Raw genomic sequence first — 71,056 nt, 5'->3', positions numbered from 1 at the left:
GAGATTATGAAGACCCTGTAGCAACAATATAGAAAACACTTAAGATATCTTATTAAAAGGCAAGGTTTCTCAACCTCAACACTATTGACATTCAGGGGCAGATCATTGTCCTTGGGAGTGGGGGGCTCTTCTGTGCACTGTAGGATGTTCATCAGCACCACTGATCTCTACCCCTAGATGCTTATAGCACCACCACCCCAGCTGTGGCAACTAAAAATGTCTCCAGATATTGCCAAAATTCCCAGTCTGTGAGCAGAGTGTGGAAAAATACCCAGGTTGAGGACTATTGTTAAAGGGGAAAATCAAACTACAAAATTGCTTCTATACTATAATTAAATCTAATGAAATTAGGTATGCTTCTAGATCAGAACAAAGATTAAACAAAAAAAAAATAAGAACATTGATTTATTAAGGTGGTGGGATTCTGAATATAAATTCTTAATATAAATTTATAAATTCTTAATAAACAAAAATCTGTAGAAAAAATATCAGAATTGGAGTAACATATTATAATTGTAATTTCTTAATAAACAATTTATAAATTTATTGTTTAAAAACAACTTATAAATTCTTTTTTTTTTTTTTTTTTTTCAACGTTTATTTATTTTTGGGACAGAGAGAAACAGAGCATGAACGGGGGAGGGGCAGAGAGAGAGGGAGACACAGAATCGGAAACAGGCTCCAGGCTCTGAGCCATCAGCCCAGAGCCTGACGCGGGGCTCGAACTCACGGACCGTGAGATCGTGACCTGGCTGAAGTCGGACGCTTAACCGACTGCGCCACCCAGGCGCCCCCTTATAAATTCTTAATAAACAAAAATCTGTAGGGAAAATATCAGAATTGGAGTAACACAATATTACAATTGTATTATTTTTGCAATATAAATGGAATGGTGTAGTTAAAATTATAAATGAATGAATGGTTTTTTTACCTGTAGTCTTAGTGAAGCCTACCCATTGGACGTCAGTCACCTAGAGCAAATTTCATGATTTATCTTCTAGAAGTTTCCTACTCACCAAATTATGATAACTGAAACATAGTTATTTTTGTACCTCTTGTTTTCTTCAATGACGGAACGTTAGTGTATTAGTTTGCTAGGACTGCCATTACACATACCACAGGCTGACTGGTTGCTGTAACACATACCACAGACTGGGTGGCTTCTGTAACACTCACCACAGAACAGGTGGCTGAAACAATAGAAATGTTTTATCTCCTAGGTCTGAAGACTAGAAGTTCAAATTTAAGATATTGGCAGAGTTGGTTCCTTCTGAGGGCTGAAAGGGAAGAATCTGTTCCAGACATTTCTTGGCTTATAGACGGCCATCTTCATGTACACCTGTTTTGTTTCCCTTGTATCTTCATTGTCTTCCCTCTGTCTTCTGATTTTCCATTTTCATAATGATACCAGTCATACTGGATTAAGGTTCACCCTATAGACTCCATTTTAACCTAATTATTTCTATAATGACCCTATCTCCAAATAAAGTCACATTCTGAGATACTAGCAGGTTAGGACTTCAACACATGAGTTTTGGGGGGGCACAATTCAACTCATAACAGTCAGATTCTCAAAATGAGCAGAAGGAGCTATTTTTAACTGTAAACAAAGCCCTGAAAATTCTGATTGGTTTGGTTTTAGGTTGGCTCCTCACACATTTCTTTCTAATGGACAGGTGTCCCTCTTTCTTCCCCTCCTTAACCCATTTCCTAAAGGAGTATCTTGCCTTGGGAAGTCACTGTTACTGATGAGAATGTGTGATATCTTCCAGGTGGTACTGGGGCAAAGTATTAACCATTGGTTGTCAGTAATGTTTTAATAACCTAGATAATAAACATTTATATACTATTAAAGTGAGCTTTTTTCCATATGCATCAACTCAATGTAGACCAAGAGCTGAAAATAATATGCCTTCTATGGCTTAAGAACAAAGTAGATTCATATATTGAAAAAAATAATAATAATAACCTAATACTATAAAATATAATCTAATAAATTAGATGGAATGATAAAAAAATTGTCAATAAATTTTATATATTGAAAAAAATAATAACCTAATACTATAAAATATAATCTAATAAATTAGATGGAATGATAAAAAAAGAACAAAGTAGAAAATTTATATGCAATAGCCATGGATGGATTTATTTCCATAAAATGGCGTTCTCTGCAGTTTCAATTTCGTGCAAAGAGTTCTAAGAATTCCAAGATGCTACTCCATAGACCTCTGCTTATTTGATGTGCAGTGGAGGAACCTATCTTGGATTCTGTCTTAGTTTCTAATCTAAAAGGATTTAAAGAAAGTAGTATTTTCAGTTCTAAGTCTCAAAAGTTTACCATATTCTAGAATTAGGTCAAACAGAAGACATAAATTATGCTTTCTATGGATTATATGAACCCACACTCAAAGTTGATGTTAAACTGAGACCATTTCATAGAGATTCCAGTGTACATTTTAAATGACTTGGCCAAGAGTAATTATTAAGTAGCATTGGGACATTTCACAAATAAGTCAGATGTCAGAAGGGGTCTAGATGTCTGTGTTTATCTATGCTTTTCCTATATGAGCCAAGTGGAAACCCATATTTGGAATTCAAACTCTTCTCAGATTTCCACAAATCATTTCCAATGACTTCAAGGATATATTGGGACTCGGTACACATATGGAAGATCCAGGGATTACTGGGAACCTAGAGAAGGGCATTCTGATAGTTCCTAAGCCCCTTTCTTCTTACTGTCTTTTCTTGTTTTCTCCTTTCTGTGTTCTCTCCACCCTATACCCCTCCTCAAACGTCACCATCCCTGCAGCAGCAATGACAATTCCTTCTCTCGGTTCATGCAAAACATGGAATGCAGCATGTCAAATTATTTCCTTCAATAAATGTGGTGCTTTCCCTTAACACAATCAGCAGAATAAACTTTTCTCTATTCCATTACACATTGACCATGTAAAACTTTCTTAACCTATTTAAAGGAATACAGTGAAAGTCACTCTATAGGGTCAAAATGGATATACGATGATTGGCAAGGACTTCCAGACTCTGATCAGCCCCATCTCAATCAAAGAAAGCTAAAGTTTATTTGGGTGGGATAAAAAGAAGGTGAATACAGAAATGAAAAGAGGAAATAATCTCAACTTGAGGAAAGCAGGAGGAGGAAAATGGGTTCCTGAATCCTGAATATTTTCCTGGTCCAAACTGGCCATGTAATTGAGAAACTTTAAGACTTCAAACTTCAGCAGGTCAAAGGCAAATATGGATGGTATACTTGGGCCCTGGAACTTCTGGCATTTATCACACACTAAAATTACTCAGTATCTTACATAACTGACGTTTTAGACCTCACTTATGTTATGATGGGGTTTTATATGAATATGGAATTATTTTTAAAGCCCTTTAATATGGCCTAGCACTCTCAAAATAACTACCCCTTTAACACTAAACAACAACGACAACAACAACAAAAACCCAAAACAAAACAAAACAAAAATCAGACCAGACACTTCTGAAGAAAGTAAAGTTCTTAACAAGTTAATGACAAGAGTTGGAACTCCTACCGCCCTTCTGATGGCAACGACACGGGTTTTTCCTGGACAGCATGTTTCCTTCCCCAGGAGACCTCATCAAGACTAGATAACAGAAACTTATTTTTCCTCCAAAACAGTTATTTGGACTGATATTCAGTTAATTATCTCATGTTTCTCCTGGCTTGTATCCGTATGTTTTAAAAGCTATGTGGGCCCATGCCTTCCTACTGGTGGCCTCTAACTGCAAGCCAGGTCTGAAACCACCTGGCAATTTGGTGAATTCACACAGGCAAGCAATCATTTCAGTTAAATAAATAAGATGGGTAGTTTTATGTCCTACCCCACCTCCCCCCAGTGAAACTTTCACTCTGTACTGGTGTAAAGAATTTTGCAATGACATAGAGGTTGAAAGTAGGGGAAAACTGATTCTGTAGTGCTTCTCTGGCTAAGATGTGTAAGAAGAAGAAGAAGAACAATAGCATCAACTTCTATTTATTGAGTGCTTACTGTATTGCAGGTACCGTGCTAAGCACGTCATATAATTTAATCTTAATTAGAAACAATTTTGTAATCTATCTTTGTCTTTTTCACTATAAACAAAGAATTTTGTGTTCATGACAAAATATCTAACTTACAAAAACAAAAACTCTAGGCGTTGGTGCCTACTCCCTGAATTAATTGAGCAGATGTGAACAATTATAACTGAAACTCCAAGCATTGCTGTCACATGGAAGAACAAGACTCACAAGAAATGACTGTGATATTTGATTTTGTATTTGCCTCTTCTTTTTTTTTTTTTTTTTTTATTTTTCTTTTAATGTTTATTTATGAGAGAGAGAGAGAGAACCAACGGGGGAGAGGCAGAGAGAGGGAGATGCAGAATCCAAAGCAGGCTCCAGGCTCTGAGCTGTCAGCACAGAGCCTGACGCGGGGCTCAAACCCATGAGCTGTGAGATCATGACCTGAGGTGAATGAAGTCTAACGCTTAACTGACTGAGCCACCCAGACACCCTGATTTTGTATTTGCCTCTTTTTTTTTTTTTTAACATTTATTTATTTTTGAGAGACAGAGCATGAGCAGGGGAGGGGCAGAGAGAGAGGGAGAAACAGAATCCAAAGCAGGCTCCAAGCTGTCAGCACAGAACCTGATGGCGTGGCTTGAACTCAGAAACCGCGAGTTCATGACCTGAGCCAAAGTCGGATGCTTAACCGGCTGAGCCACCCAGGCGCCTTTATATTTGCCTCTTAAACATACACTGCAACGTTTGTTTTCTCTATTCATCTACCTTGTGGGCATATGCTAATGTTTGTTACCCGGTGCTCTGTAATGGCCACTTCTCATGAGATAGAAAATACTCATATGCCTTACATGAAACAGCCTGATAATACAGTACAATTTGCCTATGTGTGTCAGCACTGCTTGCCCTCTGCTTTCACAAGCAACTTTGATATGTCTTCTAGACAAGTAAGGATATTGGAGCGATTTCGGTTTTAAAGTTCCTGTAGCATCGTTTTTTCATGAAGACTTTTATATTTAATCCCAAAGCCATGCAGTCCGTTGGCCATGCAGTCTGAAGCGGGATTTGGAGACCAGAGCCAAAAGAGTGGCCCACGAGTTATAGGTTGCATGTTGGCATTTTGATCATAGGCAGTCTGGGTTTAGATCTCCCTTCTACCATGTGTTAACTGTGTGACCTTAGTTGTTTTACTTGTCTTCTTTAAGCTTTAATTTTCTCATCTTTAAAATGAAGATAAGAATAGTGACTGTCTCACGGGGTTAGTGGGAGGGCTTAGGGAGGTAAGGCACACGTGTTCACGTACTGCCTGGCATAACAAAAGCTTAATAAATACCAGTTATTATGAAAGCGACTCATCCCTCTGCCACTCTTCGGATATGCAACTTTGGCCAAGTCATGCAATGGCTCTAACCTCTGTTTCTATAGGGAAATAAACCACACTAGATATTGTCTAAAATCTTTTTCAGCTCTGACTCTCTGAGAATCAAAATCATTCTGTACGTGCATAGCAGATAGTATTCACCAAACACTCTACACATTCCTCTGTATTTCTCAGTGCCGTAATTAGTTTGGGATGTCATAACTAGTTTTGGCCAGTGGAAATGTGAGTGTGAATGATGTTTACTTAAAGATCAGCATGTGGCCTAAGAGGCTTGCACGAAACAAGGAAGAGGCCAAGGCACCTAATATGGCATTGTTTTATGTGCAGTTCTAGGATTCTTTTGGCATTTACATATGCCACCCTCTTTCTCATTAGCTGGGTTCCAGGTTTATTTTGCTGTATATCTAAGATGGCTCCGACTCTTACGTAAAAAATTCTTCAATCTGTTTTTGTGCAATCTTACCATTTCTTCTGGTATCTCACTGGTCTTTATAAAATTCTTGAAGCACAATTAATTTTCTTATAAATACACTAATTATAAGAAACAAGGCTTTTCACATTGAAGGTAAATTGGAAAGGCACACAGTATCTGGTAGTCCTACCTCACAAAGATTGTTGTGAAAACCAAAGTAGATACCAGAAACTGAAGAGCGAAGTATTGTGTAGTAAGGTGAGGTGGGTGACATGATTGATGGAATGAGAGGTATATTGGAAAGGCACCAGAACCCATAAAACAGTTTGAATATCTGATATAGGAGATCAATATTTGTGAAGAGAAGAAACACATGAAAGTCAAAATACGAAGTATGGCCAGAGACCTACACAGGAACTTTCAGAAGAGGAACCAGTTGCCTTTGTTACGGTATATCTCATTTCCCTATTTTCTTTCCTTAAGAAGAAAAGAGTACCAAACTTAATATATATATATAAAACAAATAATAGCTCCTTCTTCAGAATAACTGAAATTCTAAGAGCAGTAAGAATGGTGTTTTTAAGTAGCCACATACTTCCACATCTCTGGATAATTTAGGGAAACTGGAATTCTTTGAGTTTGCGTCCATATTTTCTTAACTAGGAAATAATGTTGGTGGACATACATCAATGCCATTTTATTAATAATTATTGATTGAAATGTGAATTGGAGAAGTAAATAAATATTAGTGATTCAGCTCTCTCCATCATTTATCAAGATGGGTTTATCCACGCCATTTGTGATTTGGATGGAATGTTGGAACACAGACCAATGCTCCATAACAAACAAGATAGATGAAAATCTCAGAAGATGACTGTTGACTTAATCCAAACAAAATATCTCCTGGTTCCATTTGCTGTTGCCAAGTCTCAGTAGAGTGCTAAGAATAAATATAGCACAAGTGCGGAAAGGGGTCTGTTTGGCTTTCTGTTTGTGATCGTTCAGGCAGATGAGTGATAGAACTGTGAGCTGTTCTCCACCAACTGCCTGGCAGCCACCAAGTCATTTACGTCAATGCTCAAAATGAGGCATGCTGTGGAAGCAGTAGTCCTTTACCAGGTAGAAGAAAAAAGTAAACAGGTGACCTGAAAAAGAGAATGAGGCATGAGGCAATGAATTGGGTCATTGAGGCAAGAATTATGAATCACTTCTCTATACCAACAGTTACCATCCAGTGAAGCCACACTTTGGACCCTGGTAGAGGGAGGTTTCCTAAAAGGGAGTTACATGGGAACTTGGTGGGTGATGTGAAGAGGCACTTAACAGTATTATATTAATATCAGAAGAGCAATGATCCATGTATTCTTTGAGCCTTTGAGCTAGGTACATTGTGTAATTTATAGGAGACCTGTTTCTCCAAGATAGAGCCAATAGTTGGCCATTTCCTCTCATATTCAAGCTATGTATTGAATACACTATGATTTTAAAGAGGCAAAAATCTATGTTTAATAATTGTCAGGGATTCTATATTAGATATAACTAACCATCAAATGGTGCCATGACACTGACATACTGAATAGCTGTTTTGTTCCACACCCAGTGTTTACAAATCAGTGAGAGGCTTACTACCAATAGGGATAGAGAACAGGAGTGAGAAGTGTAGACCTGGAGAATGGAGGGAGGAGGTAAAGTACCATGGGAATAAACAGTACTGAGAACATGGTGCCTGCATTTCAATAATTTGGTCTTCTTCTGGCCACAAATTCCCTAACTGAAGGAGGAAAGACTTGCCAGCCAGCTGGTCTCCCCTCAACCTCAGTCCCTACCTCTCTGTCACACACACACACACACACACACACACACACACACACACACAATCCTGAAGATTTTATTTCACTTTCTTTAAAAAAATTTTTTTTAATGTTTTTATTTATTTTTGAGAAAGAGAGAGAGAGAGAATGGGAGCAAGCAGGGGAGGGGCAGAGAAGGAGGGAGACACAGAATCTAGAGTAGGCTCCAGGCCCTGAGTTGTCAGTTCCCCATGTCACAGGGCTCGAACCCACAAACTGTGAGATCATGACCTGAGCCAAAGTCAGACGCTCAACTGACTGAGACACCCAGGTGCCCCTATTTCACTTTCTTGGTCAAATGCACTGGCAAGAATCTCCAGTACAGTGTTGACTAGAGATGATGAGGTAAGACATCTTTGCCTTATTTCTGTTTTTAGGGGGGAAACCTTCAGTCTTGAACAATATCAGCTGTGACTTTTTTCTTGGTGTCCCTTATCAGGTTGGGAAAGTGCCCTTCTATTCCTAATTTTTTAAGTGTCTTTGTCATGAAAAGGTATTGGATTTTGTCAAATTTCTGCTGCATCTATTCAGATGATTATGTAGGATTTTTTCCTTTATTTTATTAATATGACGTGTTATATTATTGATTTTCAGATGCAAAAACTAACCTTGCATTAATCCTACTTGGTCAAGGTGTTTAATTCTTTTCATATGTTGTTGAATTTGGTTTGCTAGTATTTTGTTGAGGACTGCAACTACATTTATAAGAGATATTGGCCCATGTTTTCCTTTCTTCTAATGTCTTTGGGTTTGGTATCAGCATACAAATGGTCTCATAGAACGAATTAAGAATTGTTCCCCACTCTTCTATTTTTTAGAAAGTGTGTGAAGAATTGGTATTAATTCTTTAAATGTTTGGTGGCATTCAAAAGTAAAACTGTCTAGGCCTGAATTTTTCTCTGTGCATAGTTTTTTTTTGATGTCTAATTAGATTTCTTTTCTTGTTATAGGTCTATTTAGACTTTGCATTTCTTATTGAATGAGTTTTTGTAGCTTGCGCCTTTGTAAGTTATCTAACTTATTGGCATACAGTTACTCCTATTATTTCTTTTTAATTCTTTTTTTTATTTCTGTAAGGATGATAGTCATGTCCCCACTTTCTTTTCTGATTTTAATAAGTTGAGTCCTCCTTTTTCCCTTGCTCGGTCTAGTCTAAGTTTTACCAATTTTGTTAATTTTTCAAAGAAGCAGTTTTGATTTCATTGATTTTTCTCTTTTTCCCCTATTCTCTATTTCATTAATTTCTGCTGTAATCTTCATTACAGCACTGAAATGAGAAGGGAAGCATAAGCTATATTGTTCAAAATCCAGTCTTATGAGTGAAAATAAGCAAAGCCTCAAACTCATACTAAAGGAAGCTAATTATTGCCTTAAACTGTCCTTAGACTCTCAAGTTCAATCACCCACTACGGAAGTTGGTTTATGTGTACTGATCTTCCTTGACTTTCTCTGGGGTTATATCCCAATAAACCAATCACAAATTAAAATATCTTCAGTTGAAACTACATTTAATATACCTAAACTACCAAACATCACAACTTATCCTAGCCTACCTCAAATGTGCTCAGAACACTTAAGTTAGTATACAGTTGGGCAAAATCATCTAACGCAAAGCCTATTAAAGTGTCAAATATCATGTAATTTATTGACTATTGTATTGAAAGTGAAAACCAGAATAGCTACATGGATACAGAATGGATGTAAGTGTATCAGGTGTTTCCCTCCTGATCGCATGGCTGCCTGGGAGCTGTGGGTTACTGCTGCTGCCCAGCATTCCTGAGAATATCCCACCACATATCATCAGCCCGGGAAAAGATCCAAATTCAAAATTTGAAGTATGGGTCCTATTGAATGCATAGCATCATAAAATTGAAAAATTGTAAGTCTAACCATTGTCAGTCAGGGACCATCTGTATAGCAATCTTGAATCCAAAGCCTTGGAGTTAGATCAAAAAATATCACCCCCTGACAGCACTCCTCATCAAAATCACCACATAATGAAATCAAGTAGTCTTCTATGGAGGTATAGCTTCTACCTTTTCTCTCTCCCTAAAGTGAGTTTATAAATGGTTTGCTAGTCAGACAAAGGTGAATCCCATATCACCAAAGGACTAGAGCAATTGTTCACAAACTTTTCACCACCAATGCAACTTTTCAAAATTTGTTTCAACTGTGCCCCCCATGTCAGTGGAATCTTTAAAAGATTTTGTCTACTAAAAAGCTGCATGTTTTAAGCAACACACAATTTGTTCTGCCTGCATTATTACTATTTTTTTTTTTGGTCAGTATTAATGTAGTTTGCAAATGATTTATTAATAGCAAAGTTTATGGTGGTATAATGAACTCACATAAATTGCCATAAGAGCTGAAAGGTTATTAATAAATAAGATAACTAGTAATCCAGTCTTTTAGAACACAGAACTCTTGGTTGCTTAATATTGGTCATCATCGTGGCAGATTCAACCCGTTTAAGTCAAACACTAAAACCAGATGACTTGGGTGCCTGGGTTGTTCAGTTGGTTAAGTGCCTGACTTTTTAGATCAGGTCATGATCTTGCAGCTCTTGGGTTCAAGCCCCACATTGGGCTCTGTGCTGACAGTTCAGAGCCTGGACCCTGCTTCAGATTCTGTGTCTCCCTCTCTTTCTCTGCCCTTCCCCCACTCATGCTCTGTCTCTCTGTCTCTCTCTCAAACAGTAAAAAAAAAAAAAAAAATTTAATACATAAAACCATATGACTTCTGAGAGTTGCATTTGTCTTAGTACTCTTCTCTTAACTATTTCTTTGATGTCATTGATGGCCAAATTAAGCAGGAATTGTAATAACTTGGTCTTAGTAATATGATCAACACACAATTTAGAAGCTTTGGTCAGCTCCATGGTTCCCAAACTGTATGCCAAGGGACCCCAGAATATTACAACAAATTCACAAGAGCACACAGAAAGACATTTTAAATTTTTCAGGAAAACATAGCAATTTCTCTTGGATACCACATAAACTATCAATTTGTGTGGATATAAATATTTAATAAACATAACTATTAGAAGTTTCTTTCGAGGGGCGCCTGGGTGGCTTGGTCGGTTAAGCGTCCGACTTTGGCTCAGGTCATGATCTCACGGTCTGTGAGTTCGAGCCCCGTGTCGGGCTCTGTGCTGACAGCTCAGAGCCTGGAGCCTGTTTCCGATTCTGTGTCTCCCTCTCTCTCTGCTCCTCCCTTGTTCATGCTCTGTCTCTCTCTGTCTCAAAAATAAATGAACGTTAAAAAAAAATTAAAAAAAAAAGAAATTTCTTTCGACCTAGGAATGCTATGAAAAAATTACCAAATCACTGTGATCCAGAAAAGTTTTACAACCTCTGGATTATCTGTTTTAGTTTTCCCCCACAGCCTTATTAAGGATAGCTACAAGGTTTCATCAGTCTTTATGAAATATTTAAAAGAGCTACAAGAAACTTTTTGGCTTCCAGAGCCCTTACTTAGTTAGTAAGATAGACTAAGCTGTCTCTAAAATCACATAAACAGAACAATACTTCCTTTTCTTGATCACCTGTCCCCCCTCCAAAATTTTCTAGAGGAAGAGAATGAGCAAAGAGGACACATTTAGGGAGACACTCCATTCATTTAACAAAAAATGACCAAGCATATATTTAGGTGACACTTAAGTCAAAATTTGAATGAAGAGGGAGAGAGTCACATAAGTGATCAGAGAAAGGGTTATAGGCAGAGGGTTGCAGTAGGTGCAAAAGTGAGAGCATGTTTGCCATTCCACAGAAGAGTGTGGCATGGCCAAGTTTGAGCCTCTTGCATTTGACTCTCAGATACTGGTTAGCTTATAATACTCACTTTGTGAACCTACAAAGCCAAGAGTCAAGTAAGTTTAGGCATGTCTCAGTGACTTGACCAAGATGCAGACAACCCCATTAAGCTTAGCAAAAAGAGCCTGCCCTTCCTTCCTTCCTTCCTTCCTTCCTTCCTTCCTTCCTTCTTTTCTCCACTAAATTCTTGCTGAAAGTCTACTATGCACCATCCACTATTTTGGCACTTATTATACAGTAGTAAATAAAACAGACATGGCCCCAGCCTGCTTGAAACTTGCGGACTAGCAAACTAGGAGCTCTTGTAAACAAAAAAATCTTGAGCATGATAAGTATTTAATGCTTGTTCAGTGAACCTGGCCCAAATTAAAAGATAAATGTTTGATCAATGAATCAATGTTTGAATGAATGAGCAAATGAAGAGATGGATTGGCTGACCTTTAAGATTTTATAACTCTGAGATTCTTACCATAGCAGGATAATTAGAATTTTTTTTCTCATTCCCACTTTCTATTCCTATATTGGTGTGAGTGAAAAATGTTGAGAAAGAATTAAGCTAAATCTGCCAGTCATAAAACTTCATAAGAAAATCAATTAAGTAGCTCAAAATCATTTCTGTACTTTCAGAAAAAAAAGAAGCAGCTGCCTGATGATATTTTTAATTGAATTCAGAAGCTATTACCTACAAGAACCTTTAATTTATTCTTACCCAGTCAATCGAAAACAATTTACGCAAAGCAGAATCTGTTTTCTTCTAAGTTGCAACTGAGCTGAGAGCTGTCATGCCAAGTTTCACCCAGTGTGAATTTCAGCAGCTGAATGATAAACACCAGTAAAAGAAACCCTTTTCTAGAAAGCCAGTAGGACTGTGTTAGCCAAGTTTATGCTACTAGGCAACAACCTAAGAAAACCAATATTCTGTTGCTAATTACCCATCTAAAAGGCGAGAGAGGAAATTACAGAAAGAAGCAATCTTCTTAATAATTCCCCCATTACCCAAACCTGAATCATCTCTTACCCATGAAAGGATAAGCATAGAAGTTTCAGAGAATCCCAGTTCTCATTAAAGTAAAGAAAGAGATTGTCTCTCTAAAGGAATGGGCTTAAGGGTTCTAGGCAAAGGTTTACCCCCATATAGTAATTTATAATTGTAGTGGTTGAAAGTGACAGGCAGGGTAAGCTTCTGGGGGCTGAAAGGGTGGTAGCCACAAACCCCAAATTGATGTCAATTCTGTCAGCCACATTGCAACCTGGCCTTTCTTGGTTCAACCATTCACTCATCACATGTGAACGAGACGAAAAAGCTTACCGTGTAATATGGGGGTCAGATGAGATACAGGTAAACAAATAAACATCACAAAGATAATTGTGCCTGGAAGAAAATTTCCAAGGTGATATGACAGGGAGGAACTTGAGAAGCATCATTTAGTAGGGTGATTAAGAAAGGCCTTTCAGAGTATTCTTCTGGCCTAAGGTTTATTCATGTTGCAAATGCTCTCTTTGTTCTTTTTAAATTGGGTCTAACCAGACTCCTGTCACATTAGCTAATGGAGCTTTCTCTCTTTTCCAGCCAACTCATGATAATTCTGTGACAAGGAAGGGAAAGGAAAGGAGTGGAGGAAATTCTTAGCACGATGGCTGAAATAAGCCAACATAAGAATACCAGGAGTGGGGAGCCTGGGTGCTCAGTCAGTTAAGTGATCTCACGGTTCATGAGTTCAAACCCCGCATCAGACTCTCTGCTGTCAGCACAGAGCCCACTTCGGATCCTCTGTGCCCCCTTCTCTTTATCCCTCCCCAGCTTGTTCTTTATCTCTCTCAAAATAAAGAAATAAACTTAAAAAAAAAAAAAAAAAGAATACCAGGAGAAAACTCACTTCTTCATTTATGACCATGGCATAAGCAAATTCCTTAGGAAGGCTAAAAAAGCAAGAATATTAAAGAAATAGTTGAAAACTTGGATTTCATCAAAAATTCAAAGCTTTTGCGCTTAGAAAGACATCACTTAAAATAGGAAAAGGGAGACCACAGACTGAGAGAAGATATCTAATATATATACAAAATACATATGTATATTTGTGTGTATACCCAATATTATGTGTATACATGTATGTATACATATATGTGTATACATATATGTGTATTTATATGTATATGTGTGCATATATACATATAGGACATATGTGTGTATCATATTTCATATATATCTGAAAAAGGAATGGAACATATAAAGAACTCTTAGATATCAGTAAGAAGAAGAGAAACAACTCAAGTTTTAAATGAACAAAAGGTTTGAATAGGAACTTCACAAAGGAGGATACACAAAAGGCCAATTGTACACAAAAACATGGTCAACACCATGAGTCATCAGACAAGTACAAATTAAAAGCACAATGAGATATCCCTTCACAACCCACTAGAATGGCTGAGATGAAAGAGTAACCACACCAAGTGTTGGTGAGCATGGGAAAAACTGGAAGTCTCTTACAATGCTGGTACACACACAAACTTGTATACAATGTTCATAAAACCTTTATTCATAATGGCTACAAACAGAAACCTACTGCTCATCATAGGCAAATAGATAAACAAGTTGTACTATATCCATAAACTGGAATACTATTCAGCAATAAAATGAGCTACTAATGCATTCAACAACATGGATGGATCTCAGATTCAAAATACACCAGGCACAAAAGTATATGCTGTGTGATACCATATATATGAGATTCTAAAAAAAAGGAAATATAATCTACAGTGATAAAAAGCAGCTCAGGGTTGCTGGAGTTGGGGTTCAGAATGGACTGACTGTAAAAGGGTATAAGGAAAATTTTGGAGGTGATGGAAATGTTTTGTAATATGGTGGTTACAGAGGTGTTTGTATACATCTGTCAAAACTCTAAAATGTACACTACACTTCAAAGAATCACATTTTAGTGTATGTAAATAATAATAATGTTGATTTTAACACAATAAGGTTGATTTTTTAAAAACTTGCTTCTTTCAAAAAGTAGTCTTGGGGCTCCTGGATGGCTCAGTCAGTTGAGCGGCCGACTTCGGCTCAGGTCACGATCTCACAGTCCGTGAGTTCGAGCCCCGCATCGGGCTCTGTGCTGACAGCTCGGAGGCTAGAAGCTGCTTCGGATTCTGTGTCTCCCTCTCTCTCTGATCCTCCCTCGTTCATGCTCTGTCTCTCTCTGTCTCAAAAATAAATAAACATTAAAAAAAATTTTTTTTTTTAAAAAGTAGTCTTAATGTTTGCTTATAGTGCTGGTATAGGTGTGTCATTCATTGAATCAATTCACAAAGTTTTAGATTGGAAAATTAGGCAGACATGGAGCCAATATAATAGCCATAGCCTCCAATATTGACTGAACTGGTTTTACTAAATTTGCTTTGAAAGAAGTTCTGTGAAGAAAAAGTCTCTCTGATACAGTAGATTGTAGAAAAAGACTGGATCCTCTACCTGTATAGTCACATTATATTTACCATAAATTTGGTTCTGAAAATCCTATGAGGAATACCCAGTGGAACACAGTTTGGGAAATTCTATATTAGTTGATCAATGTAAATCTGGAGGGAAGTGTCTTAGAGTTTTTAATCATCCATATACGTTTTTTATCTTAAAAAGGGTGGTTTAGTATGTAGCATTTTCCACATGTATTTGAGCACAGTACTCATTTTCAGCTGCCTATTATAAAATTGGTGTTCCATTCCATTTTCTTACAAAAATAATTTTTTTAGGGTTCTTACAAAGAGCGTGGTCCTTGACTCTATCCTTAAAAACAACTTGGCCAAATGGCAAAAGCTAGATTGTCAAATTTTTAGACGACACAAACTATTTTTTTTAATGATAATCTATGAATATTACAGAGTTTGAATTTACTAAGATCTTGGATAGGCAATATGGATTAGATTTAAAAAAACTATTAGGTTTGGAAAATCAATTAGTTAAAATATATATGTTTTGTGGGGGAGAGAGGAGAGCAGGCTTTGGAGTTTTAGTTGACAATAAACTCAACGAAAAGTATAATATTGCACCATTAAAAAACAATTCATCCCTAGTCCACACTATTAACAGAATGATGTCAAGAACAATAAGAGAACCATTATAAATAAGTACCACTGTAGATCTACAAGACAGAGAAAGATCTGAGAATAATGCCAAAGGAATAGTGTCCAAAATCTGGGGAAAAGAATATGCCATCATTATAGTATTTGCCTCCAAATACGTGGGGAAATTTCATGGAATGTAATTCAAGCATCTCGATTGCCAGATTCTAGACCTATTTTTAAATGCTCCAATTGAACCTAACTAGGCCTATTTTAATTAGAAATTTGTTCACAAAATCCACAGAACATGGGAAGACCAGGTTCAGAAAGGATGGTGGGAACTCAGAGACAGTGTGACCAGAAGCCCAGTGGGGGTCACACACAGGACAAACCTTGTCCCTACAGCCCTGCCTCTATCATTAATGGTGAATGACCAGCACCCATCCCATGTTCTTGCATTTGCAGCACTCACTCACAATTCAACACCGCACTTGATGGCAAAAAATTTGGACCAAAATCATGGGCCTGGCCCTGGTTGGATTTATTCTGAGTTCTTCCAAAAACCAGAAATAGCAGTAATGAGATGGTTATTGGCCTAGGACCCTGTAAGGATATCCCTGCTTGAAGAGGGGGTTTATACTAAATGAACTTTTATCAAAGATGCTCTCTCAATTTGGGAAGGGGGATAATTACTCAGTCTCATTCAGTGAGAGCTTTAAAATCAATAATGGAATAAAATTTTTAAAAAATAAAATAAAATAAAATAAAATAAAATACAAACAAGATTTTAGTAATGGAATGCACCTTAGAGGTAATCTACAACAATTAATCTTTATCAACATGGAAAGTGGGACCTAGAGTAATCACATGAATTTTTTTCACAGATTCTCAGTGAATGAGAAGTATAGGGGCCAAGGGCAGGCTTCCCCAAGATGGGCCATTTTGGCATGAAGACAATTTTAAGTTAAAAGCAATCAAACCCCAAATGACTAAGAAAAAGCTGTTCACCATTCCACAGCTGCCCAAAAGAATTTCAATAGAGGACCTGCTCTAGGACTGCTCTGGAACTATCACCATAGATAATGACATTATAATACAAACTAGGTATGGTAGACAGGGAAGAACCTAGCAAGTCCTGTTTGATCAAAGTCTTCTGTGTGTGTCCCACTCTTTCTGTGTGGCCCTATGAACTTTTGTTTACCAAACATTTACTTTTTCATCTTCCTGTGAATTGCATTCCTTCCCTTTGAAGTCTCAGACCCCTACCCTCTCTTCTTCCTAGTTCAGAGTGACATATATACCTCATTGTGCCTGACTGTCTTTGGAATTTTCATGTCTATGTGGATTCTTTATTTATACAAAATTAAATTTGATTTTCTGCTGTTAATCTGTCTCATGCTGATTTGATTCTTAGTCTGGCTAGAAGGACCTTAAAGGGCAGAGGAAATTCTTCCTCCCTGGCAGTATCAGAAGAAACATAGAACCCAGGATCTCCGTGCCTTTAACCTATCCTTTTCTATTATAAAATACAGCTTCCTGGAGCACCTTGGTGGCTCAGTTGGTTGAGCGTCTGGCTCTTGGTTTCAGCTCAGGTCATGCTCTCACCGTTCGTGAGTTCAAGCCCAGCATTGGGCTCTGCGCTAACAGTGCAGAGCCTGCTTGGAGTTCTCTGTCTCTCTCTCTCTCTCTGCCTCTCCCCTTCTCTCTCTCTCTGTCAAAATAAATAAAAATTAAATACTGCTTCCTTTTTCAACTGGAAATCTCACTAATATAAATATACTGAGATCCCCATGTCGACGTATTGTTGTTAACAGAATGAATGTGAACACAGAAAAGTATGATCATGTGGGGGCAGGGAGGAAGTTAAGGGGGGAGGTAAAGACAAGATAAAAAAAATCCATTCAAACCTAAATGAATTTCTTTTTCTGATATGACCTCTAATTTGCCAGCATGTCCTTGGTTTTGATGCTAACCTTTTCTGGTAATTAAAGTTTGAGCGTTTAAGGAAAAACAATGCCTTTAACTATTAGCAAGACCTTAGGAAAATGTCACTGTGAAGGCAAATTATTTTTCATCTGCTTAGTAAACTTTTTGACTGATGAAAAATCAATCTTTCACCAATTCTTCTTTCGGGTGTTGTGTGTCTGATATGTCTCCTATGTCATCTGGAAACAACAGTTTAAATACTACTTTAATGAGAAAAATCACCCATGGCCAGTCTGCTACTGCCTTAAATGGATTTGTGGCTGATAAGTGACTGATAAGATGTTTGCTTGAAACATTTTTGGAAGGACAAATCCATTATTTGTTGCCACTTTTTTCAAGGTCCGTGGAGAAATTAGCTTTAATTAGTTCTTTGGTTGCCAGAACACAGCAAATCCTCCTTTTTCTTGAGAAAGAAGGGCAAACATACTAGGCACTGATTTTGTTCAATTCTTTAATAAATCAAAATATTGAAACTAGTGGTTTAAACCATGAGACAGCATTCTCTGAATGACAGAGACAGTATATTACATTAATTCTTTCTCCTTATCGTAGAGGCAGAAAAAAATAAGGATTTCCTTAAATGTTGTGTCAAATATCAAGATAAAACATGGAAACTTCGGTCATTCAGATACTTCACGTATATGTCAAATCTAGCCTCCCACTTGCTTTCAAATTGATATAGGGTATAGATTCTCTAACTGCTCCCATCCTGAAACATAGAATCTTTTAGCAACCAAGGATATAGCATAACCCAGAAACATTCATTTAAAAGAAAATCAAAAGAGGGGTGCCTGGGTGGCTCAGTTGGTTAAGCGGCCAACTCCTGGTTTTGGCTCAGGTCATGATCTCACACTTTGTGGGTTCAAGCCCTGAGTCAGTCTCTGCACTGACAGTGCAGATTCTCTCTCTCCCTCTCTCTCTCTGCCCCTCCCTGTTCAGGCTCTCTCTCTTTCTCTCTCTGCAGATAAATAAACGTTAAAAAAAACTTAAAAAACAAAGAAAATCAAAAGAAAAATAAGAAAGAAGAATAAAGGACATTGATGGACAGGGAAAAAGAGGCTATGCAAAAATTGAAGCCCCTCATCACTATTATAGTTCTCTCTGCATGATTTCTGGGTTCATTTTCTTTAAAAAAATTTTTTTTATTTAATGTTTATTTCTTTTTGAGACAGAGAGAGACAGAGAGTGAGAAGGGCAGAGAGAGGGGGAGACACAGAATCTGAAGCAGGGTCCAGGCTTGGAGCTGTCAGCACAGAGCCTGATGCGGGGCTTGAACTGCCAAACCCAGGAGATTGTGACCTGAACAGGAGTCAGACACTTAACCAACTGAGCCACCCAGGCACCCTTGGGTTCATTTTCTAATAGCAACTCGACAATCCTCTCTTCTGTTGATCAGCATCTCTATTAGAGGCACCTCTTCTTCTCAGACTCTGAATCTTACCATTTGGCTGATTCTAGACATGATTTTCAGCGACATCCTGTTTCCCACCCCATAATACCACAGGTCAGAAGGGCTATCATTGCTGTTTCTTAGCTAGCTCAGTCTTCTTAGAGCAGAGCTCACATTGTGCAAGTCTCCATCCAGACTTCTAAGCAACCAACTTCTTTCTCATTTGAATTTCACCATTAATTCACCCTGGAGTGTTGGTCATGACATCTCTCTTTACATCCCTGATATTTCAAGAAGAGATGCTCATACTGAACTAACTCTGGGAACCATCTGGAAGGAAGTGTTTGCATAACCCTTTTCAAAATAACATCATGGCAGGGTTCCCAATTCACAGCCACAACATCCTGTGGAATCAGCTAAACTGTTTAAAAGGCCAACAACCAATTTGAGTTAGAACAATTCCATGGGCGCTCAAGGCAGGAACCTATTTATTCCTAGAATCTAGGATAGACTATTGGTATTCTTACATCATGATCCAGACAGATCTGAAACAAGTTTGACCCCCTCTCCTCAAAACCTCACTTAACACAAGTATGGCTTTTTCTCCATTCTATTGCATTTTAATGCTAGTCGTGACCAATTAAACTGTTTCCATGATCCACTAATTGGTCATGACCTGTTATCTAAAAAGCACTGCTCTAGAGCATGGAGAATTTCTCTCCTAATCTGAGGTCATTTCCAACTCCCGTGTTTTAGAGATTCTAAAGCACTGCTCTACACGAGGGCCACCTGAGACACTATAAAAGTTAAGGTGGCTCAGTCCCCTGACTGGACAACCAGATTCAACTGGTACCAAGCAGCAGTCATTTGTAAAAGTCTGTAAGTATTTCTAATGTGTGGCCAGGATTAGGAACCATTGCTTCAGTGTAGAGCAACTAATAAGAAAACCTACAAGATCCTTTATTGCAGTACACTTGTCCAAAGAATCTCTCCTTGGAAAGTCATTTTACGTACTACAAATTTGTCACTCCATAGGTTGTTTATCAGTTTGCCACATTCAGTACAGGATGATCTTTAAAGCACTTTACAATCTCTTGTTTTTCCACTTGAGCAGCAGAATTCTTAAAGGCCAGGAGCCCTGAGCGCTTGGCCTCTTGCCTTGGACACCACGTGGAGGCAGGCACGGTTATTACAGAGCCGCCTCTGGTCTGTGTGACCTTTCCCCTAGTAAGCTTAATTTCCATGAACAGAAACTAGATGCCTGAGAGCTGACGCATGGAAAGTGACTGCTGGGCCATAGCAGTGACCCTTCACCTACTAAACTTCCCCTTGTTGACTCCATCCCCAGCCGGAACAGCCCAGGCTGTGGATGTGGGACCGACCTTTCACCCACTTAACGGGAGAGAGGCCCTGCATCTGCGAGCTTCTGCAGGATGGGCTGTATTTCTTCCTTCCAACACAATGTTGATGAAAAGTGTGCGGCAGAGAGTTACTTAATTTTTATTTTCAAACAAGAAGTGTAACTATGAATTAGGGCTCTGGCAGAAAAAAACAATCCTTTTGTTCCAATAGGCAGTGCATTTTGAGGTGCCTATTTGCTGCAAGAAGCCGTGGGAGAACCCTATTGCAAAAGGGCTGAAAGAAAGAACACAGACAAGTGAAACACGGCCAGGCCCCTTTCTTCCACCAAGAGCATAAACATGTCACCCGAACTCAGCATTGCCCGATGTTCCCAGATGTTCCTGTTTATTTTCCAAAAGATTGAAAGCAGAAAGGAATGTGTGTCTTTAAAGTGTGATTACCGTTAAAGCTCAAGAGAGTATAGTTTTCTCTCCAGTGAAGTCTACCTGATGGTGTACATATGAAGGACACCAGAAAAAAAAAAAAAAAAATCAGCATCCTAGAAGAAACAAGCTGTTGAGTTTCCAACATCTTTTTGGTTTGTTTTTGAGCTCAGTTTTACACAGTTTCCTGGTGTGGGCCAGGAGGACAAACAGGCATTGTTAGTTCTAAAGAGTCAGAAAGGCTAATGTAAAAAATCTTAGACTTCCCAAACCCCAGAAGAGTGTGGCAAAGATTCCCATTTAAACTGAGATTTAGAACACTCATGTTTCCTACTAGCTATGTGTCCTGGGTGACTTAATGACTCCCCTGCCTCAGTTTTTCCTCTGCATGTGAAAATGCTGGATGAAATGAAGGACTGTCATGTTTGCAGTTAACAGCTTGTCACTCAGGGGCAGCTTTTCCCAAAGGGAAAAAGGAGGGTGGAGGCAGGGGTTGCAGGCCAAAAAGTGGAGGCTGCTTGGACCTCTAGCCCTGGAATAACCAGGGGTTGCATCTTACAGACCCCACTCACTGATTCACCGGTCTTTAGAGTGCTATACTAAGAAGAATTCTAGGCCAAACCAGACCAAACAGGAAAGGATGTTATGATCTATTGGTGGTGGTGTTGGCCACCGCTGGAGAGGGAAGAACTTATACAACGTGTGCTTGCTTAAACTAGTTATTTTCAAACAAACACAGTTTTAGTATGACATCTGGCTGGCTATCCTTTTAACTGCTAAGCATCGTGAAAAAGAAAAGCCACAGGCCCAAAACAGCCTCACGAAGACAGTTCCCAAACCCGGGCTTAGTATCTAACCTAATTGCAATTTCAGTCTCCCCAGAAATGCAGTCTTAACCCCGGACAGTCAGGAGTTTCCCTTCAGTGAAAACGAGTCTTCCACTTGGGCTCTCTTCATCCCCACCAGGCTCCCCCAAGGAAGATGAGGTGATTTGCATGATAAGACCCCTGGCTTTTCCCTCCACTGGAATCTGTCCCCAGCCTCTTTCTATAAAAACCTTCCATTTTGTGCAACTCCTCAGAGCTTCCCTCTACTTGCTAGATGGGATGCTGCCCAGTTCATGAATCATGTAATAAAACCAAATAGATCTTCACAATTTACTCAGTTGGAATTGTGTTTTTCTAGCAGCATATAGATGAACAATGCTTTGCACATACTAATAGGCCAGTACCCAAGAACTGATTGAATTAACCAGGCAATAAGGAATGTGTGTATCACTGACTAATTTTTCTCATGTTTAAGTGGATATTCAGTGAGATGTTGACATGGTTTTGACCACCCCCTTGCAGTGGGTTAAGCAAAGAAATCACAAACGGAAGTGACCTCTAAAATTTGTCTTCCAGGGGCGCCTGGGTGGCGAAGTCGGTTAAGCGTCCGACTTCAGCCAGGTCACGATCTCGCGGTCCGTGAGTTCGAGCCCCACGTCAGGCTCTGGGCTGATGGCTCAGAGCCTGGAGCCTGTTTCCGGTTCTGTGTCTCCCTCTCTCTCTGCCCCTCCCCCGTTCATGCTCTGTCTCTCTCTGTCCCAAAAATAAATAAACGTTGAAAAAAAAAATTAAAAAAAATAATAATAATAAAATTTGTCTTCCAGATGACCTGGTGCCTGATTTGTGTTCCTTTTATTGTCTGGAACCCAATCAGCTCTACACAAACCAAGGCTGAACTTTAGTTTTCACTTTTAGTGCTTTGATTTTCCAAACGAGAGATTCCTGTTTGGATACTGTGTGTGGTGAGGGGCCAGGAGCGAATGAGGGTTAGAAGGAGAAGAAATGTCCTACTTGGTGATAATCTCAGGAAATTTAGGCAATGATCAGTAATCAGAGAAAAGGAAGAAGCCACAGGCATGGAAGTAAAGTTTCAGCTGACTGTAGTTCAATGTCAGTCCACAGAAGGCAATGGGCAGGGATGATAAGGGAGAGAAAGAGCTAATTTTGGGCTCTTCAGGCCTGGAATTTCCACACCTCTCAGTATACCCAGTGGGGTTAGAACAGAAGGCAGGAGAGCACAGATCCAATTCCCTGTCCTGATTCTGCCTTCCAATTTGGTCAAAAGCCTATTCTGAATGGATATTTGCCAAATACTTTCACCTATTCTTTTGCTACATTTCAACTTTTGAAATAACATATTTTTCTTTTTTTCCTTTTATTTTTTTTGATCTTTACCTATTTTTGAGAGACAGAGAGACAGAGTGCCAGCAGGAGAGGAAGACAGAGAGAGGGAGACACAGAATCCGAAACAGGCCCTAGGCTCTGAGCTGGGGCTGATGCGGGGCTCAAACTCACGAACCATAAGTTCATGACCTGAGCCTAAGTCAGACGCTCAACTGACTAAGCCACCCAGGCACCCCACATTTGTTTTTCTTATAATTAATAAGTACACATGTTTCATCGTTTAACATTTAGAAAGGCACAAGAAAAATAAATGTAAACACTAATATATTTACCCCCCCACCTGCCACCCGCAATAACCACTATGGACATTTGGGGGGTATTTTCTTTATACATATGTTGTTCATATGTCTGTGCATATAAATACTAAAAATATTAACCATGTATGTTAACATTTCTTATTATCTCATGACCCCTTCCCTCTTTGGGCAGCTGGACCATGATTCACAAACGAAGCCAAAAATACCTATACATGTTTGGGACATCTGTTTTACTGAAGTATTATGACACATGTTTTCTTTTTCTCAGATCCATAAAAACCTATGTATGGTTTCTATAATCTACCCACTAATCCCCTTTTAAGTTTCATTTGAGCTCTTGTCAAGTTTTCTTCAAATTTTTTTCTCTTTTGCAACCCCCAAACCAGAGATTCTCTTTTAGTTCAATAAGTAATAGGTAATCACCTTGATGTGATTTATTGTGTATTTATTATGCTCCAAATCTCTTCAAGGCCTTTGAAACTCATTTTCTTTACCAAAACACAGCAAGGGTAGAAATGGCTGCAGGTGGAATGAGGCACAGGCCTAAATCGGCCTTCTAGAGTTTTCTGCAGCCCAATGTGCACAGTCATAACAAGGGGGCACTGAAGAGGATGGGATATGAGACGATGGTCCAGTATGTTTCAAGAACAACAGAATGAAATGGTCCCCATGCACCCCAGAGTAGATAGGGGCTACACAGAGAGAGAGAACTAGACTCAAATAGGTCTTTTGGATGGGAATGAAGGATAATGGAGCTGCAATTTGCATTAACCAACTATCTAGGACCAGATTCAATGAGAAACATCTCAGTGGATGCTACCAAGCACTTGATGTCCACTTGGCTCGATACTTTGGGCCTATATGAGCTACTGGGAACACAGATGCAGCCTTGGGGGAAAGCATGGTAAAATCCTACATTAACTAAAGGGCCTCAGAATAGACATTAAACTGACGTATAGGAAAGCAAAAGGAAAAATGTCAACAACTGCATATTTGGACTGAAATTTGTACATACTCTATATATTTAGAATGATTTAACTAGGATTGATTCACCCAGTAGGTGAAACAGAGAGAGAGTTAGGAGTTTTCCTAAGACTATAATCATGGTGTTGGACCATGGAGTCCACACTGGGTAAGAAGAGAAGAGATGGCATATAAAGTATGAAAAAAGGCAAAACAGGAGTTTCAGTGAGTTTGATAGGCGAGTCAAACACTGTAGGAGAATGGGAGGTGGCATACAGGAAATGACATGTTTGTTTTTGATATTTTGGATGTGGTGGTATTATTCGTGAAGAAAAGTTCTAAGGTGTGGTTATGGAAATGGATAACTAAGATGCACTGTAGATAGATATTGATAAGTTGAAGAGATGGATGAATCGAGGTGTGAAAGTATAGGTGGATCATTCACAGTGATGTTGAAATCAACAAGAATGATGACAGGAATCATGCTGTCAAGGAAGTAACCAACTACTCGATAAAGGGCAGTGATAAAAAGGTAGCTAGTGGTGTTACTTGATGCCTTGTCTTCAAAGGTCCTGTGATTTTAAAGGAGAATGGCTGAGTAATGTTTTGAATGCAGAGACAAAGCAAACCAGGTGTGGGAAGAGGATGATACCCATCTTGCCTTCAGGCCACGAAATACTTGGAGTTGAGAAGAAAAGCCATCTACACTTAACAGGTTGTATAAGACAGTGGTGCTGGGTGGCTCAGTCGTTAAGCATCTGACTCTTTTTTTAATTTTTTTAACGTTTATTTATTTTTGAGAGACAGAGACAGAGACAGACCATGAGTAGGGGAGGGGCAGAGAGAGAGAGAGAGAGGGAGACAGAATTTGAAGCAGGCTCCAGGCTCTGAGCTGTCAGCACAGAGCCCAACATGGGGCTCAAACTCACGAACTGTGAGATTATGACCTGAGCTGAAGTCGGATGCTTAACTGACTGAGCAACCCAGGCGCACCAATTAAGCATCTGACCCTTGGTTTCAGCTCAGGTCATGATCTCATGGTTCCTGAGCTCAAGCCTCAGGTCAGCCTCTGCACTGACAGTGGGAAGCCTACTTGGGACTCTCTCTCTCTCTCTTTCTCAAAATAAATAAATAAACTCAAAAAAAAAAAAGTTTTGTGAGCCATGATGTTCACAAGTTGTGAGGAGAATATAAAGGGAATAGTCAAAGAAGAAACTGGGGATGTAGGAAGTTTGAAGACTAATGCTGAGTTCCAGAAGGCAAAACAGATATCCTTTGAAGATGAGCAAAGAGAGTGAGAAGCTAAGTCACAAATCAATCAGGAGAAGAAACTAGTCAAAGTTGGATGAACTGAGGGGAGGAAATGTCAAGTCTTACCTGAGTTAAATCAGGACTTGAGGCATGAGAGGACTGGTCCTGGAAGACTCTGAGGTCCTACAGTACAACATAGAGCCTAGAGAGCCACTTAGCTGAACTATGTAAAACCAGATGACCAGTATTCACTGTTGTACCTAGATATGTTATGACAGCCTGGAGGAGAAGGGTCCTGAAAATGATCCCATCAGGAACACAGGCTTAGGAAGACCTGAGTCGATATTCTCTCCAGGGGAAAACAATCTCACAGCGGAAGAAATGATGCCTCTTCCTTGGTTAAGAGATAGTAAGACAGAAACAGCAGTGGCACAAGAAAAGGATGAGAATAAGACGGTAAGAATGAAAGAACTAATGAAGTAGGGGAACTAGGGATAAAAGGGGTAAAGAAAAAATGGAAAGTAGCAGGTGAATGACCTATCATTAGCAAAAGGTGTGGTTACAGCCGGAAGATCTTCGTGAAAGCCACAAAAAAACTAGAAAGAGTGAGGAAATGAGCCAAATTGAAAAAAAAAAAAAAAGACAATGAGTGAGGATCAAGGAAAAGGAAATCACTCTGGCTTTCACGTTTTCGGGGATGAGGCTGTCCCCACTGGTGATCAGGCACGTGAAAGGGACATTGGTAACAGAAATGCAATGGGTGTCAAATCACTGAGATTAAAGAGTTCAAGGAACTAGGACAGAGAGCTAAACAATTCATCCACCTGGCCTTTGAATTTGCCTAGGATCTACTTTCCAGATCCCCAATTCTGCCTTTCAATTTAGTGACAGTAGTCCAAGATACCCATTGCTGGACCATCATCACTCATTGCATGGCATTTATTTCTCAAAATGCTCTCTCCACTGTACCCTCCTGAACCTCTGCACTCAGGGATAATATAGTCATGCTGGAACTGGCAGTCATGCAGTTAGCAATAATGATGGTCTAGGTCCTAGGTGCTTCAATCCACTGTGTCTTCATCCATAATCCCCTGGGAGAAGAAAAAAGTAAGGTCAAATAAGTGAAGGGGGACAACCTTTCCCACAACAGTGTATTTTATATATTGTTCATTGGTCAAGCACTATTCTTGGCTTTAGTGTATAAAGCACTAGGTCATACAGCATGGACAATGTAATACAGAGGTATAAAGTAAGAAGTGAGAGTTATTGCACAATTATACACGCCTTCAATATCATGATTGAGTGTTGGGTGTGGTTCCTTCCCGGTCTCTTTACATGCATACATCAACCTATATTCACATATATAGTTTTTCTTTTTTTTTCTTAAATAAAAATTTGACCTTACTATATACATGTTGGTCAGTGTTATGCTTTACAATTAACAAAATATAGAGGACAATTTTCTAACATAGATGATGTCAGTCTAGGTCCTCTGGTAAGCAGATGCTGAGAGAGTAGTACAAGAGGGTCTGAGTTTTTTGATTTTGGGTTTTGGGGGATTTTGGAGGTTTGGAGAGAAACAAAAGCATACATTCACCAAATCAGTGGCCGTATAATATGTACCTGGAGCCATATTAATCTGCTTTAGCACAAATACCATGTGTAGCACAGCAGGGTTCCGACTCCATTGGTTTATAATAGTCTAGGGTAATTTTCAAGGAATCACCCAGTTTCCACAGATGAATTCAGTACACATATGATGGAACCAACCCTCTTGAAATACTTATAAGGATGGAACTAATCTCCATCATTCCTCACAGGATACTCTATTGGCTTCTGTTTGCTACCTTCTTTGGGGCCAATTTCAGAAGTTTATATTTGGCCCTCCCCACTATAACAGCTCTCTAACCTGACAGTCCACGGACCTGATGTGGGATTTTTCCAAATGCCAATTGCCATGTTTGTAAATCCCAGTTATATATACATTGCAGGAGCAGGGGAACGACCTCTGTCTCTGCCCAGCGCAGGACTCCTCTAATGGAATGCCTGCTCTGGAGCTCCCAGCCGGGTTGGCTGAGGGATGGCCTGTGAAAGGCTAAGAGGGAGGAAGCAGTATTGGATAGAGAAAGCTGGCAGACGGTGGGGCATAGGTGACATCTGTGGAAGGAAAGGGGGAGCAGGAAGCAGAATTGAGCTGGGACAGACTCACACCACAATGCAAATGTGACAAAGCCATGGCCAACCAGAAGAGGTCCTCGGAGCAAAGAATTCCCATTAGCAGAGTCCCCATTGAGAAGAAATGGCCAGCCGAGGTGCTTATCTATCACTGGAGGCCACGTGGGAAGAATATGGCCTTGGCTCAAATACTGCATGGATCCCACAGGTGCTGCAGCAGGATGCTGTCAGCCAACTGCCTCCTTGCAATTAACAGTTGGTATTTTAGTGCACCGGCCTGTCGTTTACTTTTATCCGTTCCCTCTTGAGAAAACACGTCATTTTCAAATTTTTGTTCTTACAGGCAATACTGCAATGAACAATCTTGTACACCTATCTTTATGCTCTCTATTGGTAAAACTCTAGGATATGTTTCTACAAGTGAAATGACTGAAACATGTGGTGACTATCCTTACAATTTTTATAGATTCAGATAGTAGCCTTCCAAAAAAAAATCGCCAATTATGCACTCCCACAAATAGTATAGGAGAATGCTTATTTCCCCAAGACTTGCCAACATGAAAAGCTGTTATTAGCCTTTTTCATCATTTGCCAATCTGCTGGAAGAACTATAATGTATCATTATCTTATTACTTTTTGTTTTCCTACTCACTCATTAGTTTGAGCATATTTCTATATGTTCATTACACATTTGCTTTCTCCTTTAGTTAATTTTTTAATGTTTTGTTTTTTTTTTTTTTTGAGGTGGGGAGGGGCACAGAGAGAGAAGGACAGAGGATCTGAAGAAGGCTCTGTGCTGACAGCAGAGAGCCGGATGCGGGGCTCGAACTCATGAACCATGAGATCGTGACCTAAGCCAGTCGGAAGATTAGCTGACTGAACCACCCGGATGCCCCTCTTTAGTTAATTTTTAAATTCCTTTCTTCCTTTATTGGTTTCTCAACACAAATATCAGACACAATTAAGAAATTTCTTGGGTGGTGGAGAGAAAGAATACTTAGCCCATATTTGGAGCTGAAGCAAATATTCTTTCTTCCCCCAAAAGGCATGATGTGTTAGCTTCAGGATTCACTCGCTTTTTTTCTGATAACATTGAAGCTATAGGTGCCAAAAAGGAAAAATGAACTGTTTTACTTTGGTGTTACTTTAGTGGGGGGAAGGATTTTAACCTTTATAAGTGTAGAGGTGAAGAATGAAACCAAGGGCTTCTCCAGAAGGAAGTATTGTACATAGAAAAAAGAATGAGCTAGAGCTGTAGGCTGGTAGAACAGGGGAGCCTTGTGTAAAGGAACTGGTGAGAGGCTCCCCCATTTATCTTCACTTCTCAGTAATGGCCTAACAGCTTTTGAGTCTCATCTTCTCTTCCCCAGTTACCACTGCCATGACTGTTTCCCCAGTGGTTTCTCATTAGCTCAAAGTGTTCCCAAACAAACTCTCATTTTGTGTTCCCCCTCCTCAGTCAACTTACCGTTTCCTCCTGACCCTTTGACTTCCCTGCTTCTGTTAATGAAATCACCCCCTGCCAGTAGTATAGGGTTAGAACATCATAGAACTCTTTAATTCTTCCTTCTCAGATTTGCAAAAGCTGGAGATCCTACCAGTAAAATAGCTCTTTTCATTCTCTCTTCCCAGGGCCCCAACACTCCTTTTTGTGTGCCTATGAGCTTCATTCAATCTTCATCTCAGACAACATGTCTACTCCTCCAAGGAAGTCTTTCCTGACCTCCCCCAGACCCAACACATATCTTATAGATACCTCATTATTTTTTCTTTAGATTATTTACATGTCTTTCTCCCATTCTTGAAAACAGGGACTATGCTTTTTTTCATCTTTATTTCTCCAGCACCTATCATAGTGTCTGGTACAAAATGGGTGTTAAATGAAGTTCCGTTGCATTGAATTAACTGCTAACAAATTTGAGCCCCAACAGTTCCAATGTTGCCTACCTCAGGAATCTCAAAGTCTTCATACCAGCATTTAAGGCTTTTATGATATAACCCTAAGCTCCCATTTCCTCCTTCCTTTGGGTACTCAAGATGGCAGCTAGACCAAACTAGTCATTATTTCTCCACTATATCCCTAGCTCCCACATCTGTGGTTTTGCTTAGGTTTAGACATCCTTCCTCACTGTCTACCAATAATTTGCGCAAATCTTGCTCATGTTTCTCAAGCCACCTCCAAAGCCAGTTTTTAGAAGAGGCGTTTTCTGATCCCCAACATAATCTTACTTCCGTACACACCTGAGCACCATTATTATCACCATTAACATGACACATTGATCAAATCTATTTTATAAACTATTTTTAAATGCAGTTAATTGTAATTTTTTTTTGCTCCGAGGATTAAATGAAAGTCCCATGAATAAAAAAAAAATGTTTCTTAATTGGCCATTGCTTTCCATCACCCATTATGAGCCTGAGAAACTTGAAAGAAGATGTTTTTCCACCAACCAAAGCATCTAGTCCAGCTCCTGGCACTAGGAGCCTCTAAAAATACCAATTACAAGAAACATCACAGACCAAATGGTGATTTAAGCCTTGCTTTCCCCAATCTCTTCATCAATATGCTTTCACCAATATTCCCTTCTCATTCCCCAAAAGAAGACTGTTCAATCTCCTGTAATTATCACTTTGTCAAAGAGACTTTTCTTGCCTACCAAATCTAAGATAGCTCCACCCATTATATTTTTCATGTGCATTTTCTTCATAGCCCTCATTCTAATTTTATGCATATGCTTCTAGCCCATTTGATTTTTAATGCCTATTTTTACCACAGATCTGTAATCTCCATGAAAGAATAGAACATGACTATTTTATTCTTTGCTGAAACAGCCATTTGTTAATTAATCATTTGTCTCTTACATATTTTGTAAATAATTTCTCCAGATATGCTGTTAGTTTTTTAACTTTAAATATTCTATATATATTCTCCCTCTATATGTATATATATTCTATTATATATGTATGCATACACACAAGTTCTTTTTAAATATATATATATCTTTAAAATATATTAAATACATATTACACATTAATATAATTATATATCATATATATACATATATACAAATATATGTATATGCATATATATATTTAAATGCTCCAGTGCAATATGTCCCTAGAAGTGAAAAAATTGAAAAGGCATCTCTTTAAGAGTCTTGAAGCATTTTGTCAAATTCCATATGTCTAGCCCTCTGACAAAAGTGTGGCTTGCATTCTTAAATCTCTACCAGTTGCCTCATGTTATTAGATTTTGCTGGGCAAGCTGAATAGAATTAACTTGACGCTATATAAGCACACTTCTGAAAATTTCAGGAATCAGGTGCATCAAGCAGGGATGCTGTGTTCAGCACTGTGTACAAGGGGGAAGCTTTGGCACTCTCCCCCTGCTCATTAGCACCAAATCATTTGACAGTCCTCTCACGGTTTACCTTTACTTGAATAAATGCACAAATCTGTCCATCCCCATTGCCCTCAAATAATAATTCCCTTTACTTCCATAGCCACTGGATAACCTCCAGGATCTGTGGTCAGCCAGAGAATACAAGTGCCAGTGTCTTTTCAGGACACTCTGTAATCATGGTAATACATAGCATCTTAGCCAACTGTGTAAACAACTTTACCAGGCTATTCCAACCCAGTTATCATAAATGTTGCCAATTATAACAGTTTCTATCATAGAGAAATGACATAGAAGAATGTAATGCACTGTGTGAGTAACCTGGTAAATATTATTGGATGGGATGACATGGAGACAAAAGTTTGGTGACCTCAGTACACACTTAGCCCTGAGCCATCATATGACTTCCCCTGATCTTTAATCATCCCACAACGCACAGGAGAGTAGCGCTGGGTAAGCCAGGAGAGCACTCAGTGGGGATTTCCTAAATTAGACCTGCCTGTCATATATCATTCTCATTGCCTTTCCTCTGCAAATAAAGAGTATAATTCTTTATAATATACATTTTTGCCTATTCCAAATCCCACATACATGGGAAGAAAAGCAAATGCATTCTTTCACTTCTGTTCTTAGGATGTAATCCAGGGGGGATTTTTACCTTAAATTTACTTGCTTCATCACAGAGAGTTTTACTTCATTGTCTGGCTTCTTGAACATGGTTTTTGTTTTGTTTTTCTTTTTTCTTTTTTTTTTTTCTCTCTTTCTCTTTTGGCTTCTCCAGCTATGCAAATATGGAATAAAGGATTCAGAGTACAAAAACCTATCTCCAGGAGCAGATGGGTGACTCAGTCGGTTAAGTGTCGGACTTTTGATCTCAGCTCGGGTCTCGGTCTTGGGATGGTGAATTTGGGTTCTGCTTTGGGCTCCCTGCTAGGTATGAAGCCTACTTTAAAAAACAAACAAACAAACAAACAAACAAAAACAAAACAAAGCAAAAACCTATCTCCAAGTGTAGATGCAACTTGGAGCTTCCCCTGTGTTTCCAAAACTGTTTAAGCTTGAGTAGGCATAAGCAGGGTAGGAATCACAAAGAGAGCATCAGACTTGGTCTGAACCCTGATCTTCTACAGGGAAGGGGGTTCAGAGAGGACAATATAATAGCATAAGTAGTTACAATATAATGACAGAAGTAACAATGTCCATAGTGGGAGAAGGATGGAGGAGAGGCAATCAGGAAAGATCTCTCACAGCACATAGTTTGTGCTGGACATTTCAGAAAGATGGTTTTTTGTTTTGTTTTTTTTTTTCAACGTTTATTTATTTTTGGGACAGAGAGACAGAGCATGAATGGGGGAGGGGCAGAGAGAGAGGGAGACACAGAATCGGAAACAGGCTCCAGGCTCTGAGCCATCAGCCCAGAGCGTGACGCGGGGCTCGAACTCCCGGACCGCGAGATCGTGACCTGGCTGAAGTCGGACGCTTAACCGACTGCGCCACCCAGGCGCCCCTGTGCTGGACATTGCAGAGTAGAAAAGAATGTCTTAGGCGAAGATTTGGATTAAGGACATTCTGTACAGGAGGTCAGAGTGAGCAAATTCTCTGGTGGTAGAAGAAGGCAAGTTAAACTGACATATTGATCCCTTTTTAACTTTGTTTTTCATTAAACCTAATGAAGAGAGTTAAACCTAATGAAGACAATGTATCACTGGAGAAAAACAAATTGATGGCCTTTTATGGTCATAAGAAAAAAAAAATGTATTTGGGACAGTTACTCAAGTCCGAGTCCCAGCAAAAGGAACTTTCAGTTCCTGACTTGTACCCTTTGCTCCTGGAGAAAAAGCTGGAAGAACTCTTTAGGCTATTTATTTCTTCTAGGCAGAGAAGCTCATACTTTTGAGTGCAGCTGATTGGCTACTGTAAAAGCCCGCTCTGAGCAGGAACCAATCACATCCCGGAGCCCAGATTCTTGGAAATAGTTTCTGGCCAAGAATGCGTGACATTGAGACAGCCTCCCACTTGTAAACAAGGACGAGTCTGGGCGGGTCCCCAGCCTACGCGATCGGCGACCCTGTCCCAAGGGGCTGATGATCTTGACCCCAAGTACCTCCAAATGTCCGCTTCACCTTTCCTCCTCCCCCCACTTACTCCTCACAGCCTCGGGTACTGGTGCCAGGTCTCTCCACCGACAGGACCCCGCGGCCGCGGGCGGGGCCCAAAGTTCTTTATCTGAGCTGATTGGCACGGCCCCAGTTCTGGACGCGTCTCCAAGTCCCAGTGACTCCTCCCCTTTGGAATTGGGGGGAGCGTGTGGGGACACATATAAAACCACGGGAGGCGGCGGGTGGTGGCCAAACGCGAACTTGAGTCTCCAGCTGCTCTCTGTTCCTCCGACTCACAGCCGGCCACCTCCACTCGGAAGCACCCCCCGAAACTCAGCCCAGGCCAGGTGCATAAGCCAGTCCTCTCTCCCTAGAGGCGCACCGCCCCCTCCTCGGTCCCTGATTTTGCTTTCCTCAGTCTACGTCCCTTAAGCCAGCCCCAGCGCTCGCCAGGCAAGGAGGGCATCAAGATGAAAGCGGCCCGCTTCGTGATGCGCAGCGCCGGCTCGCTGAGCGGCGCCAGCCTGGTGCCCCGCGAGGTCGAGCATTTTTCGCGCTACAGTCCGTCCCCACTGTCCATGAAGCAGCTCCTGGACTTTGGTGAGCTGGGAAGTAGGGCTGGGTGGGGGCGCTGGGGTTGGGGAGCTGCCTTAACTTTCAGCCCTTGTGCAGGGAGGGCTGGGCTCACTGCTTAAAATAACTGGGGTCCCCAATCCTGCTGAACCCTGGAGCCTCTACGCCTGTGCACCCTGCCCTTTCCTAGATCTGCCTTATTTCTGACAGTTTGTGCCTACAGGTGAAGGCCACTTGCTGACCCGCTGATACTGGATGGTTTGAGCTCATCTTTCCGTCCAAACCTTCCAGTCAAAATACTTTTTGCTTTCAGTCACCATTTCACAATGGATTAAAAACTTTATCCCCTCCTCCACAACATAATACTTTTTGGAGAAGATTCCTAATGTTATAAAGTAGCCTCAAATTAATTGAAATTTTAGCCCTTAACCATCTTCCACCCGTTCACAGGGTATATGCATATCTCTGCATTGCTGACAAATTTGTCTCTTCCATATATTTGCATTACTGCCAAAAATGTTTGCAAACTTTCTGCAGTAATCTTATGAAGAAAATTTCAAGGATTTAAATGTGATATTATTTAATACTAATCTGGAAACATCATGACTCTTATCCACCGTCTTATCCCTCTGCTCCAATTTCATATCTAGAACTCTCTGAACCAAGTTGTCTGGTTAACATAGTGGTGTTGACTGAGCTACAGTATATTCTGACTTCATGGAAATTAATCCTCTTTCAAAAAAAGAAAACAATAATTCTCATATTGGTCATCTAAAAAAAAAAGTAAAGAAAAAGACAATGAAGAAAGAGATACTTACTTCTGAATTACCTATAAATAATAACCCAACTGAGGGTGAACTATAATTGTATGATGTGTGTGTGTTCAATATTGGATAGTTAATGTTATTCAAATGTATCATTTGGACCTACTTTTCTCCAAAAACTAAATAAATGTTATTTATTACAGGTTCTGAAAATGCATGTGAAAGAACTTCCTTTGCATTTTTGCGACAAGAATTGCCTGTGAGGCTAGCCAATATCCTGAAGGAAATTGACATCCTCCCTGATCGATTAGTCAATACCTCTTCAGTGCAATTAGTTAAAAGCTGGTAAGTGGTCAATCATTCCAAAACAGTCTCTGTTTTGAAGACAAGTATCTGAGTATGAATTCTTATAATTTATTAACATCATAATTGGAAAATGGGTGGTCTGAACAGTAACTATTTTTGAAAGATGTAAAGATTTTTTAGTAATTCAGAGTAAGTTATCATAAGGACAGTTATATAGCTATAAACAGACATTTTATCCTGAAAAAGTACATAATTTCACAATATAATTGTATTTTAAATAATAAAAGACAGGGTTTGATATTGCAAAAGAAATCCTACTTGAGAAACAGACAGGAATGACTACTACTTAGAGGGTCTAATCTTTGTTAATTACAAACTGATTAACAGCAGGCTATGGGTTCAAATCCTGCCTCTGCAGGATTCTCTATGCCTTAATTCCTCCATCTGTGATAGAGGAAAACAAAGTATATGCTTCAAAGGAATATGTGAATGAAATTAAATGAGCTAATTCGTTAAAGTACTTAAAACAGTACTTGGCACACAGGCAGCACTTAGTAAGTGTGTTATTATCATCTCATTTTAAAGATAAGGATACTGAGGCTTGGAGAGGGTAAATCACCCAAAGGAAAAGATTTTCAGAGAACAGGACCAAGGTATGCAGACAGTCACCTTATATCACTCTAATCCACTGACTGCACAGCTTTTTGTTCATTGATTCAAGAAATGCATATTATATTATATTATATTATATTATATTATATTATATTATATTATTAAGCAATTATAATCTGAAACACATATTAAAAATTACCGTTTGAAACTCATATTAAATCTGTAGTATTTACTGACTTTCATGACTTCTACTCACCTATGAATGAATATAGTGGGAAAAAATAGGACGGAAGTCTTCCTTAAAAAGTTATTTCTAAATGCAATAGAAAAAGAAAACATTTGTCAGATAAAACAAAAAACTGACTACTGATTTGGAATGATTAAAGAAATATAAATTTTACGTTAGAAAGTTGAACGTTAAAGTTGTAGCTTCATATTTTTTTTTAGTTATATTGTTTTCCAGATGTCTTGAAAGAAAGTTTTAATTTTATTTATTTTTTTAATTTTTTTTAATGTTTTATTTATTTTTGAGACAGAGAGAGACAGAGCATGAATGGGGGGAGGGGCAGAGAGACAGAGGGAGACACAGAATCTGAAACAGGCTCCAGGCTCTGAGCTGTCAGCACAGAGCCCGACGCGGGGCTCGAACTCACGGACCCGCGAGATCATGACCTGAGCCGAAGTCGGAGGCTTAACCGACCAAGCCACCCAGGCGCCCCGAAAGTTTTAATTTTAAACATAGTTCTTTCTCTTTTTGAAAGTCATTTTGAAATGAGTTAGCCACTTGTATCTGACTGCTCAATTTTGAAACTTAAAGCACACCTGTCACTTTATAGGTATATCCAGAGCTTGATGGATTTGGTAGAATTCCATGAGAAAAGCCCAGAGGACCAGAAAGCATTATCAGAGTAAGTTCTATGCATTGGAATAAAAGTCTAAAACTTTGGCTATTTCCAGACATACTCCTAAGATTTTTTTTTAGACATAAATTAAAGGAACTACAACTCTGAATGACAAATAATCTCCCCTTTACAAATGACAAGTTTGGGCTTGTTGGTTTTTTAAAATTGATAAAGAATGATAGCATTGAAAATGATGCTGAGTACGAACAAGTGCGGAGAACTTTTTATTTTTAAGGAATTCTATTTTTACTATATATTTAGTCTGATGATGGCATTTGCAGGTGGATTTAGTATTGCATAATATTAATAAATGTCATTGTCATGGGAGATTGGACACTTCCTTTCAGAGTCACTGACAGTTTCTGACTATAAGAATAAGAAAGAAGAATCTTTTTATAAATCTGACAAGAAAATTCAAAAGTTTTTTTCCACAATGGCACTCTAGAATCCTCCTTCATAGTAATTATTTTTTAATTATTATTTTTTAAAGAGAATGCATAAGGAACTCTTAGAATGAATTCACCAGCTAGAAAGCTGGTACGTTTACATGTAAGTTAGAAGCCAAATAAATCTGTTTTTGATACTATTTCCTCTACATAGTCAAAGAATCTGTAGCGAGAGCCTTAATAAAACTTCATCCAAACATTTTATCGTTTGAGTTTGTTAGATGGGTACTTACAAAACGCTTTAGCTTTCTTTGAAATAATCTAAGGACTATAAGTGAAAGAAACTTATTTGAACTTTCACTAACTGTTCATGTGTTTTGGCTTAGTTTTGTAGATACTCTCATCACAGTTCGAAATAGGCACCACAATGTGGTTCCTACAATGGCACAAGGAATCATAGAATATAAAGATGCCTGTACAGTTGACCCAGTCACCAATCAAAATCTTCAGTATTTCTTGGATCGATTTTATATGAACCGTATTTCTACCCGGATGCTGATGAACCAGCACAGTAAGTTAGTTCATCATGTTCATGGCATACGGAGATGGGTGTAGAATATAAGCTAGACCCCAACCAGATGTTCTGTTATTCGGGGGCTCACATTCGTTTACAACGGTAGCTTTAATCATTACTATCCTGATGTTTAAAACAACTGTTCTTATTTGTCAACAGTTCTTATATTTAGTGACTCACAGACAGGAAACCCAAGTCACATTGGAAGCATTGATCCAAACTGTGACGTGGCAGCTGTGGTCCAAGGTAATTTCTAGATTTCTGTATTCCTCTGATTAAAAATACATGCTATATGATTGACATGTCTATAGTTAAGGTGACTTTGTGAATAAATTTGTATTCAGAGTGTTCCATTTATATTTTATAAATACTGTCATGAAGGTCATTTGCTTTGGAAAGTCAGGGGTTTAAACATTCATTTATAAAATTATAAAAATCCAAACATGAATGGCTAATCTCCATATTCTTATATATTTATTTGATCTCCGAAGTGGGCATAATCCTATTGCTACAGCTATAACTTAACCACTGCCTTAATTTTTTCTTCAATAAAATATTTAAAAGGTGTTTTTTCAGGTAAATAAACACGTACTCTAAAGAACATTTCAGATATTTAGGGTACAGGGTAGTACACAACTAACTACATGAAAGATTACATGAAAAGATTACATGAAAATTTTACTTGGCATAAGTGTATTTCATCATTATGAAAAAAACCTTCTATTTCAGATGCCTTTGAATGTTCAAAGATGCTTTGTGACCAGTATTATTTAACATCACCAGAATTAAAACTCACACAAGTGAATGGTAAGCTATAAATAAAACATATTTTAATTTATAGAAAATTCACTACTCTCCCAGTATGATTACTTCTTGTAAATACAGAGCAACTTCTGTGTTGCTTTTCTCCCTTCTGAACTTGTCTAGAATTCGTACGCTTCTTTTTTGAAGCCACAGTTCTCTTTATCTCAACTGGAAAGTTCCAATTGAGTATATTCAGTTGCTGCTGCTGATTCATAAAGAAGAATGGTTTAAACAAATAATTTAAGATTTAGAGTAGCCACAAAGTTCCAGTATCTTAGATCAAAAAGATAGCTTATTAGAGAATATAGGAGTCGGGGAGGCCAGAAATAGGAGGAACCACTGGTTGTGGATGTATCCTCCTGGAGAAGTTACTCATAAGATTGTGGGGAAAAACACTTTAAATTTACTGTAAGAAATAAGCTAGTCCTAGAAGGCCAAATACTGTATGATTCCACTTATCTGAAGTATATAAAATATTCAAACTCTGAGAGGCAGAGAGTTGAATAGTGGTTGTCAGAGAATGGGGGCTGGGGGAAATGGGGAGTTGCTATTTAATGGGTGTAAAATCTCAGTTACATAAGATTAGTAGGTTCTAGAGATCTGCTGTACAACACCATGCCTATAGTTAACAATACTATGTTGTATGCTTAGATATTTAAGAAGGTAGATCTCATGTTAAATGTTCTTTTAAAAATGTTTTTAAATTAAAAATAAAATTATTTTAATTGCACTATAAGTATACACCACTGTTCTGGAAGCAAAGCATACTTCAGTGACTTCAACTCTAGGGCACCTGAAAAGACAGGGTCTTCCTACCTTGATGTGATAATATGATGAATGTCAGGCTCTGTTTTTAGCTTATCCCATGGTGCTTCTTAAAGAAAAACAGTAAAAATTAAGTTGTTGGAATTAAAAGTGCCCTAACTTATGGACTGGGGATATGTAAATATAATTGCTGAATTAAAAATAGGAATACAAATAAAGATTGAAAAATACCTCTAAGCATTAACAGCACTGTTGCATAATACTTGTAGATAAACTGCTTGAACTGTTTGATCAAATAAAGAGGGAATTGTGCCAGACCTTCTGTTTTCTGATTCAGACTTTGCCAAGGCCTGGAACACCAGAGAATAATACTTTTATTTTTCTTCTCAAACAGTATTATGAGGTTTTTGTTTCTCTGTTTTCTTTAACCTCTTGGTGAAATGTAAGCATATTTTGCCTGTAAGATTTAATGTTTGGGTGATAAAGATCAAGAATAATCAGATATGCTGTTTCCCATAAAATATGAAAATTATAGTTAACATTAATTTCAATGTTATGCTATGGACATATTTATTTTTTCTTCTTTCTTAAAATGCATATAATTTTAACTCTGAAATTTCCCAGTACAAAAGTTATGAAAGCAGAAACAAATAATCTACATAATCTAATTTCATAATCACCCTTGTGACACACTTTATCTGACTTTATACATTGTTAGAGAAATGCAAAAACTTAATCATAGAGCACAAGACAGCAACTGTAATAGCATTTTGAAAATAAGCCAGTTGTGTTTACTGTTTAAGAGGGAAGCTTCTTGGGGAGAGTTTCGGAGTACAGAAAGATGGGGAGTATTCTAATCTTGAGAATAAGGGGTATCTGTTAATTCACATAGATATGGAAGTTTGTTTTAATGAAATATTTGCTTGCTGATTTTAAATGAGTTTAAATTTTTTCTAGGGAAATTTCCAGGCCAGCCAATTCACATTGTGTATGTACCTTCTCACCTTCATCATATGCTCTTTGAACTATTCAAGGTATGACACTTCACAATATAATTTCAATTTTGTGGGTTTTTTTATTTTTAATTCACAGGTTACATTTTTATTTCCTTTATCATTTCCCACTCAATGGGAGCATCACTGCCTTCTCCCGAACATGATTCAGTACTCCTAGCAGAAGGAAGCTCCAGTTAATGTTTGAAAGGGCACATGCAGTTCATTGTAACATTAAAACGTACTTGAGAATGCACAATATGATTCACGATGTCTTTAGTGCTCCCTGTTCTTATTATTTTCTCAGGTGTCCAACAAAGCCCTAATCATTCATGCATTTGTTAAGGAAGGTCATTGGGTAAATGTTCCAGTGAATGAGGCCTTGTTACCTCCACCCCCACAGAACACTCCAGCTCCAAATCCAGACATGGCAGGGCTCCAACTTGAGTCTGGAATATACTCAGAAGGCAGGGAAGGCAGTTCCTTCCATGATCAGCTTTAACATGCATATGAATCACCTGGGGTTTTGTTAAAAATGCAAATTTTGGGGGCGCCTGGGTAGCTCAGTTGGTTAAGCATCCTTGGGCTCAGGTCATGATCTCACGGTTCGTGAGTCAGAGCCCTGAGTCAGAGCCCTGCGTCGGGCTCTGTGCTGACATCTCAGAGCCTGGAGCCTGCTTCAGATGCTGTGTCTCCCTCTCTCTCTCTCTCTGCCCCTCCCTCTCTCTCTCTCTCTCTCTCAAAAATAAATATTAAAAAATTTTTCTGATAAAAAAATGCAAATTCTGATTCAGTGGAACTGTTATGGGGTTTAGAATTTTTAATAAGCCAACAGGTGATGTTGCTGGTCCACACTCCACACTTTCAATAGCAAGACTGTGGTTCAGTGCTTCTCAAACTTCAGTATGCATTAGAATCATCTGGAAACCTTGTTAAAACACAGATTCTTAGCCTCAGCCCCAGATATCGCGATTCTGTATATCTGAGAATTTGCATTTCTAACAAGCTCGCAAAGGATGTGAATGTTACTGGTCTGGGGTAGCCAGATACCATGGATCAAATCCTGTCCTGGGTTTTAACATCAAATTAAAACTGTGCTCACACCGAAAAAAAGCTCCGTGATGTTTTTCAAGAATCCCTTGGACTGAAAGAGGAGGAAGCCTAAAAAAAGTGAAATTTGCCTCTAATTATGTTACAGCTTTTCTCAGACTCACTGTTTCCTACCTTATTCTAATGTTAGTGCAATGAGGTATCGATTGTACTACAAACATCTGATCTATTTTCTTTTACTTCAGCTAATGATTAGAACTTGCTATTATATACAAACCAGAAAGCAGACAATGTACTACAAAAAGGTTAGAGAGGAAAATGGGTGAAATAAACCAAAACTTTATCTGCCTGAGATTCATGCATTTGTCTGAAAACTTGTTTGAATTTCTTCTTCTGTTGAAGGCCAAAAGATGCTTTTTTCGTTAATTTCATTTATTTTTAAATTGAATAGTCCAACTCCTAGAGTTATTTTGCCATCATTGGTAAAAGTTAAGATGATAATCAAATGCAAATTGAAATTTAATTTAGAATTATTTACTATCCTTTTAAATAGTAACAACCTTTCCCAGCAAGTTTTATAAAAGCCAATAAATTGGTTCAATGATTCACTGTTCATTTGTTATGTAATAGTCTTTGGTGCTTGGATGTAAAATGTAATGGAAAGACAAAAAAGAGAGAGCCAGGAAATGGACTATAAAAACCAATTTCTACATTTAAATTAAGCTTACAAATAAGAAGTTGACAGCTAGCAGAATTGTTTTTCCATTAGACATTACTCCCAGGAGCTATATTACATGGTAAATGAATATTTTTCATTATACATCCTGCATGACACATTCATAAATGGCTATTTACAGAGCTGTTTTACTACTAACTTAAAAAAAAAATAGGAACTTTGAATTGCCCTCTGTGCTGCTTTTATTTTAAACATAAAAAACAGTTATTTATTGTTTCTCATTCTTCTGCCATTGAATTCCTTATGGTTTTGATTTCCTTAGAATGCAATGAGAGCAACAGTTGAACACCAGGAAAATTGGCCTTGCCTTACACCAATTGAAGTGATTGTTGTCTTGGGAAAAGAAGACCTTACAATTAAGGTAACCATTCTCTGCGTTTCTTTTGAGTCTCTCTTGAGACAAGTAAAAATGTGTCCGTAACAATCAAGCTCTCTGCTTTTAGCAACAGATCAAAGTCATGTATACCAGGTGATTTTTAAATGAAGGAAAAAATACTTTTCTATAGATAAATGCACATTGTTTTTAATGTATAGCTTTGGTGACTTGTTTGTTTGCTTAAGATTTCAGACAGAGGAGGTGGTGTTCCCCTGAGGATCATCGACCGCCTCTTTAGTTACACATACTCCACTGCGCCAACGCCTGTGATGGATAATTCCCGGAATGCTCCTTTGGTAAGACCAATTAAATGACTAAGTTCATCCCAGCCACTCAGTTCTAAATGTAAAGCAAGGATTACAAGGATGTGTTTAGTCAAGTTAGTCAGTTTAGTTAAATTGGGCATGGGGGGTTTGAGGAAGAATGATACAGAAAGCTGAAAATGGTAAAACAATTCTACAGGAGGTGTCTGATTGGAAGCAGAAAATATTTATCTAGGTTCTAGAACATCAGTTTCGGGGAGGATAACTCCTCCCTCCATTTTGTATTTCAGTGATCAGGTACACTTCTTTGCCAATAACTGATTTTTCCCCTCTAGGCTGGTTTTGGTTACGGCTTGCCGATTTCTCGTCTCTATGCCAAGTACTTTCAAGGAGATCTGAATCTCTACTCTTTGTCAGGATATGGAACAGATGCCATCATCTACTTAAAGGTATCCTTTAAATGCAATAGAAACAATCATAGTTCCGAAAACAATGCCTCCTTTACAGGCCTGAGTTCCATGGTCCACAGTAAATACCCCAAACTGAGTTAATGCAAATAATGATGACTACAAGTCATTTTATTTTCTGTTTGGTATGTGTAGATATACAATTTAAAATTTACTATGGTAACTTACCAAACTGGAAGTGGGGCCAGGCTCCCTGCCTCAAGTGAAGCAAAATTATTTCTCAAGAAGCATGCAAGCTTCCAAATGAGGAGATGCTCATGTGAATTTTTAAAATCAACACCTTTTGGCATCTGTGAGAATAGTGGGGAGTATATGCTAATAATGTTCCAGCCTAGAAAACAACTGATGTCAACATACCGAAGACGTTAAGCTGACCTTATTAGAAATCCAGGGAAGGAAAAACTAACTGCTCACAAGCTGTCAGTGGGATGTCTGGCATTTCCTGATTAAACTTTAAGACTTGGTACATGTTTTTTTCTATTTCTGATAAAGCCTCAATTTATTTGTTAAGGTCACTGCCCTTATTCGTTAATCATTTTCCAACTGTTTTGACTGAACATGTATTTACAGATTTTAGCGACTAAAACATTAAGCTTGCAGGCTCTCATTTTGTGCAAGGGAATTATTTGCCAAGAGGACTTTGACTACCTGAAATAGTTAATGTATTCATTTCTTAAATGAGCAAAAGTCTTCAAAGTACTGGGAAAGATTAAGAGATCATAGATTTATAGTCTCAGATTTTAATAAATTAATTGTATCAGATTAGGGCTCTATCACAGATACAAAGGTTTTTGTAAAGAAAGAAGAGCTTTGCTATTCAGCTCTATCACATCGGCAATATCCAAACAAGGGGCATGTGTAAATATTGAATACAAATTCTGTTCCCCAATTTATAATTGTGTATATACTGTTTCAGCCCCTATAGGGTAGAAATAACATTTGCTTTTTTTAGTTTTCTTTTATACACGCCTAGCATACTATGGATTGTGGTGTGTTATTACTGAATCAATCAAAGGGATATATTTGAATGTTTGAGTAATTTTGAATAATCACTTCAAATACAAATTATGCCATGAATAACTTCTTTGGTTTGATTTTTCTTCCCTGTCTTCTTTCAGGCCTTATCTTCAGAGTCTGTAGAAAAACTCCCCGTCTTTAACAAATCAGCCTTCAAACATTATCAGATGAGCATTGAGGCTGATGACTGGTGTATCCCAAGCAAGGAACCAAGGAACTTGGCAAAGGAGAAAATGGCTCTGTGAAAAGGGACACTCAGGACACTCTAAGGGATCAAAGTGGGCCTATGCCAGTGCTGCTTCTTGAGTGTTTGTGTGTGAACTCCTGTTTCCTCAAAAACAAACAAAAGCAACCCCTTGATCACAACAGTGGTGCAAAGAGGAACGACACCCGTTTCCGTGACCCAGGAGAGCGTAACGTAGGCATTAACAGATGGCCAGTCTCTATTCTTTTAATGTAGCCTAACGTATGAGTTTATATCAAATCCTGAAGCAGAATAAAGCCTCAAGTGTCCATGTCTTTATCAACAAGAATGGGAGTAAAGTGAACATATAAGCTAACAGTTTCAATAGACTGATATTTAGGCCTCTGGTTGATGGCAAAAGACACTGGTATTTATTGCACACCAAATGTCAATATGCCAGTATTCCCCTGCCATCAAAGGGCTGGGGCGTAGTTTAGGCTATGAGATTAGACGTGTACGTAAATGTACATCTCACACATTTCTATGCGCTGCAGTGGGGGTAAGCTGGTGACTAAATAACATTTACTTTGAACATTATTTGAATGAGGAAGAAAGAATCAAGACATTTCATTCAAAGTTGCAGCCAAGGCATTGGGCCCGTGTAAAAATCTTCAGAAGAAAACCTCTTCTGATAAATATAGTGTCTTCATTATGCTGCTTTCCTGTTCACACTTCATGTAATAAGTGAACAACACAATATTGCCAGGTGCCTGCCTAGTCTTGAGTGAGTTTTAAAATATGCACTGAATTCAGGATGTCGGCAATTAGCAGGGGAGGAGAATTGCCAAAGTGATAACAATGATATCTCTCACCTTGCTTTATTTTTAAATGAAATGGTAGGTTGGAAAAGCCAATGTTAGGGAAAGAAATCATGCATTCAGAACCTAACTCGGTAGCAGGGGCTGTTCTCTACCCTGTAGTGGTGGTAATCCAATGATGGTATCCATTTTCTAGGCTTAACAAGATATATTTTTGTTATATTTAATTATATCCTCTACACTCCTGCATTACTATGTCTATAAAAACAATTTCTAATTTTCAAATGGCTTGAGAACATTAGAATTTAAATACTTTTTGGGATATTTTTAACAAATAGCCTGGGAGTAAGAGGTTTTCATGCCAGGATGCTTTCATTTGAATCATTGAGAGAGGGCTGATAAATGAAAGTTGTAATGCATATGGAAATTTGTGGAGCTCAAATATAATATGTAGGTTGACAGGCCAGTCTACTATATAACTCCCACAAAAAGAATGGAAAAATGAAGGAAGGAAGGAAAGAAGGAAGGAAGGAAGGAAGGAAGGAAGGAAGGAAGGAAGAAGGAGGGAAGGAGAAAAGAAAGGGAGGAAGGAAGGAAACAGAAGGCAGGCATCTTGCTTTTTTCCCTACAAATTATTTCAAGAAATTATCTATATTTTCATAGATAAATTACTGGCAAGAGGATGAATGGATGTCTTTCAAAACACAATGGCTTCTTTAAATGGTTCTCTCACTCTTGTGAGATAATAGGCTTTAATGAGGTAATAAACTCACCTGTTCAAATTGATGTATAAACTGGGATTTAGAGAAAAATATAGAATCTTCTGCATTGTTAAATAATCGGTACTGTTTGTATATGTTGAATTTAACATTTTTGTGTAATTTTCTTGTGGCCTAGAGTTGTGGTGTTTCCTTTAGTGGCCAAAAGGGCCTCAGACAATTTGTTGTGGATGTCAGACTTATCATGAGAAGTCCTGCGTAGCAACTTTTCTTGATGGTGGGACTCTGGCTCATGCATTTATCGATTACACAAAACTATTTACAATAGGTTATTTGACTTTTCAGTTTTTACTTACTGAAATTTAAACGTTGCATATAAATACTTGTATTTACCAAAGATTTAAAGCAGTTGATTAATTAACCCAAACACTGTGAACTATCTTTAAAATACTAGAGAAAAAAATGTTGATATCTCAATAACATCAACTGGGTAAATGGAGTTCTATGAAATAGAAACAGTCTACATTGGTATTTGTAAAATCTGCGGAAGAACTTTAGGATTCTGAATGTTCAGGCCCACTTAAGTTATTGATGTATAAATTGTGTTTTTGTTTCTATGTACAATGAGATGTAACCATTTTTATAATAAATATTTTTATTATAATAGTAAACATGGTCTTTTGATTTTCATTTCTCAAATTAATGGCAAAGTACTAAGAAAAATTTGAGGTAAAATTTTCCTTACTTTGTATTCAAATCTAATTTATCTATGTATTGGGTATAGCCTTTTAAAAGTATTGAAAGTAACTAAAAATCTTGATTTTTAAACAAAAGATAAGTACTTTACAGAGTCCAGAAATTTCTGATTGTCCTTGGGTATGCCCCAATAGCACATAGTACATAGTATGATTACTTCCATAAATATATTCAATAATAATTTCTGTGATGCATATATTCTGTATAATTTTGGTACATTAAAAGTTTCATTTGGTGACTGTTTTTACATAATAAATACAGTAAAGTACCAAAATAATGATAATTTACGTTCCCAAACAACTTCTGGATTAAATATCTGAATAATAATAAGGTAGAAATTGAATAGAAAATACTAAATTAATCTTTACACAGTCTTTCTTAACTAATTTAATCCTGCTTTATCTTTAGACAATATCCTTTGCCTACATTCATAATGCCCTTATGGCAAAGTTTTGTAAATAAAAAAGAAAAAGGTGGGGGGAGAAGAGAAAGGAAGAAAGAAAGGAAAGAAAAAGAGAAAGAGAAAGAAGGAAGGAAGGAAGGAAGGAAGGAAGGAAGGAAGGAAGGAAAAGTGGAATAAGCTTGTCATAACTAAATTCTAAAATCTTCTCAGAATAATCATATTTAAATCAGAAATGTCATCTACCTAAGGCATTAGACCTGACAGAGCATATTGTAAAGCCCTTTATCAATGATACTCAGGGGAAGTACTCACCATGCCTCTAAGGAAAGTGCATGCACACATGTGCACACACACAAACATGTACACACACACACACACACACACACACACGGATTTAGAGGTACAGTTTTTTTGGATTAAGCTGCTTGGAAGGTAGAGGCTTAGTGCACTTTGTAGGCCCAGAACGTTCATCCACATTTCTATAAAAACTGCAAGACTTCAGTCCCCACAATTCTGTATGTATGTATGCACACATACATCTTTTTGACTCCAGTCCAAGGTTACTAATTTTCAAGTTAAACAAAGTTGGCCAAATTTTCATCAAACCATCTTTATACCATTTCTCCCAAATTTCAAATTTGGCTAGAAACTGCAAAACTTTTGATCTTAACTACAATGACATGTGCAGAAAGAGAGAAATCACTGTGAGCTAGCAGCTTAAGTATTGACCTTGATAATGTCTTCATTTTCCTAGTATACTTTCAAATAGTGCACTTAACACTTAGATGTGTACCAACACTGCAAATGTCCATGAACTCTTCCAGATCACTTCCATATGGCCTGGTGAAAGAATTGAGGGATTTTCATAATTTCACAGGAGCTTAGGAAAGAAGTCCCTAAGCCTCCAGCCATGAACACTTAGAGCAGCAGGATTTTTATTTCCATTAACGTTTTATCCATATATCTCTCTTTTTGATTTTTCACTTTTTTATCTTATATCACAGTTATTTAGGCAGTCCACAAACAGTCACTGGATAAAAATATGAATAAATGAATAAACACATAAACATAAAATTTCATACAATTTTATGCTTTAAATGATATCCAAGAAGTTTTACAACATTGCAGAAACTCTGGAATACTTTTCCAGCAGGTTAAATTGCAACTCGTCTTTGTTTAAGATCACTCTCTGTTGGTCATCTTTGGCCATTGGAAATTATCACATATTTCAAAACAAATGAAATAACAGGTAAAAGTTATTACCACTCAGGAAATTTCTTGAGCAAATGGGTCAGTATTTCAGATCTATGAGTATTCTTTCTTCTTGTTCACCTTGGACTCAGATGAAAAAATATCACCATCTGTATTTCATGGCCCCTTAATGGAAATGAGCAACTGTCTTTTAATGAGATTTTTCAGTCCCTACTCAAGTGCAAATAAACATTAGAAGCCACTCAAAACCAACAGAAATGTCAGTAGCCTTGAGAACATGTTGAATCTACTAAATGATGTGAAAATGATGTGAGCTGTCTTAGTGATAAATTCAGCAAGAAAATGATAAAGTTTATCAATGCATTATGAGACATCATTTTCATGTTTACTGCTACCATTTAATGTAATGAAAATAACATGGGACTGGTTGTCAAATAATGCAATAGAGCTAGGAGTTATTTATTAGCATACTGTTTTCCATAAATGTAAAAGGATGTTTTAATATCTCAGACAAATAACATACTGCATAGCCAAGTCTTGAGGCTTTTTTTCCTATCAGTTCCATTAAAACTATGCCCTTTAATGTTTCTAGCCCCAAAATATACTTTGATTGTTGGTAGAATTGCCCTTGACTCAGGGTTTTTCTTTTAAATTCAATTTAAAGCATAACAAAATTTGTTCACAATTACAAATTTATGATCCGGAAATAAAATTAAAAATTGAAAACAAAAGTAAAAGCCTTACACTGTGTTCTTAGGCAATTATCTTTACCTCTTTGGGTCACAGTTTTCTCTTCTCCCTAAATGAGATCTAGCTATTTAAGGCACTTCTAAAGTTTTGAATCTATATTTTCTAATAATTCTTTACTGCATACTCTGCCTCCAATCTTTCTCCAATCCAAATTAGGCTTCTCATAATATTTCTGCTGACTTTCCAGTGCCTAAAAATCTGATATTGATAGTTTTCTGCATGACCAACCTCACAGTTTATACCTCCCATTACATACATAGCTCAAATCCCATTTTCATGGACTGAGCATCCCAGTCCAAAGTGGCCTCTCTCCCAACTTTCTCCTCTAAAGTCTCACATGGTTAAGATCATTTTAGTTTTTATTACACAATTCTTAAGCTTCTTAGTTACACGTTATAGAGAGGTATAGAATCCAGAAACCCAACTGGACAATGTGTTCCATGCAATCCAGGACCATTAATCTTTACCTATATATATATATATATATATATATATATATGAGGTTAGCCCTGTCTCATGCATAATTGACATTGAAAAGCATTTCTTGAGAGACAGAGAAAAACAAGAGAACAATTCCTAAATGGGCAGATGATTCTATTTATCTAAAATCAAAGCCACCCATCTTAATATTTTTTAATGACCCTCAGCATTTCATCTTAATCTGGGAAGGATTCATGTTTTATTTTGTGATGGATTATGGCTGTAATATATACATACAAACTAACCAAAACCTTTTATTTAAGGCTTAAAACCAGGTCTTTGTCCTCAAGGAGCTTAGAGTCCTAGAAAAGAATTAAAGAGACACAAGACACATGAGGAGTTAAATCATGACCAATGATTTCAATAACAGTTCAAGTTAACAATAGAGGAAATGCCATAATTCTTAACATATATAGCCAGACAAATGCACTACCATTAATTCCTATAGAAATTTAAAGAAGGAAAGGTGATTTCAGGCTAAATTGACTAGGTGGAAAGAGGCCAATTGATATGGAAGAAGTGGGGAGAAGACCATGAAGAAAGTGTCTGGAGAGAAGTTGGAGCTCATCTGCAGAGAGTAATGTCTGGATATAGTACGTGAGGCATCAAGGAGCCAATTACTAGGATAGTGAAAGGATCAGCACAGATCTGTTGACTAAATCTTAAAATCATATATTTCATTGCCAGTTTATTTACAAAATACATTGCAGCAATCAACGCAATTTTCTTAAATGAAAAACTAATTTCATCTTCAAATAACAAAAGACAACATCCTTGGTATGTTAATCAGTGAGTGAAAACAGTGGGTTTTCAGCCTGACTGCCTAGAGTTCCATGCCACCTCTGCCACTTAATAGCCAATGGGAGTGACATAACCTCTCTCTGCCTTAGTCTTCTGGTGTGTGAAATGGGGATAATACAGCATCTTCTTTATAGGGATCTATGAAAATTAAAATTAACCTTATATGTAAAGCATTTATAACAGTTCTTGGCACATAACACATCTTTTATAGAATTAGTTCTTCTATCCATAAGGTTGTTTAAGTTTTAGATACTGGAACCTTCTGTTGAGCTTCTATACAAATGAGTTGATAGCAATAAAAATAAAGTACCATCCTTCAGATAGGAAGTCATACAGTGTGAACACACAGTATCAGTGAACAGTAACAAATTTGCTCTAATATTTCCTATTGCCTGATTTTGACTCTGGGGTTAGATTGTTAGGTCAAAGCATGCTTTGTGACCCAAAAGTGCTGAGCAAGACGAAAACCTCTTCAGGTAAGAATCAAACATAGACCTTGACCTCTCTGGTAATGCCATCCAACCAAAAACTGGGTGGATGGTGATGCCACGTGTTACCTAATGAGATCTATTAACTCTTTTGGGTCCCTTTGAGAGCGCTGCACAAGGCTGCCCCTCCCTGAACACGGAGGAGATGCCAACTCACCACACTTAATAAATAAACACACGGACGGCTTAATGCACACTTTGCCCAAAGCACACTCTCAATAATTATTTGCTGAATGCATGAAAAGAGACTTAAGCCATTAAAGCAACAATCAGGCTTTAGATGTTCCCTAAGCAGCCTCTTTCCCCTTCTAAATATTATATTTCATCTTGTGAAAGCAGACCTCCAATTGATAATAAAAACAAGCACATCACATAGTCTTTAAAAAACCTTTGAAAATAGTTCCCTGGCTTGTTGGAAAGTAGAGAATGTTTTCCTCCTTTTTTTTTTTTTCTTAGAATGTTTGACAATAGTTCTTTGTAACTAAAAATATACCCTGCATTCTGTATAGAATCAGATGTGATTCTTATTTTTACATATTCCAGATGGTTCTGGGCAGGATTTCACTTACTGTGCACTAATTTGGGGGAAATTATTTTAGGGATAATACTTGCCACTGAACCTGAATAAATGATTTCTTAAACAAAGAATCTATAGGTTAGAATGTTGACTTGATTTTTTAAACTATATTTTTCATTGGCCAAAAAATTTTTTTTTCATGTCTTAGAATAGAAAAATTGTTTTACTGAACTTTTTTCCTCTCTCTCTGAATCCTTCCTAAATTGAATATTACATAGGCAAAAAAAAAAAAAAATTCTGTAGAACTGATGATGTGGCAGGTATTTTTCTAAGGAATTTGTAGTAATTAATTCATTTTTTCCCTCACAACTCATTATATTATTAACTGCTCTGCATAAATATCCTTCCTTTATCCTCACAACATTGGTGATTTTATTATCCAGCCCATTTTACAGATAAGAAACTGAGACACAAAGAAGTCCAGTAAGTTGCTGCTGTCAAGGGACGGAGCTGGGATTTCATTCAAGGCGGTGCACACTCCAGAGCCTTCACTCTAAGGAAACAATCCATCTCTGAGGAATGCACCCAGGACAACAACAGGTCAGAGTGATGGCTGAGGCCTTACAAATGAGTAACCCACTGCCAATCTAGCAAGGAAAGGGACAGAACCACTGGCCCCATCAGCACTGAGCCTACTGACCAGCTGCAAGCCCCTGGATTTCTCCAAACGATATTACCAGAAGACCTCACTTACTTGCAGAACGATCGCGAGCTTTGGATAATTAAACCACTCTCACTTTCTACTGAATAACACTTAATCATTCTTCAGGCATTGAGGCAATTCACTTACTTGCTCAGCAAGCAATCAACAAAGATTTCTTAAGCACCACATACTGCCAGGCACTAGGAATACCATAATGAATCTCAAGGATTTCTACACTCAAGGACATTATAGTCCATTTGTGAACATAGAAATTAAATTTGTAAATATTGACATGTTTTAATATCTATATTTATTTATATTATCCTGAGAGTTAGAGACAAGATTTCTGGGGCAGAGAAAAACTATTTGTATTTGCTTATATTAAAAAAAAAACAAAAACAAAAACTGCACCATTTCCCTAGCCCCAATATTTCCTCTTCTGAGGTTGATACGATGAGAGCCAGATATCACATTATACTTTCTGGAGTCTCTTCTATAGGTGAAGAACCCCAAAAGAATGTGAGAATTTACATAGAAGAGGCATTACTGTCTCCCTTCCTTCTCTTCATAAGATGATAAGAGAAAACTCTGCTCCCTAAGGTACACTAACTCTCCTTTGGGAAAGAATAGGAAACATCCTGAGTTTTTACCCTTTGGAATGTAAATGTTTCCAGGGGAGATAGAAGACAAGTTTCTCTGAAATGAACTCCACACAAGGGTCATATCCAAGAGTACTCTTGGAATGTCTCCATGCCTCCAGACCTTATCATTCCTTGAAATAAACAGATACCTCCAGGAAAGCGAGTCTCTTACTATCTTAAGTTTCAAAGTTAGTTCTTTAACCCAGGTCCTGGAAAAATTTGCCCCCAAAACCCTAACTATGCAGAAACATAAAAATATTCACTTCCTGACCATTATGAGGATAGTGACCACCACAGATGACACATTCAGAGTGCGGTGGAAGGGTGAAATGAAACCTAATCTACGCTTAGCGAGGGAGGGGCGGTCGTGGAAGACATCCCTGAAGAGTGACGTTTGGTCTGAGGCATGGAGAGGAAGTTAGTCATGCAAAGAGCAGGGCTGGTGGGGGGGTGAGGGGGTCCAGCCAGTGGGATGATTAAGGCAGGTAACTGAAAAGTGGTTTCAGTGGAAGAAAAGCCGGCTGTTGACTGAAATCTGGAGTAGAACTGAACTTGGTAATGAAATGGGAGATGTAAGTAGAAACCAGACCATAAAAGGCCTAGCCAGCCTTGCACATTTCTTTTACAATCTGGCAGCAAGTCAAGGCACCTGGCTGGCTCTGTCGGTAGAGCATGCAACTTTTGATCTTGAGGTCATGAGTTTAAGCGCCACATGGGGGGTAGAGATTGCATTAAAAAAAATCTGGCAATAAGTCAGAAGTTTTTAGGTGGGGATAGTGGCATGATTCCTGATTGTTGTTTTTAAAAGTCACTAGGAACTACATTGTGTAGAATGGATTTGATCGAACACGGAAAAATTGGAGGGGGTGGGAGGCTGAATCTCTAATCTCTGTGATGTTCACAGGCCACGACATCGAGCTTTTTGACAATTTTTTAAAACCATTTTTTGTCAATCGTTCTCTTTGTTCCTTTTTTGATGTTCCAGTCTTAGGGAGATCATTTGCTTAGTGGTTGGCAGCTGCAAACCTGCATTTCAAGCTTTTAAGAAAATACAATGTACCAGGGAGATTATTATGATAGCTATAAGCAGGAAAATTCCCGATGTTTGCAGTGTACTTCAGAGCCATGACCCCTAAGACCCAAGCCAATCAAAGAAAGATCTCATTGGAGGACTCACCCATTGAAACCAAATGGTGCTCAGTGAGCAAGCTGACTTTCAGCCTCCTCAAAGTGTTAACCTAGATACAGCAGATAGTATCGGCCACAACGCAGACAGCTTCTTGCTCCCCTAAAAGACAATCAGGGGCTATCCTATTATCAAGAGCAACGCTGTTTAGTTATAAAGAGTCCAAGGACTTTTCTTGGATCTAGCAGCAGATTCTGCAGATTCTGCAATATTTTTAAGAGTTAAGGAGAGGTTCCTGGTTACAGTTACTCCTAGCCGGGGAAGTAGGACGCTGGCAAAGGAAGTATATCCTGAAGCATGAACGACTCCTGGTAATTCCGGTTTCAAACTGTAGCTTGGGACTTGGAAGGTGACAGTCATGAAAGCCACTAAAATTTTAAGCATCTAGAGACAACACGACCAATTTTATTCTCATTACCTTTGCCTTATGTTCTCTCTCTCTCTCTCTCTCTCTCTTGCTCTCTCTCTTTCACAGAGTCTGGATACAGAGTTCCCCAAGTTTGAGGTTGTTAACCAGAGACAGGGAGACAGACCAGGGGGTCTCCAGCATCGTGACAGTCTGAGAAGTAACCCCACCCCCACCCCCACCCGCCTCCCTTAGCCATGGCCTGGGAGATATAGATGAATGGCATTATCTTTACAGGCCAATACCAGAGTAAAGGAAAGAAAGACTCTCTGGGCACAAAACTCTCTGGGCTTAGGAGAGAAGGCCTAAAAACTCCTATCAGGCTCTGAATATCCTCTTCTGACTGGGACAAATTTCTGACCATGAAGTTATTAAATCCTTTCAGACATCTTGTCAGTTTTCACCTCTCACAGTAACTACATATAGCAGCATTAAACAAGCCCAAGGACCCAAGAGGCATCCTCAGTGAGGATATAAAAAGTATCTTCACAAGACCTAGATCAGTGAGGATACAAAAGATGTCTTCACAAAATCTAGAGTCACTGCCAAAGGTAGCCTAAGGAATGGACAAGCTGCATGGCCCTGGCAGCTAGAAAGCTAATCCAAGTTCTTAGGATCTAAAATGAGACAAGTAAGGCAATAGCTAGAAGAGAATAGGATCAATAATTGATTGGTCTGGATATGTAAAGGAAGAGACAATATAAAATTTTATTTCCCTCTCCGAACTGGCCTTAAGAGTTAATCTATTTTACAAAACCTTTTGAGGATTATCCCTAGGTTTAAGAAATTCTTTAAGGCCCCTAGTTTGGTCTTTGACCAGAGAGTGAAAGATATCTGAAGAGGATTGCCTATAGCTTCAGATGGTCTAGTTTTAAGAGGCAGCTGTTAATAGTCTCTTCAGAGTGGAAAGGCAATTCAGAGAGGATCACCGATGAAGCAGTGAAATGAAGGAGGGTAGAAGGCAGCAGCAGGAATCCCCTCAGTCTGATACCTCCATCTTATGGTCTTCTTTTAGATACCTTTTATTTCTTTCTCACTAGTCTTTTGCAATGAATCTTTTAGTGAAACTATTTTGTAATTTTGAAAACTTTTGGAGGCTTCTGCATGTGAATTTAAAATAGAGATCTTGGGGCACCTGGATGGCTCAGTTGGTTGAGCATCTGACTCTTGATTTCAGCTCAGGTCATGATCTCACAATCATGAGATCCAGCCCTGCTTCAGGCTCCCCAATGATTAAGATTCTCTCTCTCTCTCCCTCTGCCCCTCTCCTCAGCCTGGGTTCTCTCTCTCTCTCTTTCTCTTTCAAAAAAAAAAAAAAAGTAAAAGTAAAAATAAAAATAAATAAAATAAAATAGGTATCTCATTCTGTTTGTTTAATTTTGGAACGCTTGTTTTCAAGTGCACTTCTTAAACAATCATATCTAATTGGAACATTCCTTATAATGGCCATGGTAAATCTAGGTTGTCTTTAGTAAGATTTTGCCATTTTCATAAGTATCTACAGCTTCCAGGGCAACAGTCCTTATACATACAGTAAGTGGTGGTGATGGTTATGGTAGGTGCCAGTGATTAACTTCCTCCACCAGGAGAAGGGGATTGGTGGACATTTTGACAACTGGGGTTCCTCACACATGAGTGCTTTGCAGTGAGTCTTTGCTGTAGCATGCTACAGAGAGGTGGAAAGGGGGCTGTTGAAATGGAAGGTTTGTCTGTTACACTCCATCACATGCCAGGACTGTGAGAGATATGAAGGAAACCTAGAAATTGTATTATATTATAATAAAAAATTAGAAAGCTCTATAAAATAACATTTAACCAAGCACTATATAGTTTCATACTAAATAAGTAGCAGGGAGAAGAGCTATTGGTCATCAAGGGAGCTTCCTAGAAGGAAATAGAACTTTCTAGAAGGAAAAATGAGCTTTAAAGAAGTTTACAATCTGGCTAGGAAAAAGGATATAAGCAGACAGCAGAAAAGGGAAAAACTATAAGTAAAAGTCCCAGGGCCAGAATACATATCGTATGTGTGTGTGTGTGTGTGTGTGTGTGTGTGTGTGTGCGTGTGTGTGTGTATTTGAGTAAATATTGTGTGTATAAACCCATATGTGTTGAAGTTAACAGGGGGAGAGAAAGGCAATAAAATAAAGACCATACATTTTATGATGGGGAAATGTGAAATAACATTTGGGATTGGTGGGATGGGTACCGATTACCAAGTATCTTGAATAGTGTAGACATGAGCTGACATACAGGAGGATGCCATCATCAATTTTGACCAAGGAGCTGAATGATCAAAGCAGTATTTTACAAAAAATTAGAACTACATTTGTGTACAGAATAGTCTGGAGAGGAGACAGACAGTTTTACAATCCTGCAAAAGTGCCGTTGAAAGTCAAAACATATTTAAATCTTTGTAGAGCTAAATTGAAGAACTCCCAACAACATATTTTTTTCCTTCCTTCTCAAAGGAATGCTGACGTGGCAAGCAAAACAGCTTCACCATGTCTTTGTTCCTTCTTTTCACAAGGAACATAAAAGAACTGCTATGTTCTTCTCATCTGAAGAGCTCAGTGTACAGGGGCTTTAAGTTCTATCTATGAATTTTCTTGTGGGGAGTTTTCCTCTCAACATGCATACTAGTTATTTTTATTTGGTGTATTAAAATAAATTTCCAAGAAAAAAATAAAAATAAAAATAAAAATAAAATAAAATAATAAATTCATTTCCACTTTAAATTGATGAGGAAACCCTCCTTAAGAATACAAATACTAAAAACCAAATGCCAAAGCCTTTAAGTTATTCAGTGAAGAGTGGGGAATAACAACTCTTTCCCCCAATGGTCACAGATTTATCTTATCACATAGTTTGTATCTCTACTAAAGATATTGCGAGAACAAACAATTTTTTGAACTATGGTTTCAAGAGGAACCCCAAAAGAATTTTCTCATCATAAGTGGAAACACTAAAACAAACTCTTAAGGAAGGTTATCGATCTTCCTAGCCTCAAGGGTTTTGCTAACATTGGAGATCTGATTTGAGCTTAGGTGATATTCAAACATGTTATATGCAGAGGCAGCAGAGATCTAGAGAAATTAGGGTGAAAGGAATATTAAATATAGAGACCTATTTTAATATTGAGAATGAAATATCATTTGACCTTTACATTTAAGACAAACTCAAATTTACCAGTCTACCAAATGGCAATCTGAAGAGGCAGATATCAGAAAAACATGTTCTGCAGGATGAAGCCAGAGGTAATGAAGTCATTCAAGAAAGAGTAAGGACCCACAAGAAGGGGAAGACACAATTTTGGAATTTTGAGTATAGGATGTTTCTGTGACTTGGATTTTTTTCCAACTCAGTTTCCATCAAATATACTTTTTTAAAGATTAATATTAGAAAAATCATACTACTAGTGTGGTGACTTCCAACTTTTAGGTATTGGGTTCCATGCTGCACTGCTCTGGAACGCCTCTAAGAGAATGTAACTGGGAGGAGCTGGCATAAGAAAGTACCACAATCTGGGCAGCTTAAACAATAGAAATTTATTGTCTCACAATTCTGAAGGCTAGAAGTCTGAAATTAAGGTGTTGAAAAAGTTGGGTGGGTTCTGGGGGATGTGAGAGAGGATGTGTTCCATGCCTCTCTCCTAGCTTCTGACAACCTTGGAAATCACTTGGCGGGTAGATGATGTTCTCCTTGTGTCTTCACATTATCTTCCATCCCTCTGGGTTCACAGCTCCCCTTGTTATAGAGACACAGTCATACGAGGTTAGGACCCACCCTAATGACCTCATCTCAATTTGACCATTTGCAAAGACTTTATTTCCAAACAAGGTAACATTCATATGTATTGGGGGTTAGGACTTCAACATCATTTGCTGGGACACAACTCAACCCAAAACACGCACCGTTATGAAGTGGTGAGGTCTCAACACCAACCATAATGCCACATTGGCACCTAGCGCCATTGCTTCTGACATGGAGCAAATCCAAGTATGGGGGCAGTGTTAGGTAGAACAGGAACAGAGGAATTGCTGGCAACGGATTCTTTTTTTTTTTTTTTTTTAAAGATTGGGTGAATTAAAACCACTTGGTGGATATGTATGGCTTATGAAAACCCACACATTTGAAAAGTCTGCACCAAATTTTACCTAATGTCCAGACCTAGAATACTACAAATGCTAACTTAATACTTCTCTTGTAATGTTTCCATTTTCCCACAGGACCTACATGAGGCTTTGTTTTTAATCCTTTATTTAAAATACAATATGAGGAAGTAGGTCTTAATTCAGCATAAAATTTTGTTTAGCTTGAAAAAGAAGACAGTTACTTTAAAAAAATCTTATTAAAACTTTAGTTGCTTTTTTTTCCATCCCCCAAAGAGAAAGAAAAGCACTATATTCATCAAAAATATGCCACTGGGAAGATAATGTAATTAAACTTAATTTATAGGAAACAACCAACAGCCATGAAAACATCTGACTCTCTAGAAAGTTTTGGAAAACCTCATTTGAAGGAAAAGTTCCAGAACTTGTCCCATTTTCCTCTTTTTGCCAGAAAAAGAAGGCACTGGGTGTTTTGACTCTGCCCTTGCAAATAGAAGAGTCAAAGTTCCTACAAAACCAGGTTTGCATTTTACATAGCTAGGAGGTAGAGAGTCCAGTATCAAAAGGAAGGTCTTCTGCTGCTTTACTTAGTGCCACTGGCCATAAGTTTCAAAACCCTTCAATCTTACATAGCAATTCCCTAACTACAGTAAGCATTCTTATTTGTACCAGTTAGAAATGGTTTCATCATTCTCACAACAAAGTAGATTAGTATTATCTTAAATAGATAGGGTTTGGAGGGGGAAGGATTGTTTTAGTTTTGTTTCATTTTTTGCTTCGTTTTGCTTTTCCATAATCCAAACTCTGGAAAGAGTCTAGGACATGAGTAGTGATTCAATCATGTCATTCAGAATCAGGCTTTTCCTACTCTACCATTCTCAGTAAGTTGGCTTTTTGTTTTTATTTTGATCGCTTCAAGATGGCTGTCAAGCACCAGCCTTCCTGTGTGTGTTTAGGCTGAAAGAAGGAATCACAGGAACCAGAGAGCCACCTTTTCCTCTCTGTTGTTTTTATTAGGGAGCAAAGACTTCCCCAGAAGCCTCCAGATTATCCTTTTTCGGTCAGACCTCAGTCACATGTCCACGCTTAGTTATAAATGAGGACAGGAAATTGAGTATATGGTAAAGGGACATAAGATCATTATGATTTGTTTAGACTAGAGCTAAAAACCTCATGACACTGAATCAAATCATGGTTCTGCAATCAAGAAAGAATGGGGGAAATGGCCTTTTGAGTCAAGTGTCTGCTGGGACAACCTGGAGGGGTATGTCAGAAGGCTTTTAAAAATCCATAAATAATTATATTGGAATGGAAAGTACAACAGAAAGATTAAAACAATTAACTAAAGGAACAAATGAGAAAAAAATAGGGCTTCTTTATCACTTTGGAAAGCTCAAGAAATACCATTGGATAAAATCAGAGTCTGTTACAATAACAACCATTGACTAAATTAATAATAGCATTAATATAGACACAAACTAATTATTTGCTAATCCTTAATAGTCATTTGCCATCACATATTTAAATGCTGAGTGGAATCATTTCAACAAGTGGTTGTATGAACAATTTTACAGTATCTAGAATGGAGCTTTGAAAACTCTAATGTGTTTACAAGTATGTGGGAATATTTTCAAAATGTGGATTCTGATTCAGTAGGTCTGGGTAAGGCCTGGGAGTGAATTTCTAACAATATTCCAGGTGATATTAATGCTTCTGGTCCATGGGCCATACTTTGAATGGCAAAGATCTAGAAAACAATTCATATCTCTTTAATTATTTCAGCATGGTCAATATGAAGTTTACTTTTGTTTGAGAGTTTTGCAGATAATTGCCCTTGGTTTTGTAAGAAAAACAAAGACTGGTTTCTAGAATGTTAGTAAAGATGATTTTTGAATAATTAGTTGTTATAAACATCATTTCTGCTTTTTTTAAACTTTATTTTAGAAAGAGAGAGAGAGAGAGAGAGAGAGAGAGCATGAGCAGGGGAGAGGGGCAGAGGGAGAGAGAGAGAATCCCAGACAGGTTACGCACTGTCAGTACAGAGCTTGACATGGGGCTCAGCACAGGGCTTGATCCCACGAACCTGGGATCATGACCTGAGCCAAAATCAATAGACTCTCAACTGACTGAGACACCCAGGTGCCCTCACTTTTGTCTTTTTCACATAGTTTCAGTCTCAACCAAGTACCAGACACAAGTGATTTTTCCTCTTTGTATTGTTGGAAAACACCCATTTCTGTTCTAATCCCAAATGCCTTCTAAAGATAGAGAAGTCTTTCTTTTTTTTTTTTTTTAAGTATGAAATTTATTGTCAAATTGGTTTCCATACAACACCCAGTGCTCATCCCAACAGGTGCCCTCCTCAATACCCATCACCCACTTTCCCCTCCTTCCCACCCCCCCATCAACCCTCTGTTTGTTCTCAGTTTTTAAGAGCCTCTTATGCTTTGACTGTCTCCCTCTCTAACCTCTTTTTTTTTTTCTTCCCCTCCCCCCTAGACTTCTGTTAAGTTTCTCAGGATCCACATAAGAGTGAAAATATATGGTATCTGTCTTTCTCTGTATGGCTTATTTCACTTAACATAACACTCTCCAGTTCCATCCACGTTGCTACAAAAGGCCATATTTCATTCTTTCTCATTGCCACATAGTATTCCATTGTGTATATAAACCACAATTTCTTTATCTATTCATCAGTTGATGGACATTTAGGCTCTTTCCTTAATTTGGTTATTGTTGAAAGTGCTGCTATAAACATTGGGGTACAAGTGCCCCTATGCAACAGCACTCCTGTATCCCTTGGGTAAATTCCTAGCAGTGCTATTGCTGGCTTACAGGGTGGATCTACTTTAATTTTTTGAGGAACCTCCACACTGTTTTCCAGAGCGGCTGCACCAGTTTGCATTCCCACCAACAGTGCAAGAGTGTTCCCGTTTCTCCACATCCTCACTAGCATCTATAATCCCCTGATTTGTTCATTTCAGCCACTCTGACTGGCGTGAGGTGGTATCTGAGTGTGGTTTTGATTTGTATTTCCCTGATGAGGAGCGACGTTGAGCATCTTTTCATGCGCCTGTTGGCCATCCAGATGTCTTCTTTAGAGAAGTGTCTATTCATGTTTTCTGCCCATTTCTTCACTGGATTATTTGTTTTTCGGGTGTGGAGTTTGGTGAGCTCTTTATAGATTTTGGATACTAGCCCTTTGTCTGATATGTCATTTGCAAATATCTTTTCCCATTCCATTGGTTGCCTTTTAGTTTTGTTGATTGTTTCCTTTGCAGTGCAGAAGCTTTTTATCTTCATGAGGTCCCAATAGTTCATTTTTGCTTTTAATTCCCTTGCCTTTAGGGATGTGAGAAGTCTTTCAAAGGATTCAAAAACCCCCTTTGTTTTGTGAGTACTTTGATAGATCTGGCTTTAAGGTTTTAGCCAGAAGGTCTTTAGATGTAAACCAATTATTTAACACTTCTGCATTTATTACCTTCAGCATACCTTCCAGATAAAGTATGAAATTAGGGAGAAGTTGTTCTTTATTCATCTGTGTGCAGCTGCTTGAAAATGACATTTTAGTCGCCTGCTAGGCAGAGCCAGTGTTGGTGAGAGGAGGCCACAATAAGACACAATAAGGGATCAAGGTCTTTGAGAAGGACCTAGGGGTCATGCAGAGCACAAGGGCTGATGCAGCCTCGTAGCATTTACCTCTGTGTACTGGGGTGCCAGGAGGCTTTCCCTCATTGATAACAGAATGCTAAAATCAAACACTGCATCTTTTCTTATTTTAGGTTGATAAACTTCTTGGCATGGTGCATGTTTTGTTAAGGATCTCTTCTTCTAATATTTGGTAAGGACTGAGAAGTCAAATGCATTTGGTACCTTTAAGGTTCTGTGTTTCTTCATAGGTAGTATCTATATGAACATGGGCTGAAAGTGACAATCAGGTTTAATAACTATGGACACTGAATTGTACAGCATCTCAGAGCCAGAATTAATCTTTCTGTCTGTTATGGACTGAATGTGTGTTCCCTCAAATTCATAAGTTGAAACCCTGTTAATGCAACGCTATCTGGAGATGGGGCAATTGGGGGATAATTACATGAGGTCATGAGCTGGTGACAAAGGGGATGATTGGAGGGGGGATTCGTGATGAGATTAGTGACCTTATGAGAACAAGAAACAGGAAGATCTCCTTTCCCCATTTCTGTTTCCTTGTGATCACAGAGGAAAGACCACATGAGGACAAAGTGAGAAGGTAAGTAGCTGTCATCAAAACAGGAAGAGAGTTCCTACCAGAAACCAAACTCCACCAGATGTTGAATCTTGGACTATCCAGCCTCCAGAACTATGAGAAAATAAGTTGTTTGAGCCACCCAAACTATGGTACTTTGTTATTACAGTCTAAGAAGATTAAGACATACACACTTGTTGTGTCTTGTTCATTCTTTCTCTCTGTCTCTTTCGATCTTTCTCTCTTTCCCTAAAGAACTCTCTTGGAAACTGTAAACAAATATTATAAGTATGTCATTGGTCATTTCCTCAGAGCAGGGTCTACTCTGGCTGATTTAAGCAAAAAGGATTTTTTAAAAGACCATTAAAAGGCTTACAAATTAACTGAGAGAGAAACTTTCCAGGTTGAGCATCCAGGAAGAATTTTCCAAAGCCACTCCACACTGTGGTGGCCCCTGGGAGCTGCCATGATAGGAAATGCCATCAAAGCTGCTGGACAATGCATCACGTTGCTGCCACAGTTGGATTTTAAGCCCTCTCCCCACTTGCTTCAGTTCTGAATTCACGTTCCTCATAAACACATCTCTTTGGCAGAACCTGAATCGTGTACAGAACACTAGCAGCACTGGAGTCTGAAAAGTGTTACTTTTAGCTTTCCAGCATCTACAGTTTAGGAAGGAGGTTGAAGAGATTATTAATTAGGTAAAACCATAATACCAGTAATAATAAGCACAACAAGATGGCACAAATTTCAAACTCACTCAAATCAACCTATGAAATCCTAGCTTCTGGCACCTCATGGAATATCACCCGAATCACACACTAAGTCACGCATTTGTCTAGGCACCATTCGCTCTAGACATGCTTAGCTTTTCACCAACTGTTTTCATCCCCAGACCTATCTCTTACCCTCCTCAGATCCACGATGACTCATCCATCCCCACCTCACAGTGCTATTTTCCCTGATTCCTGATAAAAGCAGGCAGCAATGGTTGACTGGCTTATGCCGTTCCAATGGTCATAAAACTCTGAAAACATTATTTAACACTCTGGTTATCTCAGTCTCTCCTGCAAATCGTGGGGGGAAAAGGCTAGCTTTTGACATGGCCTCCATCACTCTCCTCATGGTAGAAACCACAGCAGCTCTGATGGTTGAATCCAATCCCAGCAGCTGTCTGGAGGGCAGATGGGACAGTTAACCCATGGGCAAACCAGAGATGAGAAACAGGAGACAGAAAGAAGTCAGTAGAGAGGTTCCCTTCTTTCCACCAAAGGACTTTCTGAGATGTTCTTCATAACTGAGCAACTTTTTGAATTTCCTGGATAACTGGAACTCAGTAATGTGGTTTTTTATTTGTTTCTATCCATCCTTTCTTCCTCATTCTCGCTTCTCTGGGATTGCACTCCACGAGAAAGAAAGCATGTGTTCATAGAATTAACCCCAGACTCTCTTCTCAGGTTCCCCGGGCTAAGATAATACATTTACAAATAATATTCCCTGCAGCATGGAAAGACATTTCCTCTTTGCCAACCTACACTCAACTTCTCCTCAAAATCTGGGTCAAACATCCTTCTTATCACATCTCATCCATTCTATTTTTTTTCCTGAATGTTTTCTGTGTCCATATTAACTTGTGCTTTTCTTCACTTGTTTTGCCCATATTATGTATGACTTTTCATCTTCCTCAAGCTGGTAAGGGAATGGACTGTCTCTTTTTTAAGATATATTTTCACAGTTACACTTAATGCAAAGGATCTACCACAGGAGGGTATCCAACATGGTGGAGAGATGAGGTGACTGTCCACCCTCCAGCCCTTTCCTGCCTTCATCAGCATTTCTGGCAAGCCCACTTTGCCTTCCTGAGGCAACCCCAGACTCTCTGGGGCCAATAGGCTACCCCTCCCTCCCTGGGTCTACCCTACAAGTGCAATTATCCTCCTGTTTGCCTGTAGTTCTCACTCCACTGCCCAGCCTCAAAAAACAAACTTGGCTACTTGGTTACATTCTTGATTACTCGGCTAATAAACAATTTATGCCAAGTTACTAATGACTAAAGGGAGAACACCTTGGGTGTATTCACATATTTAAGAATATCCTATAAACAGTTGCCTTAAACCAATATAGACTTATTCTTAAAATGTAATTTGGACACTCTAGTGGCTTAATGGAGAAAAACTTTCTGAGCATGATGATTTTAATTAGCCATTGCAGTGACGATTTTCAACCTTCTAGAACTCGTGCTTCTCATTGTTAAGTACCAAAGCACCAAAATTTTTGTTGGTGTGATCTCATTATTTCAGTATTTAAAGAAATCTGTAATCTGAATTATTAATGCTTTGAGAAGTACCTAGAGAGTTAAGGACAGCATTAAAAGGGGTCTGGTCTACTAGCAGAAAAAGAATGAAACACTAACCCAGATTTTCCCAGATCAAATTCACCCTAGTTCTCCTTGAAAGAAGTTGGTTTTGTTTTTTTGTTTTGTTTTGTTTTCTTGTTAGAGTTCTGGGAGTATGCAAAAAAGAGCTTCCTAAAAGAGAATTATAAGGAACAAAGACTCAGTCTTACCCTCAAGATATCAGCACCTTGAATGGGGTCAGGTTGATAGCAAAAACAATCAGTGTTTACTGGTGGAAACTCCTTATCTGTCTGATTGATTTGTTTTGTTTGTTTGAACAAAGGCTGTTTCATAGCAGAAGCTAAGAACCAGGCTTCTTACAAATTGACTGCTGGGCATTAGTAACAGAAACTACAGCTCACTGTCACTAAAACTATTGAAGTCTTTATTAAAAATAAAAATTTAGAAAAGATTGTCTTTATATTATCACATAGATGTGATATTATTTGTCTATAACAAATTCAGAGAAAGATACTTTGGCTTAGTTTGTATTTATCTTCTCACTCTTTCCCCAGCTAGCATACAATATAAAAAGCTTTTCTAGTAGCTGGAAAAATTTGCGCAAATACTAGGCTCGCCATCAAAGATAACACCATTGATACGCATTGTTCTTAAGATCATACTGCCAAAACCCCAAGTAATTCAACTTATTTTCAATTGTCAAGATTGATTTTCTTCATTTTATGTAACATATTACTTAGTTTATTTTGTATACTTATTTTTATTGCTCTTTTCTTATGATAATATATGTTAATATTTATGTTTTTGAAACTTAAGTTTACTGAATGCTGTGCCAAATGTGCTTATACATTTTATTTGCAAAATATACCAAATTTCGCTGATTTAAAATTTTTTCTGATTTCTAAATACAGTAAAACCTTGGGTTGTGAGCATAATTCATTCCAGAAACATGCTTATAATCCAAAGCACTTGTATACAAAAGGGAATGTCCCCATAAGAAATAAATAGAAACTCAGATGATTCATTCCACAGCCCAAAGATAGTCATATAAAAATGATTACAATGCTGTAATATAATACAAAATAATAAAGAAAATACAAAATATAAAGAAAAATAAACAAATTAACCTGAACTTACCTTTGAAAACCTTTGTGGCTGGTGTGAGAGAGACAAGAGAGAGGAGGGTTATTGTGTAGGACGACTTTCACTATCACTAATGGAATCACTGTTATCTATTGGCTCAATGGAATCTTTTTCTGCATGGGAGTCATTGTATATGTTCACTCAGATGTTGACTATAATACAGTATTAATAAACTCTTGTCATATACTGTATTTAATGTAACTGGCAATAAGGCAACAGAAGAGAGGGTCTATATCTGCAGGCAGCCTGACCTAGAATGAAGCAAAGCACTCTTAAGCTTACTCTTTTAAAAAAAATTTTTTTAATGTTTATTTTTGAGGGAGAGAGAGAGAGAGACAGAGTGCAAGCAGGGGAGGGGCAGAGAGAGAGGGAGACACAGAATCTGAAGCAGGCTCTAGGGTCTGAGGTATCAGCACAGAGCCCAATGCGGGGCTCAAACTCATGGACCATAAGATTATGATTTGAGCCGAAGTTGGTTGCTCAACCAACTGAGCCATCCACGCACCCCAAGTTTAGTCTTGTAGGGAAAAGCAAAGGACTGTCCATAGGTGCTTTGAAGTGACAAAAAATACACTAGTGCCAGTTTTGGGCACCTTCCATGTTCTGAAAAATCACTGATTTCTGCCAAATACCTCAGCCTGGGACCAAGCGTCCCAATGTGGGAGACAATCCCCCACCATCCTGTAGCGAGAGAGAGAGAGAGAGAGAGAGAGAAAGAGGGAGAGAGAGAGAGAAAGAGAGAGAGAGGAGAACCATTGGCTCAGTTGTGATCGTGTGATGTTCGGCATCACGTACTGCTCGTATTGCAAGACATCGCTTGTTTATCAAGTTAAAGCTTATCAGAAATGTTTGCTGTCTTGCAGAACACTCACCGAACAAATTACTCTCAATCCAAGGTTTTACTGTACCGTTTTTATTTTTTATTTTTATTTTATTTTTTTTTTAATTTTTTTTTTCAACGTTTATTTATTTTTGGGACAGAGAGAGACAGAGCATGAACGGGGGAGGGGCAGAGAGAGAGGGAGATACAGAATCAGAAACAGGCTCCAGGCTCTGAGCCATCAGCCCAGAGCCTGACGCGGGGCTCGAACTCACGCACCGCGAGATCGTGACCTGGCTGAAGTCGGACGCTTAACCGACTGCGCCACCCAGGCGCCCCTTACTGTACCGTTTTTAAATAAACTCCGGTATTCATACCGGGATATCAATAAATTATGAAATAAATACGAAAATATTTTTTTCTTTTTGCACTAGCTGTTTCTTAAGTAGCGTTAATTCAAAATAATCTGCATGCTGAAGTGGCACATTTTGGGGGTGGCCCGCCCTTGGCCTCACACCAGTGTGCTATTCTGCTCCAACGGCATCATCGTGACTTTCAAAACCCCACATAAATGACCACCAGTTTTAGTTGACTGACTGTGCAAGGGAATGTTCAGTGGATTTTCTCTGTGCCACCCTCCCCCATGCCTCTCTTGTGACCAACTCCTTACCTCTTCTTCCCATTGGTGTCTTCTGACCCTGAAACCTTGGAAACAGGAGCACAGCTGTTTTCTGAATTTCAGCTGTGTGCCTAGCCCTGTGCTACATGCTTTACATAATCATTTTATTTAATTTTCACGATTATTCACTGCGGCCCTTGTGAAAACCCTCAGGTTACCGTTAACAAGATGGGTGCTAAGCAGGGTTGAATAACACACGAAACAGTACAATGTTGGGGTCTTCTGGCTCCTCTCCACCAGGCCCAGTGTCGTCTTCCTTCTTCAAGACATTGGGACTCTTGGTCTCCTCTCTGTGGACTAAAGCTTGCAGGCATTGCTTTGTCTACACACCTAGGCAAGATATTTTGTTTTTAAGAACTTTAGGTATTTCCTCAATAGTTAAATAGTATTTTGCCTTCAACTAAATTGGACGTGAGAAGAAATGACCTTCATGATCTCCTCAACCCCCCGGGGGGCGGGGGGAATCTACAAAGTGACAAAGAGCGCAAATGCCTGGAACAGCAAAAGGAACATGGTGAAATAGCTCAGAAAATATTCTGAGAAGCCCTTCATGAGGAAAATGGAAACTTGAAGCCATAACAAGCACAATATACTTTTTTCTAGACCAAAAATACAAACTGAGTATCTGATCTGCTCTTCAATATTAAAACACACGTAGTCATTTTCTGAATATTTATTCTCTTTAGGTGACTGGGAATAACATATATCTTCCATCTGTGGAGCACCACCTGTTTGCTGAGCACTTTATATTTGTCAGCAGTTTATTAAACACTGTGAACTCAGCAGGTTCAAACTCCATAGCGTTTTATTTTTCTCCAATCGCAGCTTTAAAACATGCTCCATTGAATCTCCCCTTCTCAAGACTTTATGGCAACTCCAGCAGATGCCAGTTTTCTGACCTTCTCAGATTATGAAGGATAAACTCCAGTGCCACCCACTTCAGTTTCTCAACCAATTGAAATGTCCATCTCCTTCCCCAGATCCAAGGACAGGCTTGAGGCAGAGATATGAGCAAGGAGCTGGGATTCTCTTGATGCCTTCCCTCTACAACTGCATCTTCTTGTTGAAGGCAGGTAGACAGAATTTGCAAAGGGAGCAGAAATGCTTTTACTTACCTGTTGCCCTTGTGATCTGCTCTCTCCTCCATGGCAACCATCCAAATGCAGCACCTCCTGGGAAACACCTGATGATTCTTTGGAAGGCCCTTCAGAGGCCTCTCCTTTGCGTGTCTGCCTCTCCTAGGGAATCAGCTCCAGCAGACCTTTTCCAGTCTCCCTCAGCTCCCATTCCTGTGTAATCCACCCTGTATACTCGCTGCTGGGGTCTCTTGCCTCAGTGAGTCACATTTTAGGGTGGGGTTCCATCACAATAATTCAAGCCTTTCGTGATGTCCACTTGGCCTATGGAAGACTCGTGTATCTTTTTCCTGCCAGACAATGGGAGTGTGCCCTATTCCCCCACTGCTCATTTTCTCTATCCCACATTCTCTCCCCAGATCTCTTTCCTATTGCCCAAGTAAACACAAAGGGCAGCTTAGAAAATCCATTACAGAAGTAGAAAATGATATTCTAGGCTCAATTCTAGCGCCCCTCTCTAATCTGTACAAATCATCCTCTTGGAATACACCATTGGCTTATTTTTCAAAGAGTGCCCCTCAAGAGTGGAAAGAAAAGACATGGAACTCTTTCTGAGGCCAAAGATGGACAATTTAGTAGTTCCCCCAAGCCTAGATTAATGAGTAGAGACTGAGTAGGGGGCAGTAGAATGAATTTGCTCCTTAACAAATCACAATCATCTCTTTGTCCTCGAATGATCATCTATCTGTTCTGAGACAATGAGAAAAGTCCCACTCAGTATCTTGTCACACATACAGTGTTTATGAACTCCACACAACTCTGCATGTAGGTATGGTGCTGCCTCAGGAAAGTGAAGCTAGAAGAATAATGTTACAGTATGAAAGCAGGGAAATTTCCATCACCTCGCATCATGTTTGGCACATGATAGGGCTCAATAAATATTTACTGAATAAATAAGTAAATAATGAATGAATAAATAGCCCAAGGTCATGCTTAGGAAATGGATAAATGGCATTCAAACTCAGCTCTTTTTACCCGTCAATATCTCCCTAAATAAAGTATCATCCTCACACTAGCAGTGATTATAGCCACAACTCAGTGTCATAACAGTTCCTCAGTCTGACTCAGACATCTCTTTTAGTGAAAGATCTAATTTCTCTCCCCATATTGGAATCTGGTCCCATGAGGGTTCCATCCACTTACATGTGAAACCAATTAGCAGGTCCCAAGCCCAGAATGAGCTTATCCTGCCTGGGCTTGGCTTTCTATATTTTGCTGTTGCATATGGTTGGTGAGATCTCTCCATGGCAGAATCCTTAGCATTCACACAGATCATTCTCCCCTGAGCTTTTCTATTTCAGTTGCTTAATAAGCAATAGTAACTGTGTGACATTTATCATCTCTTAATTACTGTAGGTTCTCAACTTCAGGGCTATAAAGGCTGGCTAGTTACTTGTAGGGACTTTAAACTCAAAAAGTATTGGATGTGTGGATGGATGGATGGGCGAACTGGGTGAATGCCTACATTTCAGGTCCATGTGATGCTTCTTGGTTAGTGTCAATTTCATAAACCAGAAAAGCAGTTGAATCTTAGAAACTTAACAGAACTAAGCAAATAGTTTTCAAACAAGAAGCAATACCTTGTACAAATATAGGGAATATATGAAAAACTCACTTAAAATATTTACCTAAAAATTGACACTTGATTCTTTTTTTTTAATGTTTATTTATTTTTGATATAGAGAGGGAGAATGCCAACGGGGGAGGGCAGAGAGAGAGAGGAAGGCACAGAATCTGAAGCAGGTTCCAGGCTCTGAGATGTCAGCACAGAGCCCGGTGTGGGGCTCGAACTCACAAACTGTGAAACCATGACCTGAGCTGAAGTTGGATGCTCAACCGACTGAGCCATGCAGGCACCCCAGATGCTTGATTCTTATAGGTATTATTATATGGAAGAACACTTTTTAAAAATATTTGGTTTTAGAGCTGGGCGGTGATGGAGACACCAAGGATTTGGAAGCCTCGGGAAGAGAGCTGGAGAGACACCTAGTACCTCTGAGAGAAAATAAGTTTTCTCTTCTCTTCACTTGCACTGGCTGAATTTCAAGTAACCTTTGTGCTCTTTGCTGGAGCCAGAACAGAGGGTGAACTTGGGGGGACAGCACTCAAACTCTGCCTGTCCCTGACTGAAATGGGCAAGGGCAGTAGTTATTCTCCTTGGGTGCTACCTCCCTGGTCCATGGTCTGGGCCTCTGACATATAGAACAGATGAAAGTAGAAGAAACATATTTGCATTTGGCTTTGGATAGCGTAATTACAGTCATCCCAAATGTGCAGTGGCCTCTAGTAATCACTGAAAAACCTGTAGATTGAGAAGTGCAGGGAAACAGTCTGTGGACTTGGCTGGGAAGGTTAGAGGAGCAAGGAGGGGTGGTGGCGCCCAGCGCCACACAGTGTCCCCTTCTGTGGCAGGAGAGAGGCCTTGGTGTCTATTCTTGGCATTGATCTGACTCTCTCATAAGTTTCTGGCAAACTCCCAGGGAGAACAGCATGTTCCCTGCTGAGTGTATAAAGGGCTTCAAAAACATGTTTGTGTGTGCAGCCCAGTAGGCAGGGCCTGGCTTAGTCACTCCGTGCCACCTCCTGCCTTTGCCTTTCTGGAGTGTCAGGGGGAAGTTTGCTGCTCAGACCTGCTACGCAGCTCCTCACAAGCTGGTCTGGCCCCTGGGCCCAGGCTGGGCACGTGGTTGGTGTTTTTGTGATGCCCATATAATCAGTGTGCAGGTCAATTTTTAGGGAACCAAAATGCTCCTGTAGACCATGGTCCAAAAAATATTCTGTTGCAAGGAGTAAATATAGATTGAGTTTCAGCTAACTTCCAACTATGGTCACAAAGGCCTCCTTGAGA

The 71,056-nt window shown here is 38.7% G+C and overlaps 1 protein-coding gene across 1 annotated transcript; it reads left to right on the top strand.

Moving 5' to 3' along the window:
• The first annotated feature begins 33,559 nt into the window (after positions 1 to 33,559).
• PDK4 (pyruvate dehydrogenase kinase 4) lies at positions 33,560 to 44,254 on the top strand. Its single transcript, XM_047096832.1, has 11 exons — positions 33,560 to 33,689; positions 34,630 to 34,771; positions 36,181 to 36,252; positions 37,019 to 37,203; positions 37,366 to 37,452; positions 37,936 to 38,013; positions 39,733 to 39,809; positions 41,816 to 41,914; positions 42,115 to 42,225; positions 42,528 to 42,641; positions 43,778 to 44,254. The coding sequence occupies exons 1-11, from the start codon at positions 33,560 to 33,562 to the stop codon at positions 43,919 to 43,921; spliced, it is 1,239 nt and encodes a 412-aa protein (XP_046952788.1). The 3' UTR covers positions 43,922 to 44,254.
• Positions 44,255 to 71,056: the final 26,802 nt, after the last annotated feature.

The sequence above is a fragment of the Lynx rufus genome, unplaced genomic scaffold (genome assembly GCF_022079265.1).
Source record: "Lynx rufus isolate CCGP_SWC_20201006 ecotype Redwood Valley unplaced genomic scaffold, mLynRuf1.p SCAF_4, whole genome shotgun sequence".
NCBI lineage: Eukaryota > Metazoa > Chordata > Mammalia > Carnivora > Felidae > Lynx > Lynx rufus.
Note: the sequence above shows the minus strand (reverse complement) of the source record. Positions and strands in the feature narration are given on the sequence as shown.

Coding starts and splice junctions, on each gene's coding strand:
- PDK4 (XM_047096832.1), top strand. CDS start 33,560: ATGAAAGCGGCCCGCTTCGTGATGCGCAGCGCCGGCTCGCTGAGCGGC. Junction 34,772..36,180: donor GTGCAATTAGTTAAAAGCTG/GTAAGTGGTCAA, acceptor GTCACTTTATAG/GTATATCCAGAGCTTGATGG. Junction 37,453..37,935: donor CGTGGCAGCTGTGGTCCAAG/GTAATTTCTAGA, acceptor CTTCTATTTCAG/ATGCCTTTGAATGTTCAAAG.